The 72,089-nt window shown below is 42.0% G+C and overlaps 2 protein-coding genes across 8 annotated transcripts in view; one reads left to right on the top strand and one right to left on the bottom strand.

Moving 5' to 3' along the window:
- The window catches only part of LOC110501499 (pro-glucagon), a 1,991-nt gene extending 1,556 nt beyond the window's left edge, over positions 1-435 (top strand). Inside the window, exon 4 of the mRNA XM_021579104.2 lies at positions 1-435. This exon is cut by the window's left edge and continues 118 nt beyond it. Coding sequence (XP_021434779.1) covers positions 1-3 — 3 coding nt within the window. The 3' untranslated portion in view covers positions 4-435.
- Positions 436-4,361: 3,926 nt separating this feature from the next.
- On the bottom strand, positions 4,362-59,781 carry LOC110501500 (sodium-driven chloride bicarbonate exchanger). Of its 7 annotated transcripts, XM_021579108.2 has the most exons (26): positions 41,546-41,785; positions 35,018-35,099; positions 30,944-31,087; positions 30,575-30,713; positions 29,533-29,693; positions 28,854-29,036; positions 25,996-26,087; positions 22,842-22,999; positions 22,452-22,539; positions 22,209-22,355; positions 21,997-22,091; positions 20,704-20,878; positions 19,541-19,674; positions 18,374-18,619; positions 17,780-17,885; positions 13,514-13,675; positions 12,977-13,090; positions 12,694-12,855; positions 12,004-12,255; positions 10,335-10,403; positions 9,950-10,123; positions 8,969-9,091; positions 7,679-7,746; positions 7,462-7,548; positions 6,935-6,952; positions 4,362-6,005 (listed from the first exon to the last, which is right to left on the bottom strand). In XM_021579108.2, coding segments are annotated over exons 1-25 (3,219 nt in total). In that variant the 5' UTR covers positions 41,603-41,785; the 3' UTR covers positions 4,362-6,005; positions 6,935-6,951. The 7 variants fall into 7 exon arrangements, 6 of the variants coding, with proteins under 6 accessions (XP_021434783.2, XP_021434782.2, XP_021434781.2 ...); XM_021579107.2 differs by lacking the exon at positions 6,935-6,952 and having other exon boundaries at positions 41,546-41,788; XR_002470218.2 differs by having other exon boundaries at positions 5,870-6,005; positions 6,935-7,548; positions 41,546-41,787.
- Between the last annotated feature and the right edge of the window lie 12,308 nt (positions 59,782-72,089).

Consider the following 72,089-nt stretch of genomic DNA (forward strand, 5'->3'; position numbering starts at 1 on the left):
TAGGGCTCCTCTACTCAGCCACAGAGTCCCAGTGTCTTATTAATCAGTCCCAGTGTCTTATTAATCAGTCACAGAGTCCAAGTGTCTTATTAATCAGTCACAGAGTCCCAGTGTCTTATTGATCAGTCACAGAGTCCCAGTGTCTTATTAATCAGTCACAGAGTCCCAGTGTCTTATTAATCAGTCACAGAGTCCCAGTGTCTTATTAATCAGTCACAGAGTCCCAGTGTCTTATTAATCAGCCACAGAGTCCCAGTGTCTTATTAATCAGTCACAGAGTCCCAGTGTCTTACTAATCAGTCACAGAGTCCCAGTGTCTTATGTCTTATGAGCCCCCAGTCAAGAGAGAATGCAACTCATCCAGAATGACCCCCCTGTTCAATTTCCTGTTTAATAACCTGTTTCCTCCTTCTTCTGGCCATGCTAATAAATCCTCCGACAAGAAATTGTGTTGCTTGTCAATTGCTTTTTGTTTGTTAACATAAAATGGTGACATACTGTATTAACTAAATGCTTCACTTTCTACTTCAAGGGCAAGATTTTCAGTGTTAGGAGGGGAACAAGATCGAATGGTTAAACAATAGCCTAATTAAAAAGTTTGATAAAAAAAAACACTCTCCTTCTAAAAATAACAGGTTAAAAATGTTGGTAAAACTGGACCAAAATCTGTAGCCTGTAGCTTGCTAATTTTGTTGGAGAAAAATTTTAATAAACCATTATTCTTGCCATACAAAATGTATTCAAATATCCAAAGATACACTCAAAAGTATGTGGACGCCCCTTCAAATTGAGTGGATTTGGCTATTTCCCGTTACTGACAGGTGTATAAAATCGAGCAAACACCCATACAATCTCAGTGCTCCGTTACTTTCAACGTGGCACTGCCATAGGATGCCACGTTTCCAGTAAGTCAGTTTCATCAACCTTCTGCCCTGCTAGTGCTGCCCCGGTAAACTGTAAGTGCTGTTATTGTGAAGTGGAAACGTCTAGGAGCAACGGCTCAGCCGTGAAGTGGTAGGCCACACAAGCTCACAGAGCGGGAACATCGGGAAATGGGTTTCTATGGACGAGCAGCCGCACACAAGCCTAAGATCACCATGCTCAATGCCAAGTGTCAGCTGGAGTGGTGGCCTGCACAAAGCCCTGGCCTCAACCCCATTGAACACCTTTGGGATGAATTAGAACGCCGACTTCGAACCAGGGCTAATCGCCCAACATCAGTGCCCGACCTCACTAATGCTCTTGTGGCTGAATGGAAGCAAGTCCGCGCAGCAATGTTCCAATATCTAGTGGAAAGCCTTCCCAGATGAGTGGAGGCTGTTATAACAGCAAAGGGCAGACCAACTCCATATAATGCCCATGATTTTGGAATGAGTGTCCACATAATTTTGGCCATGTAGTGTATCTAAACACTAACCAGAGAGATGCCTTATCATATGAACCCAGAAACACAAATATTGTGGAAATACTATATTCAGTTCAAATATAATCCTTACTTTTATAATACATGTCATTGTATTATATATAAATATAGAACCTGTGTCAATCGATGAGTAACAATTCAAGATCATGTTCGAGTAGAGAACCTGTGAACACGGAGGTGGAACCCAAATCAATCAGCCTTGAGGACAGCCATATCACCAAGGGGAAAACACACCCAGGGATTTCAATCAAGTAATGGAATGACGTGATGTGAATCAACAGCCTGGCAGGGATCAGTGATCAGGGAGCACTTCCTAGGTGTTACTGGCATGGAAATAAACTAGTCACATGTGCCAGATATATGTCATGCTTTGGGATGTGATACCTCTCTAAGCTGTCAGCTAGTGAATTGAAAACCATCTGTTGATTTAGAAAAAAAACACCTGCCCACACAATTCTATTTATATTCCAAATCTCTAAGGGTCATACTGGGCATTTGTCGTAATAGAATTTGGGTCTCTTTTGTTGTTGAATAAAAAATTATATGTAATTCACTTCTGTGGATGAAGCTGTCATTGTTTTGTACAATATGTTCAAGTGAAGTCACAGTGTATAATCCAACGTATTACCTCCAGGCAAATTGAGGTCCTGCAATGAATGACTTCAGCAATTGTACTTCCTCTTTATCCAACCTTATGCTCAACAAGGCAGATGTGGCTGTGAGTGAAGTGGAAGACTCAATTCAGTTGAGGGGATTTCTGTCAAACACTTTCACCCACAGTGTAATGTGACCTGACCTTTGACAAATCACATCCAATTTTTTTCAGAGCTGATCTGATTGGTCAAAAAAACAATTAGTGAAAAAATTATTCTGAATTGGACTGCCTGTCTAAACGCTGCCCTAGTGTATAAGGTTGACTGGTCAACTTGAACTGAAAGTTGACCCTCCCTGCCTTTATTCACTGGAAATTGCATACTCCTTGGCTTTCTCCTAGATCAAAGCATACAGAGTAAATCTAAAAACTCTTACAAATTTAGAATTAGGGTTCTATTTTGGGCATTTGTTTTAGGTGTCAAGGCCACTTCAGATCACTAGTTGACTTACTCCAAATCAGACATTCCAAACAGCAGTAATATTGATGGGGAAAAGAAACATGTTCAAATAAATGTATTAAGTTTGAGTTTTATACTTTCATAGTAAATGTACATACAGTTGAAGTCAGAAGTTTACATACACTTAGGTTGGAGTCATTAAAACTCGTTTTTCAACCACTCCACAAATATCTTGTTAACGAACTCTAGTTTTTCTACTTTGCGCATGACACAAGTAATTTTTCCAACAATTGTTTACTGACAGATTATTCCACTTATAATTCACTGTATCACAATTCCAGTGGGTCAGAAATATACATACACTAATTTGACTGTGCCTTTAAACAGCTTGGAAAATTCCAGAAAATTCTGTCATGGCTTTAGAAGCTTCTGATAGGCTAATTGACAGAATTTTTGTCAATTGGAGGTATACCTGTGGATGTATTTCAAGGCCTTCCTTCAAACTCAGTGCCTCTTTGCTTGACATCATGGGAAAATCAAAAGAAATCAGCCAAGACCTCAGAAAACAATTGTAGACCTCTACAAGTCTGGTTAATCCTTGAGAGCAATTTCCAAATGCCTGAAGGTACCACGTTCATCTGTAAAAACAATAGCACTCAACGCAGCCATCATACCACTCAGGAAGGAGATGCGTTCTGTGTACTAGAGATGAACGTACTTTGGTGCGAAAAGCGCAAATCAATCCCAGAACAACAGCAAAGGACCTTGTGAAGATGCTGGAGGAAAAAGGTACAAAATTATCTACAGTATATCCACAGTAAAAAGAGTCCTATATCGACCTAACCTGAAAGGCCGCTCAGCAAGGAAGAAGCCACTGCTCTAAACCCTCCATTAAAAAGCCAGACTACAGTTTGCAACTGCACATGGGGACAAAGATTGTACTTTTTAGAGAAATGTCCTCTGGTCTGATGAAACAAAAATAGAACTCTTTGGCCATAAAGGTCATCGTTATGTTTGGAGGAAAAAGGGGGAGGCTTGCAAGCCGAAGAACACCATCCCAACCGTGCAGCATCATGTTGTAGGGGTGCTTTGCTACAAGAGGAACTGGTGCACTTCACAAAATAAATGGCATCATAAGGAAGTAAAATTATATGGATATATTGACGCAACATCTCAAGACATCAGTTAAAGCTTGGTCGCAAATGGGTCTTCCAAATGGACAATGACCCCAATCATACTTCCAAAGTTGTGGCAAAATGGCTCAAGAACAACAAAGTCAAGGTATTGGAGTGGCCATCACAAAGCCCTGACCTAAATCCTATAGAAAATGTGTGGGAAGAACTGTGCGAGCAATGCGTGTGCGAGCAATGAGGCCTACAAAGCTGACTCAGTTACACCAGCTCTGTCAGGAGGAATGGGCCAGAATTCACCCAACTTATTGTGGGAAGCTTGTGGAAGGCTACCTGAAACGTTTGACCCAAGTTAAACAATTTAAAGGCAATGCTACCAAATACTAATTGAGTGTATGTAAACTTCTGACCCACTGGGAATGTGATGAAAGAAATAAAAGCTGAAATAAATCATTCTCTCTACTATTATTCTGAAATTTCACATTCTTAAAATAAAGTGGTGATCCTAACTGACCTAAGACAGAGAATTTTTACTAGGATTAAATGTCAGGAATTGTGAAAAACTGAGTTGAAATGTATTTGGCTAAGGTGCATGTAAACTTCAGACTTCAACTGTACACAAGATACATAATAAACAGTCATACTTCAGCTCTAAAGACCAGTAACAATAGCAGAAAGTAAACTTAATATTGTTTTGCAGTGCCATGTTTCCTTACACTGCTTCACGGATTTCTTTCACAAACAAAACTGATTGAGTGACTTTTCAAACACATTTATTCAGAGCTAAGTACAATTAGTAACACGAGTAGTAGTAGCAGAGTAGAAATGTTAACAAGAGATTTCAAAATATTGTGCAGACACTGATCATTTAAAATGAAGCAAAAGGTGTTATGGATAAATAGGCTTAGAAAATTAGATGTGAACAAATTCGTTGTTGGTATTTTACAAAGGAAATATAGTTTAATAATCTTTATAACAATAAATATAGCTCCTATAAATGTTCCCCTTCTAGAAAAAGTGCTATTGCATTTGTTTCTATAGCCATGTATGTTGTCCTTTAGCAGACGCCTTCAAGTATCAGTTAAGCTTCATATTTAGTTACTGAGTGGACAATCATTCCTGGGCACACACACTGCCCCCATGACAAACAACTCAAATAAAAAAAGAACAAACAAGCATTAACTTTGCAGCTTGAAAATATTGATATACTGCAATAACTGCAACTATTTCAACTTTGGCAACAAATATTTATGATTTAAAATAAATGCCAGGATTATATTTTCTTCTTGAACATTGTTTCAATACTATCTATTGATATGCATAACAGTATTCTACAACGTAAGTCAGGCGTTTTACTAATCAAATGCTCAATGCAATGTTTGCTCTTTGTACAAGAATAAATTGCCAACAATAAATAATATAGAAATGCTATTTTCAGCTAATCTCTTTACTGGTAGTAAAACAATTGGAAAATATTCTAAACTTAAAGACTATTGCAAATAGCTAAACTCATAATGCACATGTTTTAACACAGATACTGTAGATTTGTATTTGCCAATGAAAGTAGCCAATTCCTGCAGTCAAACGACCTAGTGGCCCCATGGGCGAAATGTTTGTTTTTTACGCCGGGATGCAAACTTAAAAGGTAATAAAAAATGTTTAAACCCATAACCATCTGTGTGAGGTGTATACTTTTGTTTAAAAGTAGATTTAAGACGACCAAGAAACACTCCAAGTGACCCTGATTTAGCCCACTGCAGTAAAAGGTTCATCAGATGCTGTATATTTCATAAAAGTGGATTAATTAAAGTTGCATGCATACAGTACATTTTCACTTTGCCTATTTTGTAGATATATGAACTCGTCAATTGTATATACTGATGCACAGTACATAGTCTTTAACTGCAGTATTGTACACACTTTTTTAATCGATTGTTTATCTGGTTGGATAATTTAGCAATTTCAAAACAACTGTCATATTATGATATTGAAAAAAATACAAAAACATACAAAATACATTCAATAAATTAAAAAACAAACACAAGCTGAAAACAGTTTCTCAATGTGACAGATATATCCTCGACAAGTAACATTCCGTTGCTTTCACATACAGTCAAACTTACCTCTCCTATATCACGCGGGTATTACTTGACATTTAAAAACACAAAAACAAATCAAAACAAAGAAGCAGCTTCCGACACATAAACTATAAACACTAACGCTTTTGAACACAGAAAGATTTACAAGACAAATGTAAAGGAATGGTAAACTGTGGCACACAATTTTGATTTGTTTTCAACGCAGTGGAGGGGGAAACGTCATAGACTTGTCTCCCTTGCGAAGCAGGCCTTCTGCATATTTCTCCTCTTCTTTTGTTTCCATCCACTGTTCTTGGATAAGCTGTGGGTATCAACACTGGCTGTTAGTGCTTTCAAGTATGCAATTTCAGAACGTAGCTTATATCAGCTGTCCGGCTCCAACAATGGAGATTCTCCATTATGAATCATTTTTTTGTCAAGGATTAGACTTAATCTGTGTCCCCAAATGTATCATCAACTGATGTTTTAGTAGGGAGGGGCTCTAACGTGAACATTAACACCATATTGATGTGCTTTAGTAAATTGCATGGTAATCCCATCCCATACAGAGTTGCACTGTATGTTCAGGCAGCTGAGAAGTATAATGGGATCAGAATCTCAGACAATGTTCATGAAAGAGCAGTTTTCACAAGAGAGATGTACTAATATAATTACACTCTCCAGCTGTTGCGTAATGGGAGCCTGCAGCTAGTACGCTGTAGTGCTCCTTGCCGAACTGCCCGTCACGGCCATTGGCTGAGGCATAGTAGATTGGGTAGAGGGATGACTGTCATGCTAGCAGAGCCTGATTGGCACAGCAGCATCATGTTGTCAGAGATGCACTTTCCTACATGCACTTTACATCCTTGCTTTCTCAGTCATGTCACTTTAGACTGAGCACATTCATCTGTCACTGCCTGTAATACGCTGGGTTTATATTCCAAGCAGTGAACAGGTAATGGATTTAGCATCCATAATATTTACCTTTGCCTAACATTGGCAGTCATCAAAGAGTTTCAAAGAGCATGTGCTCTCCCAGTGTTCATGAACTCGAAAATGCATAACATGACAATTTGAAAGATGAAAAATAAGCAGCATCTAATTTCAACCTGATGGTAAATTGAGGAATAAGACATTGTACAATCCTGCCTCATATCATGCAAAGATAAACATAATTATTTTTATTCCAAAAAGTGATGGTCACCAAATGGAGTAAGGAAGCTCAAACGGGCACGGGGATCAGACTCTTACCTTTGAGGGGTTCAGCATCTTAGAGGACACAAGAGAGTTTATGACAGAGATGGAATGGGAAAATACAGTCAAGAAAAGTCATCAGTTCTAAAGTGGAGAGACAACTCCTTTCTACAGTGAATAAGTAGCATCTAGTTTCAACCGAACGGTGAATCTGCAATTTCGTTCATATACAATAGCCATGACATATCGATATCCTGAAAATTCTCGGAGCATAGAACTTGGGTCAATAAGAGGCATTTTATGAATTCAATGGTACATTGTCATCTGTTTCCAATATAATGGTTATGACACGGTATCTATTCAGTATAGGAGGTATCCTAACTTGAGATATTCTCAACAAACTCCATATTTTCACAAGGATTGATGCCATGGGGAAATGTGCAAGAAAGTTTGAGTTGCAGGCACATATCTTAAATTAAGACACATTTTTTATACAAACTGACAGAAGAGAAACAAAGATACGTTTTAAATGGAAAACCCCAATGTGCTGATTTTGGGGAAACATGCTTGAGGCAATGCAATACCATTTTGAGTTGTCGGAGTTGACATTCCACGTGTTTCCAAAAGAGCCTTTGGACATTTCATCTGTGATGTTGAGTACGGATTCACTCCTAAAAAACAAGACATTATCATGCATTATAATACACAACAAACAGTCAACTATTTTACTACCAATGAAGCTTGAAGTCTTTTTACAGTTTAAAAAGGGAGATATAATGTCATCATAACGGCCTGACTTACTTTTGATATCCTTCTAATGGTAATTGCACTACTCCCTCTTCCTCTCCCAACATGCTTTGCTCCTCCTCCTGAAGAATATGATAATCAACAGGAAGTTGTTAAACTATAGTGATAGTACTATATATAATTAATTGGTTAAAACACATGCAGAGATAAATCATTACAATAAAAGTTACATATCTACAGTAAAAATGAACATTATTTTGAGTTATTGACATAGCCTTGTTCTGTTCAATGTTCTCTAAGGCCTTGCTGGCCTTATCTCAGGGTAGTAAGTTGGTGGTTGAAGATATTCCTCTAGTGGTGTGGGGGCTGTGCTTTGGCAAAGTGGTTGGGGTTATATCCTGCCTGGTTGGCCCTGTCCGGGGGTATAGTCGGACGGGGCCACAGTGTCTCCCGACCCCTCCTGTCTCAGCCTCCAGTATTTATACTGCAATAGCTTATGTGTCAGGGGGTAGGGTCAGTCTGTTATATCTGGAGTATTTCTCCTGTCTTATCCGGTGTCCTGTGTGAATTTAAGTATGCTCCCTCTAATTCTCTCTCTCTCTCTCTTCCCTCGGAGGACCTGAGCCCATGCCTCAGGACTACCTGGCCTGATGACTACTTGCTGTTCCCAGTCCACCTGGTTGTGCTGCTGCTCCAGTTTTAAATGTTCTGCCTGCGGCTACAGAACCCTGACCTGTTCACCGGACGTGCTACCTTGTCCCGGACCTGCTGTTTTCGACCCTCTCGTCCTACCACACCTAACTCTAACTCTGAATGATCGGCTATGAAAAGCCACCTGACATTTACTCCTGAGTTGCTGACCTGTTACACCTTCTACAACCACTGTGATTATTATTATTTGACCCTGCTGTTCATCTATGAACATTTTAACATCTTGGCCATGTACTGTTATAATCTCCACCCGGCACAGCCAGATGAGGGCTGGCCACTCCTCATAGCCTGGTTCCTCTCTAGGTTTCTTCCTAGATTCCTGCCTTTTCTAGGGAGTTTTTCCTAGCCACCGTGCTTCTACATCTGCATTGCTTGCTGTTTGGTATTTTAGGCTGGATTTCTGTATAGCACTTTGTGTCTTCGACTGATATAAAACGGGCTTTATAAATGCATTTGATTTGATACTCTAAATAACTAAATTCATGTTGTTACTTCAAAAGAATACAATATAAAAATCATTCAAACTAATGAGAGTCTGGAACTTTAAAGCCAATTATCTCAGAATCATATTTTTGCAGATAGAACCTTATAGTCTCAAACTCTAGCTTTGTTATGTAGATGCTATTTTCATACCTCTTCTTCGGCTTCCTCCAATTTCTTCTTCTTACTCTCTGGCATGAGATCATCCAGCCAGCTCATCTCTCTCTTGGTGAAGAAGCAATCCATCAGCTTCCTAATAAACACCAGAGCCAACACCTGCAAAGAACACAAACACACTTACTACTTAACTTACTATTCACGGATTGCATGTTTCGTCAAAATATAGTTTTGAACGTTCGTTTTGGACGGATGCCTAACTGAGCATTCTACTTAATGCATCTACATAATGCATCATCAAGGAGCGCTGATGAACATTTAATCAAAAGTGCATTACGGTGGCTTGGAAATAGAATGACATTCAAAAGGAGAAAATAATTAGTAGGAAAACCTTTTGTCATCATTTTGATGTCACCAAATTTACTTTAGATGCCGTATAACATTAGCTAGCTAGCTAAAATTGAGGGGGGGGGCACCGGATTTTAGCTAGCTAACGTTTAATTGCTAGCTATTCATGACGAACTTTGCTAGCTAATGACAACACTGCCATCTGTCTAAAATAATTTGACAACATGATAATGCTGGCAAAGTTGTTTCCTACAAAATATGTCTCTACTTTATCAATGTCATTCTATTTCCATGCACTATAGTGTAATTTCGACGAAACAGTAGTTATTCTCCGTCCAGAATGGCTGAGTTTATCACCACTAGAGGGCTGATAGATGGCTTGAGAACGTTCAAAAACAATGGCATGACGTGACCGAGTGACGGAGGTGCAACCTATGACACTCAGACAAAATTACCTACTAAATAATCTTTGTCCCAGCAAGAACGGCCCATAGGGCAGGAGCCTATCTCCTGTTTCTGGTGTGGACGCATTCTAATGTAAAACTTAAGTCAGTGGCTATACTGTACATCTCATAGTGGTGCTAATTGTGTTAAACTACAATGTGGCCAAATAAATCCACATGTAACCTATGACCCAGGGAGAAAGCTAGGAGAAAGGCATTTGCTAACCATCATGGGGAAGACAATGGCATAATTGGAGGTCTTGATGACCCAGAGCATGACCAGGCAGCTGAGCTGGATGATGGTGAAGAGGTGGACCTTCCTCAGGGGAACGTATCTCAGGTAGATGAAGTCTGGCTGGTGCTTGGCTGGCATTCCAAACAGCTTCAGACGGTCAAAGAACTGATGAGCAATAGAACAAAGGCTTTACATGATAACCTCAGGAGCATTCAATTCAGGCCAACTGTGTGGTGATAAGTCTGCATTTTCTCAAGATGGTCTTTTTGAACTTAGCTTTAGATGTTAGCCAAGTGTGTTAGAACTTAGCCTTACAAGCATATTTTGACTGAGAGTGTACTTTAACTTTATCTGAGTGTGCTTCGTGACATCTTACCTGTATCCCTCTGAGCGAAGATGCTCCCATGTACAGGAATACTCCATACAAGACAGGCATGGGAATATACTGAAGGGACGAGAGCAATCATATTATGATTCAGTTATACAAGCATCAGTAAAGACGGGAAACAGTCGAAAACGTGTGCTTGAACCACATAAAACATAATGGTATAAATTATCTGTTCACTTTGAGGCACTGCAGACTTATACTCTGGGTGCAAAATAAATACAACTTAAGCAAGACAGAGATACTTATATTGCATTCGGAAAGTATTCAGACCCATTGACTTTTTCCACATTTTAATACATTATAGACGTATTCTAAAATGTATTCATTTTGTTTTCCTCGTCAATCTACACACAATACCCTATAACGACAAAGTGAAAAGAGGTTTTTAGAAATGTTTGCAAATTATAACAAATAAAAAACAGAAATACCTTATTTACATAAGTATTCAGACCCTTTGCTATGAGAAATGAAATTGAGCTCAGGTGCATCCTGTTTCCATTGATCATCCTTGAGATGTTTCCACAACTTGATTGGAGTCCACCTGTGGTAAATTCAATTGATTGGACATGATTTGGAAAAGCACACACCTGTCTACATAAGGTCCCACAGTTGACAGTGCATGTCAAAGCAAAAACCAAGCCATGAGGTCAAAGGAATTGTCTGTAGAGCTCAGAGACGGGATTGTGTCGAGACACAAATCTGGGGAAAGGTATCAACAAATTTCTGCAGCATTGAAGGTCCCCAAGAAAATAGTGGAACCACCAAGACTCTTCCTAGGGCTCGCACCCGGTCAAACGGAGCAATCGGGGGAGAAAGGCCTTGGTCAGGGATGTGACCAAGAACCCAATGGTCACTCTGACAGAGCTCCAGAGTTCCTCTGTGAAGATAGGAGAACCTTCCAGAAGGACAACCATCTCTGCAGCACTCCACCAATCAGGCCTTTATGGTAGAATGGCCAGACGGAAGCCACTCCTCAGTAAAAGGCACATGACAGCCCGCTTGGAGTTTGCCAAAAGGCACCTAAAGGACTCTCAGACCATGAGAAACAAGATTCTCTGGTCTGATGAAACCAAGATTGAACTCTTTTGCCTGAATGCCAAGCGTCACGTCCGGAGGAAATCTGGCACCATCCCTACGGTGAAGCATGGTGGTGTCAGCATCATGCTGTGGGTGTGTTTTTTTTTTTCAGAGGGAGGGACTGGGAGACTAGTCAGGATCGAGAGAAAGCTGAACGGAGCAAAGTACAGAGAGATCCTTGATGAAAACCTTCTCAAGAGTGCTTAGGACCTCAGACTGGGGCGAAGGTTCACCTTCCAACAGGACAACGACCCTAAGCACACAGCCAAGACAATGCAGGAGTGGCTTCAGGACATGTTTCTGAATGTCCTTGAGTGGCCCAGCCAGAGCCCGGACTTAAACCTAATCTCTGGAGAGACCTGAAAATAGCTGTGCAACGACGCTCCCCATCCATAGATTGATGAGGGGGGAAAAGGATTTAATCAATCTTAGAATAAGTCTGTAACGTAACAACATGTGAAAAGGTGAAGGAGTCTGAATACTTTCCGAATGCACTGTATATTACACTGTGATAGGAAAAGTCTTTGGACAGCCCGGAGGCTAGGGCCAAAACAATATGAGCTCAGAGAAGCTATCTGACCTTGAGCACAGAGGTCATGAAGACGGAGCAGCCCATGAGCAGGAAGATCATGAGGCCGGTGAAGCGCTGCTCCCGGATGCCCAGGAATTTGGGCTGTTCCCCGGGGGCCGAGCACTCCGACTCCAGCTTCAGACTGTTGACGTGGGAGATGGAGAGCACGGTGGCAGCCACGAACCAGGGCAGCCCCATGATGGAGCACACCCCCAGCATGATGCCCACCACAAACAGATCCAGATGGTACCCACAGCCTTTCTGTGGGAATTGATAGACAATACAGCACAACTGAGAATGCACTACTCAATACTTAGGAATGGCAACACTTTCAAATGGAATGTTTCAAGAAATTATGTTTACAGAAGTGCTCCACTGTCAAAATGTTGACTACTCTGCGATGATTAAAAAAAAAATACTTCTGAAGGGGGCTTCTTTAATCCATGTCAACAACCAGTACCAAACAGGTAACGGTCAGGCTATGGTATACAAAGCCTCCCAGATGATCTGAGCCTCCCCATTCCAGTAGCCTACTGCACGGTTTCCCAAACTCGGTCCTGGGGTGCACCTTTTGGTGTTTGGCCCTAGCACTACACAGCTGATTCAAATAATCAAAGCTTGATAATGAGTTTGGTTATTTGAATCAGCTGTGTGGTGCTCGGGCAAGGGCCGACTTTGGGAAGCACTGGTCTACAGTACCTTTAGTTTGTGCTCCTTCCTGTTGATGATGACCGCGGTGATCTGCTGGTCCATGAAGATGAGGATGGTGCAGAGCAGAGCAGGGATCACTGTCACTAAGGTGGTCCACCAAGGGTTGCCGCCTAGCGGGCTGATCAACCAACCACGGTCATCTCTGGTCGGCTGCAAAGATTTAAGTTCTTGGTAAATATTGCATCGACATAGCATGGCGACTGTCCATAGTGTAGAGTATCTTGAGTTAAAAATGTGGAATCACATGGTAATATCTTGTTATCTACCTCACCTTAAACACACTGGGGACTTTTAGTTTTGGAGACGGGACCCCTAAGACATAGTCCACCAGGACCATGGTAAAGATGGTGATGAACACAGCAAAATCACTGATGACGGCTCTCAACTGTGCAAGAGAGGGGTGCATGTCAACTGTCTGGTTTTAGCACGGGGGAAAAATCTATATTATTGTTCAACATCAAACTACTATGTCAATCACAGATTGCACAGGTAAATCAAACACAGAGCACCTTGGTTGTTGATTCAATTCTCACATGGGCCACACATTTGGCTTGAAGAAAAAACGTGGGTTCTGTGCTCAGACAACGGGAGAAAAAGTGCTGCCTTAAACCATAATAGAATCCAAAGGAAGTGGTGGAGGCAGACACGTCTCCATTAGAAACTCCGACAGTACTCAAATATGACCACTAGAGTGCTCCACTGCACCATGAAACTCAGGAGCATGACAGAAACCCTACCCTGTCTGCAGTCGAAAAACACATAACAGATACAAGTGGGATTACAGCAGGAACTGGGTCTGCTGCCTTACCTTGGTGGGGAAGTAACGGCTGAACTTGAACTCTTTGAGGAAAGCCGACATGAAGACAGTGGAGAAGAAGAGAACGACAGACCAGAAGAGAACATCTGGAATGTAGGGTCCATGAGGGCCACAGGCGGTGCCCACAAACTCCCCTCGCCTCTTTATGCAGTCCTGCAATAATAGGTGGTCATTCAAAACATCCTGTATTACAGGGTTGGGGTCAATTCCATTTCAAATCAGTCAATTTACACGGACAAGGGGACTGAGTGTATAGGGAATGTTGTTCCAAATGTGACTATTAAAACCTACCCAAACCAGAAACCGTGGATAGATGGCAGCATTCCCGCGAAAAACTGAAAGCGTGAACCATCGCATTTAATCATGGCAAGGTGACTGGGAATATGGTTGAATACAAACAGTGTAGTTACTCCCTCCGTTAGGCAATCAAACAGGCAAAACATCAGTACAGAGGCTAAGTGGAGTCGCAATTCAATAGCTCAGACATGAGACGTATGTGGAAGGGTCTACAGACAATCACGGATTACAAAGGGAAAACCAGCCAAGTCGCGGACACCGACGTCTTGCTCCCAGACAAGCTAACCACCTTCTTTGCCCGCTTTGAGGATAATACAGTGTCACCGACGCAGATCGCTCCCAAGGACTGTGGGCTCTCGTTCTCCGTGGCCGAAGTGAGAGACATTTAAGCGTGTTAACCCGGCCCAGACGGCATCCCCAGCCACGTCCTCAAGGCATGTGCAAACCAGCTGGTTGGAGTGTTTATGGACATATTCAAAAAATCACCGGGGGCACACTTCCTGCCCTCCGGGACATCGACAGCACCAGTTGTCACAGGAAGGCCAAAAAGATCATCAAGGACACCAACCACCCGAGCCATGGCCTGTTCGTCCCGCTATCATCCAGAAGGCGAGGTCATTACAGGTGCATCAAAGCTGGGACCGAGAGAGTGAAAAACAGCTTCTATTCCAAGGCCTTTAGACTGGTAAATAACCATCACTAGCCGGCTACCACCCGACTACTCAACCCTGCACCTTAGAGGCTGCTGCCCTATATACAATTGAAGTCGGAAGTTTACATACACTTAGGTTGGAATCATTAAAACTCGTTTTTCAAACACTCAACAAATTTCAAGTTGTTTAGGACATCAACTTTGTGCATGACACAAGTAATTTTTCCAACAATTGTTTACATACAGATTATTTCACTTATAATTCACTGTATCACAATTCCAGTGGGTCAGAAGTTGACGTACACTAAGTTGACTGTGCCTTTAAACAGCTTGGAAAACTCCAGAAAATTATGTCATGGCTTTAGAAGCTTCTGATAGGCTAATTGACATCATTTGAGTCAATTGGAGCTGTACCTGTGGATGTATTTCAAGGCCTTCCTTCAAACTCTGTGCCTCTTTGCTTGACATCATGGGACAATCAAAAGAAATCAGCCAAGACCGAAGAAAAATAAATGTAGACCTCCACAAGTCTGGTTCATCTTTGGGAGCAATTTCCAAATGCCTGAAGGCACCATATTCATCTGTACAAACAATAGTACGCAAGTATAAACACCATGGGACCAAGCAGCCATCATACCGCTCAGGAAGGAGATGCGTTCTGTCTCCTAGAGATGAACGTACTTTGCTACGAAATGTGTAAATCAATCCCAGAACAACAGCAAAGGACCTTGTGAAGATGCTGGAGGAAAAAGTATCTATATCCACAGTAAAACGAGTCCTATATCGACATAACCTGAAAGGCCGCTCAGCAAGGAAGAAGCCACTGCTCCAAACCCACCATTCAAAAGCCAGATTACGGTTTGCAACTGCACATGGGGACAAAGATTGTACTTTTTGGAGAAATGTCCTCTGGTCTGATGAAACAAAAATAGAACTCTTTGGCCATAAAGACCATTGTTATGTTTGGAGGAAAAAGGGGGAGGCTTGCAAGCCGAAGAACACCATCCCAACCGTGAAGCACGGGGGTGGCAGCATCATGTTGTGGGGGTACTTTGCTACAAGAGGGACTGGTGCACTTCACAAAATAGATGGCATCATGAGGGTGGAAAATTATGTGGATATATTAAAGCCACATCTCAAGACATCAGTCAGGAAGTTAAATCTTTGTTGCAAATGGCAAAATGGCTTAAGGACAACAAAGTCAAGGTATTGGAGTGGCCATCACAATGCCCTGACCTCAATCCTATAGAAAATTTGTGCGCAGAACTGAAAAAGCGTGTGCGAGCAATGAGACCTACAAACCTGACTCAGTTACACCAGTGCTGTCAGGAGGAATGGACCAAAATTCAATTTATTGTGGGAAGCTTGTGGAAGGCTACCCGAAATGTTTGACCCGATTTAAACAATTTAAAGGCAATGCTACCAAATAATAATTGAGTGTATGTAAACTTCTGACCCACTGGGAATGTAATGAAAGAAAAAAAAGCTGAAATAAATCATTCTCTCTACTATTATTCTGAAATTTCACATTCTTAAAATAAAGTGGTTATCCTAACTGACCTAAAACATGGAAAATTTTTCCTAGGATTAAATTACAGGAATTGTGAAAAACTGAGTTTAAATGTATTTGGCTAAGGTGTATGTAAACTTCCGACTTCAACTGTACATGGACATGGAATAACTGGCCACTTTAATAATGGAACCCTCGTCCCTTTAATAATGTTTTCATACTGCTTTACCCATCTCATATGTATATACTGTATTCTATTCTACTGTATTTTAGTCAATGCCACTCTGACATTCCGACAATAACATGTTATTAAAATAACATGAAATTGATTAGAAATACAGTGTAGACATTGTTAATGTTGTAAATGACTATTGTAGCTGGAAACGGCAGATTTTTTATGGAATATCTACATAAGCGTACATAGTCCCATTATCAGCAACCATCACTCCTGTGTTCCAATGGCACGTTGTGTTAGCTAATCCAAGTTTATAATTTTAAAAGGCTTATTGATCATTAGAAAACCCTTTTGCAATTATGTTAGCACAGCTGAAAACTGTTGTTCTAATTAAAGAAGCAATAAAACTGTCCTTTAGACTTTAGAGTATCTGGAGCATCAGCATTTGTGGGTTAGATTACAGGCTCAAAATGGCTAGAAACAAATAACTTTCTTCTGAAACTCATCAGTCTATTCCATGCGAGAAATTGCCCAGAAACTGAAGATCTCATACAACGCTGTGTACTACCCCTTCACAGAACAGCACAAACGGGCTCTAACCAGAATAGAAAGAGGAGTGGGAGGCCCTGGGGCACAACTGAGCAAGAGGACAAGTACATTAGAGAGTCTAGTTTGAGAAACAGATGCCTCAACTGGCAGCATCATGAAATAGCACCCGCAAATTAACACCAGTCTCAACGTCAACAGTGAAGAGGCGACTCCGGGATGCTGGCCTTCTAGGCAGTTGCAAAGAAAAAGACACATCTCAGACTGGCCAATAAAATGAAAAGATTAAGATGGGCAAAAGAACACAGACACTGGACAGAGGAACTCTGCCTAGAAGGCCAGCATCCAGGAGTCGCCTCTTCACTGTTGACGTTGAGACTGGTGTTTTGCAGGTACTATTTAATGAAGCTGCCGTAGAGGACTTGAGAGGCGTCTGTTTCTCAAACTAGACACCCTAATGTACTTGTCCTCTTGCTCAGTTGTGCACCAGGGAGCACTGTTGGAGCTAGGAACACAAGCATTTTGCTACATCCGCAATAACATCTGCTAAATAAATATGTGCATGTGACCAATACAATTTGTATTGAATTAACTGAAATTACAATTTAAAAAAATTCTCAGAGCATTTAAGGGAATTGGAATTGGAACATCCTACATTTAAATGGAATTGACCCCAGGGTCCTGCTGGGATAAGAGCATGCTTGTTCACAAAAAAGTTAAATTAATACTAAAAATGTGTTTTCATGATTTGTCATGGGGTAATCCAGAGTAATCCAGCCCACATGTCCTTAATCCCCTGCACTGGGCCAGCTCCATCTGAGAGAGCCTGCCACTTTGTGTGGAACAAACTAAATGTGCTCTTTTTTGGTCTCTACCATCATGCTGGGGGTGTGCTGCTTAATCAAAAATACAATACAACATTTCCTTTTGTGTGTAGAGTAAAATGTTTATCCTCAACATGTGACAAAACCTAGAAAAACCACAAGACTAACCATGGGTTCTATTTACAGTATCCATCATCTTCCTAATTTTGCTTGATCCTATCAACAAATTATGCCACACCCTCTCATACACTACCTTGACCTCAAGTGCCTCCCAATAGATCTCCGAAGCAGTAATGTTGTTCTGCTCCCAGTACCGTAGGGTGGCATTACTGGGATCCGGAGGTTCAACACATGAACACCTATGGAAACAACAGAACACTTCACCATCAAATCCCTTACCGATCACGATCATCTCAAATGCTATGCAGGACTTCTTTCAAACACAAGTTAAGATGTTGCTGTCATTCTGAACTCTAAATTCTCTAGTTCTGGATTAAGATGCAGTTTAAGAGGCCAAGAAGATGATCAAGGACCTCAGCGAACCGAGATGGTCTGTTCACTCTACCTTCTAGCAGAAAGAGATGGTACAGATGCATCAAAGAGAGACTGAATAACCACAATAACAGATTCTACCTTCAGGCCATGCCTAGCCACCTGGGAATCTGCCCTGCAGTTTGAGACTAATGTGCCATGTACTGTATATAGAGAGTCATTGAACGCTGGTCACCTAATATTCTGTTTATATACTGTTGTTTACTATAACACCTGCAAATCTGTGTACGCAATCAATAAATGCGATCAATAAATGTTGATTTGATTTGATTCAATGGAGTGAGTGTACACTTACGAGTATCGTGTGAGTTTGTCCAGGTTGTTGTTCATGTTGATGGGGTAGTGTTCCCCCAGGTGGATGAGCTTCTCCAAGGCCTCGTAGATGAAGATGATGCAGATGAGCGAGGCGAAGGCCTCCTCTGTGAATCGTGTGATGTAACAGACCAGGGAGCTGGCATCTGTGGCCACCAGGAGCAGACAGAGGAATGCTGTCCACAGCCCTATACAGGTTCTCAGTGAGAGGTAGGATAATCCATACTCCCTGAGGACAGAGTGCAAAACATCCCTTTTATTTTATATTTGTAAATGTAATCTTATTTATTCAGGAAGTCCCAAAAAGGGCAGCTCAATTAAAAAATACATAGATCCTTCACAGTACAGTGCATGCACAGCACCGGAAGAAAAATCACTGACACTGCAGCACTAACATTTCGTAAATTATTTTGACAACATCTGAGGTTTTAACCTCCTCTCTGATCTATCTGCAGGATATGGGATCTGAGGTTGTCATTACCACAATGTTATTTTAATACTACTTAAAGCAGTATAGAACATTAAAACAAATGATCAATGTACTGTGGCAGTACTGTATATGACATCCGGTCATCCTCCATCAGTATGTGACCTTAACTATTGTTATAGGGACGGATGATCATCATGCAATCAAATCGCACATTATCAGATGTGGTGGCAGAATTTGGGGTGAGCTGTTGTAACTTCTCACGGGATATGTTCTGTGTTGGACTGTGATGTCATGCCTTTCACAGACTCCTGGTATGTCTCCACCCTAACACAAAGCCATTGTGTTCCAGAACTGTTGCTTGTATTGAAAGAGGTGTTGGGTAACAATATGATTGTATTATCACCTCCCACTATATAAGGGGCATGTAACCATTTATTATTTGAGTTCTTCCCTGTGAAATCAGAGGTGGAGCTCCCCTCCAGCTCCTTGTATTAAAAATGTTTCTATGATATCATTATATGATATTATATTATATCTCTGCCTTAATCTTTGGATCGGATTTTCCACAACACAGAGATGTGAGTACAGAAATGGCCTGAGTGCTATAGACAATACATAGAGATGATTAATCATGTGGGCCCATAGCTTTATAAAACTGTATATACAGTATGATTATAACTATAAATAATAATACAACTATACTGTTGTCAACAAACTTACTTGCAGAATTTGTACAATATCTTCTCAAACACCAGCACAGGCCCTGTGCTGCCCAATATGGTGAGTGGCTGGCCAGCAAAGAGGGAATAAGCTATTCCTGTCATTGAGGCGCCAAACAGTGATTCAATTGCACTCTGCGGGACACAAAGAAACATGCACTGTAAACCCCAAGGCATTTTTAACGCAAATACTTCTAGTAAGTTGTACTCAAACTCAATGAAGTCAGTATTACTTAAAATGTTCATGTGGTACTGACTCAAATCTAAATGAGAAGTCACACCAACTACATTTTAAAAAAAAACATAATATCAAATTTGTAAAAAATCCCAGCATGCTCTTTTGCAGGTTGATTTTATGCAATTGTTTTTAACATCTGCATTCTTGCATGTGCCTTGAGTGATTGATTGTTTAAATGTTTAGCTACACAAATATTTTTTAGAAACTTATCCGATCATTTAATTTTTACATCCCGTTACTGAAATGGTTGTTCCAGTTTAAATGGCTTTAGATAGTTTCCCCACCACAGTTCTTGACCCTGGCAGTCATTCTGAATGCTGGTTACGGGTGAATACAAATGTAAACTGTTGGATAGCCTAATGCTGACTAGGTTCCAATAGGAATTACACATCACTTTGCAAGCCAACAGAATGCGATTTACAGTGAGGGTTGCAAAATTCTGGTAAATGTCCCAGGGTTTTCCAGAACACCTGGTTGGAAGATACCTGAAAAAATACTTGGGAAAGCTTGTGGAATTTTGCAACCCTACTTGCAGGACTGATGTGCCCATGTGGGGGCGTTGAATTTAAGTATACCTTACAACAATTAACAAAAAATGCATTTGTGTTACTTATATGGAGGTAGTACTGCTCACTTCAGCTATTTAATCTTAACTGATTTTTTTTTTTAGGTAATTGGTTTCCTCTAAATGTTTGAGCAGGCAGAATTGTTTTTACAGCGTAGATAACATTTATGAGCAAGAGAAATCTCTCAATAAATGTCTACGCCGTTTATTATTCTATTACTGTGTACTTGATCGGGATGGGTTGCATCCTAAATGGAATGCTATTCCCTATATAGTGCATTACTTTTGACCAGATCACAAAAGTAGTACACTATGTAAGGAATAGAGGGAGCCATTTGGGATGAAACCCATGGTGTCTTACTATGCGTCCTTCTGTTGCCTCTCCCAGTAAACCGCCGAACGTGATGACAGGTGACATGCAAGCACAGTACAGGAAGAGGAAGGAGGCCAAGCACTGCAGGCTGAGACCGTCTGTGTAGTCGGACAGGTAGTGGGGCGCCTTACGTTTGATGTCCATCAAGAGACCACCAAATAATCTGTAAACATAATGATAACATAAGCCATTTAGCAGACACGTTTATCCAAAATGACTAATATTATTGTGTGCGTACACGTTTAGGTGGCTCCAGCAGGAGTCGAAACTCACCATCCTGGTTTTGCAAGCTCCATGCTCTATCAACTAAGACACAGAACACCTACTGTATATCTAATACCAGCACAGATCAAATTATTTTATTTTATATAATGGTCATTCATTTAATCTCTTGTGACGCTCACATTGAAACTAACCTCCTAACAACTGCCTGCATTTCAAATCCACATCCAACCGCATAGGTAATCTGCTGTCTCGTGGTGAAGTGTGGATTTTGCAGTTGGAGCCTTTTTACACAATTGAAAAAAAACTTGATGTACTCCTCACACTACTTAATGAGCATGAAATACTGTAGAAAGAGTAATGAGGATGACTTAGCATGAGCTCATGCGGAAGAATATAGACCAGGCATTTGGGAACCCATCAATAGGTTGCTACACTCTGAGGTTGCAAATTGTACTTAAATTGGTACAAACGCTTGTCACTATAGTTGTGCACTATAAGGTACATCAATTGTACTATTAGTTATAGGTACATAATTGTACCCTTATAGGCCATGCTCAAACTTGAATTAACAGACTATAGTCAAATTGTCCCCTCACGGGTGGCAAAAAGAACTAACTGAAAGCCACTCCCCCACTAAGCCACACCTCCAATAATTATACCTTTCTATTCAAAATGTTGTGTACACAAATGTACCATTATACTAGATTGTCTTCACATATACCCTTAAAGGTACCGGACAGTACCATGTGAGATCATATGTGTACCTTTGTAAGTACATTATGTGTATTTTGATATTTTGTACCCCATGGAACAAAACTGTACCCTAATCAAACCTTTATTCTGAGAGCGTATGGCAACCATTGCATGACTTTCGTTCACACCTAAAATGAACTGCATGCAATGGCATCCTGTCCTCTGTCCAAGGATCCGAAGACATTTTTTTTTTTAAATAGGTGAAAAACCTGGTTACTTTGAATCTATCGTTATTTCTTAATACACAACCACGACCACATACACTCACACTCTCTGAGCACCAGGCTGCCCCGCCTCACCTACCGTCCTGTCCGCTGCAGCTCCGGACCACCATGTCCCTCGTGCTCGTCTTCATCACCTAGGTCTATGCCGGTCTGTGCTGCAATCTTCCTCTTCTCCTGTTATTCAAAGAACACTTATCTGTTATTTCTTTCATTTTTTTTTTAATGAAAGACAATGCTGTGATTTGTATGTCTGCTGATGACAGACTTGTTAAAGAAAAGGCTTCAACTCACCTGAGACGGCACATTTTTTGGTGGTTCTATTCGTATAGAAGGATCCCACTCCCCTGGTGGCAGGACAGTAACTTGGTCCAGGAACTCATCGATTCCAGCAATTAGATCATTGCGGTCCTTCGCTTTGTAGGCAACATCATGGAAAACCTTGGAACGAAAAACAAGAATACATTCGGTCATGAATTGACATGTTAATTCAGTCATGCCCAACAGCTATGTTCATTATCGGAGAGGCTGTCTTACCTCGTCTGTCATTAGTGTTGCGATGGATCGGCCAATCTCATGGTACTGTGGCCCTTTTCCAAGAGGCCCTAGTAGAATGAACAAGAACCTAAAAAAACAGAGCGGTGTAGAGACAGTTGAGGGTCAGCCCAAAAAGGACTAAGGAGGGCATAGTGTTATCCATAGACAGAAGACCATAGTTACAGACTTATAGAAGGTAGGGTTGTGAAATTCCCGTAAATTCCCGTAAATCCCAGGCTTCCAGAAATCCTGGTTGGAGGATTCCCGGATGTCCTGCTTATTTTCTCCTGATTCCAGGAATATTCCATCCGGGATTTCAAGAAATCCTGGGAATTTTGGGAGAGTTATGGGAATACTGCAACGTTAATTAGGGGTCATAGTGTTACTAACCTGGTAACGATGGGGACCTCAGCCAGCCCGTTGAGCATGACTGCAGGTGAGAGACGTACAAACGCCACCACAGGCTTGTCTAGGAACTCCGCCTCACCCACCAACACATTGGACGCTTCCGCTCCCGGGGGAATCTTCTTCATGAAGTGGAGGTCTATCTAGATGGACACAGGATAGAATATGCCAACGTTTAGTGGAGCATTTTGCGACTGAAGTCTTAATATAGCATTTTACTGTATTAATATCTGAACTCCTCAATTCAAAAGAAGAGTATTCATGGATGGCACGTTTCGTCACAATATTGTTTTGAATATTTGTTTTAAGACTGATGCCCAACTGAGAATTCTACTCAATGCATTGTCAGTGGGCACTGTCTAAAATGCATTACTGTGGCTTGGAAACACGATGACGTTTCAAAAGTAGGCAAAAAATGTGTAGGGAAACCTTTTGTTATCATTGTGTTGTCGCCGGATTGACTTTAGATGCAGTATTTAGTTAGCTAGCTAGAATTGAGTCGACCCCACCAAATTTTAGCTAGTTGACATTACCATTGCTATCTATTTTTTGACAAACTTCGATAGCTAATGGCAACATTGCCATCTCTCTAAAGTAAATTTGACCACATCATAATCGTGCCAACGTTGTTTCCTACTAATAATTTGCCTACTTTAGCAATGTCATCATATATCGAGGCAACGTTAGTGTAATTTTAACGAAACAGTCATTAGTCCCTGTTATGTGTGGGCACCAGTCGCCTTAATGACGCAGGTGTTGTAAGAATGCTCATAACAATGGCATGAGGTAACCGAGTGATGAAGGTGCAACCCATAATAAATAGGTAAAGAAAAGCAGAACATCTGGAATATATTCTAAAAACACAAATAACTCTACTGAAAATGTGTGACTAGGGTTACAAAATTCTGGTAACTTTCCTAAAATTCCCTGGTTTTCTGGATTGCCTGCTAGTTTTCTCCTGATTCCTGGAATCGTCCAACCAGGATTTCTGTAAAATCTAGGAATTATGGGATACTTACCAGAATTATGCAACCCTGTGTGTGATAATAGTGCATTTCCTGTTAATAGCTAGACATAGATTGGCCAACTGGATTCTATTTCATAACATAACCATCATAACATACATATGAACATGTGTTATAATAAACTATTACAGAAGAATACCATAAATCCGTCTAAAGTGCTATCTCCATTTACATAACATTTCCAGAGGTTATCATCTCCTTGTTGTTACACTGTCTGCCCCCGCAGTGACACATCCATCCAGACCTGAGCCTGCCTGGCTGCCTGCAAACTGATCCTCCTGTCTCTGTTCTGCTGTGATCCTGTCTGCCTGCTATGGAGCCGCACTGCGTCAAATGGAAGTGAGGTAACTTTAAGAAGAGGCAGTAGGGGCATCGGAGTCCCAGCTAAAAACTCCAGGCTCACTGCTAACAGAATAAGGAGGCCTCAAACTATATTGTAGCGAAGTGGAACAGAAAAGCGCAGCCTATAGAATGTGTAGCAAATTGAAGTAACTTAGCAATTGCATTTTATTTATAATATTATAGGACAATAAATGTGTAACATGAGCTTCTATCCCCTGACAGAAGAGTAGGGATATGAACGAGCAGCAGTTACTGAGGTTAAATATATTATTTATGTCATTTGTACTTGTTATTGATAGATACAGTGAAGAAGTGATTGAGAGGAGGGGGATAGAGGAGAGGGACATAGAATGGAAAGTTACACAGTCAGGGTTTGAACCCAATACAATGTGTGGTCTGTGAGCAGCGGCACTACCACCAGATCAACCTCTGGCACAATACTGAGGTTAATAGGGGTTGGCACCCCCCCCCCCTCGGGTTGTGCCGAGATCTTTGTGGGCTATACTTAGCCTTGTCTCAGGATGGTAAGTTGGTGGTTGAAGATATCCCTCTAGTGGTGTGGGGGCTGTGCTTTGGCAAAGTGGGTGGGGTTATATCCTCCCTGTTTGGCCCTGTCCGGGGGTATCATCGGATGGGGCCACAGTGTCTCCTGACCCCTCCTGTCTCAGCCTCCAGTATTTATGCTGCAGTAGTTTGTGTCAGGGGGCTAGGTTCAGTTTGTTATATCTGGAGTACTTCTCCTGTCTTATCCGGTGTCCTGTGTGAATTTAAGTATCATGACCTGTTCACCGGACCTGCTACCTGTCCCAGACCTATTATTTGACCATGCTGGTCATTTATGAACATTTGAACATCTTGGCCATGTTCTGTTATAATCTCCACCCGGCACAGCCAGAAGAGGACTGGCCACCCATCATAGCCTGGTTCCTCTCTAGGTTTCTTCCTAGGTTTTGGCCTTTTCTAGGGAGTTTTTCCTAGCCACCATGCTTCAACACCTGCATTGCTTGCTGTTTGGGGTTTTAGGCTGGGTTTCTGTACAGCACTTTGGGATATCAGCTGATGTACGAAGAGCTATATAAATACATTTGATTTTGATTTGAATAGAGGTGCTATTGTTAAAGTGTACAGTCCAAATACAGGCCTAAGCATGTTAAATAGACATGTTAAATCTAGAACATCCGTAGAACACTCTCTATTAAGCTTCTTTGTCCCCAAAAATATTTGGTAGCATTTTATTTATGGCTTTATTCAACCACATTAGACAGTCTTAAATACATTCTCAGAACAAGAACAAAAGGCTCTGATACTTTGGTATCAGGTCACAGACAAATGGTTACTGACAAAAGGTTGGGATTTAGAGGTAAGTGAGACTGCTGTTGTCCCAGTCTAATCTACAGTGCTAATGGCAGTGTTGGTGAGATGACTGTTTTGCTATAGAGTGGTTATAATGGTTTAAATCCTAATCCACAAAAAGAGGACTTTTGTGGATCAAAAAAGAAACAAGAACAAACAAATGAAAATGGAACAGATTATTTTTAACGTTCATACACCCGTCAACTGCAACAGCTGGTGTGTTAAGTGCAGTATGTGGCAGTGTTGTACGTTAGTGAGTTCAAGGCCTATATTCATTAAGTGTCTCAGAGTTGGAGTGCTGATCTAGGATCAGTTTGGCCTTTTAAATCATAATGAATGAGAGGGAGGGACCTGATCCTAGATCAGCACTCTTACTCTGAGATTCTTTGAGAATACGGGCCCAGAATGTCTTACTGTACCTTACTGAAGTCCACAGCACTGTTCTCTCTGCTGACATCAGCTTTGCCGTCATTAGGGATGGGTAGAGAGGTCTGGGGAGGAATCACCTGACCTGGAACAAAAAGACAGGAAGGAGTCCAATAAGTCAACTACTGAGCCCTCTATATCAGACCAACATCAAGGTTTCACAGCAGTGCAGGTGCCAATGGTAATAAAGCACAATGTCTCACAGAGAGAGAGAGAGAGAGAGAGAGAGAGAGAGAGAGAGAGAGAGAGCGCACTCTTGGGATACCAAAATGACCAACAGTGCTTTAGATATCTATAGATTTGCACTGTAATGGTGATGTAATCTGGGATTTATCAGACATTGGCAAAGTACCCTTATTTAGTGCAGATCCCAAGAGAGGACTGAAGATAAAGCCTAAGAGTGGCTGCATGGGGGAGGATGGGAGTCATGGATGGCCTTGGTGAGGATGGGTGGGCAAAGCTTGTCCATTAGGATTTCAGCATGATCATTTTAGCATTATCATTGTGTCAAGGAGACTGACTGATGCAAACAGGAAATTAGCCCACAGCTGCCAGAGTAGAGCAAAAGGATTTAAATCGGAAGGATTACTTTTTATTTGTGAGAGGGCACAGATTAATACTAATTTCAGTGTTTGATCCGTTCACAAGCCAGCAGAAACTATCAGATGCATAACAAATCGAAATAATCAGAAATAAAAGCATGCCTTGCAATGATTCATTTTGACTCATAGTTCCACATGAACTCAACGAGAGAAGCCTCAAGCAATTTACCAAGCTGGCTGCCCATGAAGAAACACCACAGCCTCTTTAGCTTTAAATGGCATTTCTTGCAATGAGTAGGAGGGTGCCCTCACTAACATGGCCCTGGTTTTGTTAATTAGTCCCACACTCGCTGTTTGCCGCTCTTTAATGTAGCTTTTGGATAAACACTCTACCTAAATGAATGTGCCTGTGTCACACCACTCTGAATAAAATTACAGCAGAGAGTGACTCGCTAAAAGGGTTTTGGGTGGTCTTCGTGTATCAAAATTGCCATGTGGAATGCCGGCAAACTTGCTTCTCGAAACATAATTCCTGTAAAAGGTGATGGACATTCTGAATAAGGTCATTCCTTGTTATCAGTGAACCCTGCAGTGAACCATTTCTCTTCTGAATATTTCCCTGTCCACATCTTCTACACTGATCACACCTTATCTCTATATTTTCAATTCTGATATTAAAAACATATAACTCAATGTATAGTCGATGTTAATGTTCATGATAAGTACAGAGACTTGATAAATATGCCTAATGTCACTGATGTCTCATTGTGATCAATGGCATACATTTACAATGTACGGCTCATGTGATATGAGTTGTTGTCTACACTATACACTAACTGACTCTTGGTTAAATGACCTGAAGCACAAAGCACAACCTCTAACTGCTATTGACAGAAACAGCTTTGAAATTAGCAACCTTCACAAGTTATGTTTTAGGATGTGCTAGCAGTAGAGAAAGGTCCTGTCAAGGTTTAAGAGTGGCCTGGGTTTGGGTCATCCTCCTTGTCCACGGGCTGCATATCAGACTGGGGTCTGGGGCCCTGTTTCTGGGGCCTGGGGCCTGTGTGTGGAGTGGCCGGAGGGTGGCGGATGAGGTCAGGAGTGGAGAGGAGACACACCGGGGACAACACAGTGGCCGTGGGGTGCAGGATGAGACCTGCCTTTCACTGCAAGACCCCGCTGCCATAAATGAGCACCAGAAGGAGGACTTAAGGGTAGAACAGAGTGATGGACCACCTGCCAGACACACATACACACATTCATCCACATATACAGACACACACAAGGAAACAAGAGAAGAGAGACGCACTGAACACTGAACAGAAGGTAAAATATGGACAATGTAATGTAGAATGAGAAAGTTATCCACATGGGATGATTGAAACCACTACTTACAAGACTATTTCCAATTTTAAAGTTGCTGTGACCAGAGGTAAAAAGTGAGGAGAACTGAAACCCTTCTGAATGCACCAGGGCCCAGGTTTCACCAAACGTTTTTTGAAGAAAAAAATCGAGGATTTTTCTTAAAAGACAAATAAGAAGTTCATAAGATAGTTCTTAGATGCAATTCCTAAGAACTATCCTTAAATCCCATGCTATCTTCTGCAATATTTTAGTGCGTCCATACCCTCTTAAACATTATGTGTTTGAGCTAAAGACTTCTGTAGTTCATTGTTGGCATCAGATTTATCTATTTCTTCTGCATCCACCGATGCCAACCATTAGTCTGTGCGATTGACGGGGGCTGAACTAGAGGTTTGCGAGACTCGCGAGACTCGAAAACGCTTCATATTCAATTATTGCATTGCGATCTTGCCTAGTGTTTCCTCAAGCTTTCCTAGCTTCCTTTCCTTTTTTCTCTCAGATGTATTTCAGACACTCATCTTGTGGATATTAACGTTTATTTCCCTCATTTCAAGTTCAAGGACAAATTCCGCCCAGGACATAGATTATATAATATTGTAATAACCTCACATTGTTTCTGTCACAAACTCCGAACTCCACACAGTTGTCACTGACTTGTTGGATATTCATTTCCAATTTCTGTACTATCAGGTTTTTGCTTGACAGACCTTATTTTTTTATTGACATTTGTCAATAAAACTCAAGAATGCCAACGTCTTAGGTCAATTTTGTGTTCTTCTTGTAGCCCTGGTTGTCCTGAGAAAACACTTCAATGTGAGGCTAAATATGAGGACATAAAAGATAAGATCAAATGAAAAGAGTGATTTTTCAGGTAAGAACTTTTCAAATATCTTCTTAAGATGATTGTTGCTACTTACTTGAGCAGAGAGCTGCCTGCTACTCACCGTTCTTGTCCATGGACTGGGGCTCGGACTGCTTCTTGTCAGCGAAGGAGCGTACAATGGGGATGCGGTTGGCCAGCTTCTTCTGGTTCTGGTGGTGGTGCTGCTTGAGGAGGGACTCTCTCACCTTCCTCCTCACCTCGTCCCCCAGAGGACCCACGGTCTCCTGCTGGTCCAACACCATGTCTGACAAACAGGACCACACAGTCAACAGTTCGACAGCGATTAGGAAACCATCCATCATCTACCATCTATCTATCTGATCTACCATCTTCTGATTACAATGCTTACAATTAAAGATTGAAATGAAGATCATAGAACAGGGTAATTTTCACTAGGAACAATGTTGCAAAATGTTTCTCTACGGTATGCACTAATGAATACAACGCAGGCGTATGCGGTAGTTCCAGATGTCACTCAGCACCACAGCAGTGATTTTCAACCTGTGGTCCGCAGACATTACTTTTCACAATGCAAATTGTTTAACAAACATCCATCTGTAATAATCTGCCTTTAATCTGTTACATTCCCTGATCAAATTGACTCTACATTTTAACGCTAAGACATTTTGTGTTAAGACATTCCGTGACTCAGTTAATGGTGGTCATCCAGAAATGTTGACTGTGACTCGATGGTCCCCTGAAAAGAAAAGGTTGGGAACCGCTGCTCTACTGTACAATACCTGCTACCTCCTCCACGGAGCTGGCCCTCATGTCTAGCAGCACGATGCCAGTGAGGATGCAGCTGCGCAACTCGAACAGGCTGTGCAGGGACAGCGTGGCCACGTAGGGCTTACTCCAGCGCTCTCCTCCATCCTCCACGTCCTCTTCAAACTTCAGCCACCTGTATGAGGGACAGAGGCCCAGTTTCAGTCAAACTGTTCCAGGGGACTAGGGGATAGATGACAGCCAGCTGTCCAGCCATCTGGAAGCCCTGTACTGATAGAGCTCAGCTTACACAGACGGGGACACCAAGAACGTACTGATGCTGTGCCCGGAGTCTGGTAGAGCGGTAATGCACTCGACTCCGGACCATGCCCCTCAGTGATGTGGTTCGAACCTTGGTCCGGCTGCTGCAGTCTGTGCCCTCCCTACCAGTCATTCCTCCTTAATTGTCTGCCCCCTGTCCTGTCTAAAAACCAATATGAAAGGATGTTTGGATCTCCAATTTGCTTTAAAAACACAAAAGGAATATGTCTATGCTATGGAAGAGACTGACTGCCTGACAATCCATGTAAAGGTGTATCAGTCAATATCAACGTGACAGAAAGTATTGTAGTGTAGTATGCACAACAGGATATTTATCCAGTCCAGACCTTATGCTTGTTGATTACAAGTAGAGGTACAGACATTTTTACTACAAGGAGACAAGGGTTCGTTTCCCTTTAAATCTGGGCTCCCTCATACTCATGCACCAGACTTTATGCACCAGACTTTATAATCAGAGCTTTACTTAGCCCATCCGTCCCCAAGGTCTACAATCCCTCCTTATGTAACGTTGACTCTTTCAGGTAACAGTTTTGGGCATTAGGATATTATCACAGAGAATAAAATGATAAATAAATAAATCATATCACATATATATATATATATATATATATATATATCAATTCCATAACTTTGCATGATCAACCCATGGACCAACATGGAATCCCTAGGATGTGTCATTGGAATTCGATGAAAAGCTTTCAGTAGTGACAAGGGGTGTGTCATGTGACTCCCTACCTGGCGGTTTCCCTCCACTCGGCGTCCTCTCCGTCTTTCAGGCAGATCTCGTCCAGCTCAGTGAAGAGGTCATGGGGGATGTGCTCCTCGTCGTCATCCTCTGTGCCCAGCAGGAACTGCACTCTCTGGGATGGCGTGTCTGGAGCGCAGGGTCGGGTAAGGGCATCACTTACAGTGCTATCTGCCATACAGACTCCCTGACTAAGGAGCTCTGCAGCAGGTTATGCCCATAGTGTGGACAGCATCCCCTCTTTTGAAATGCACTATGCCACCATGTAGACATAACATATCGTATAGCTCATAAGAAGATAGAAATATAATCCGGCTGCTACTTTTTACATGGACCAGCCAGACAGTGGCAATACTTACAGTATGTGGGAGACTCTCTTCCATTGTCCACTCCAGAGTCCAGCTCCCTGCTTCTCTTCCTGTGTCTGTGTCCGTGATGCCGATGTCTCCGGTGGCTCTTCTTCCCAATGGGGACATGTACCCCAATGTAGAGTGTCCTGTGACCTAGATGCAGCCACAGGGATATAAATATGATGAGATAAGATGATAACATAAGATAATAGGTTGAGAGGTGTCACGTTGTATAAAGGATTGGAGACAGGCGCAGGAATGCGTAATAGGGGGTTTTAATACTCCGCCCAAAAATACAACATGCCATGAATAACCGACACTAAATGGAGACAGCGGGAATGGCCCGTCTGACGCCGCCGCAACTTCGGCAGCTGCAACTGGCCCTGATCGACCCGCACCGCATTCATGTGGTCATCCTCGAGGCCGGTGTCGTCCGTCAGGGGATGGGTACGGCGCAGAAGAGAAGCGGTGCTAGGCTCCTGCGGGGGGACATCCTAGATGCTTCACTCATCAGGGATTTTCACCATTGGCTGCCCTTCCGTGCACCAGTTCCGCAGGTCTACGTCACCGGCCTCTAGGCGGCACTGTCTCATTATGCACACCCGATTCCAATTCCGCTGATTAGTAATTGTATATATGTGCCCTCTGTTCACCATTGTCTTGTGGGTTATTGTTCCCATGTCCGTTGGTCTGTGAGTACCTGTGCTTTGTTATTTCGTCTTCTGTGCTGCGTGTATTGTGCACTTGTTATTATGGGTCTGTCCCGTGTATTGTTGTGCATTTGTAGTTACGGGTCTCGCGTCGTGTATTGTTGTTACGGGTCTCGTCCCATGTATTTATTAAAGGTTTTACCTCGCTCTTTTGTTTGGCTTTACATACCAGCGTTTTTGTATATGTGTTTGTTTTGGGCTTGGTCCCCGTGCCTTTCATGGCATGTTGTATTTTTGAGTGGAGTATTAAAACCCCCTATTAAGTATTCCTGCGCCTGTCTCCAAATCATTTATACAACGTGACAAGAGATAGAGAAATCATTTTATTCAAAGAGGTCACTGATTAAGGCTGCCCTTTCTGTTTGTATTTACGGGTCAATATCAACAGAGATATACCCACAACAAAGACAAACATTGTGGTTTACACTTTACTTTCTAAACCAGCTATAAGTAAATACAAGCTTCTAAGGTCAAGCCACTGATTTTTCATTGAGCGATACAATAACCTACCACAAATCTCTCTGACATTAAACAACTGTACACAACCTTTTTATTGACATCATTGTTCTGTATCAGTGGAGGTCTAAAAATAAATCTCTAGGAATGTGTTATCTTCAACATCTGCCATAGAAGTGCTATACAGGCCTCTTAAAATCCCCCTAGTGCATCATCTGGTACGATAAATAAAAAAGACGTCACCTTTTATTACATGAATTGCAGTAAAAAGACCGTGAGAGCTTGAAATATGGCTGTGTCTGTTAGAATAACATGCAATATTGAGTCAAGTACAGATGAATATTATGAAATTGATGAGTAATTCACCCTAGTCTCATATAGAAATTAAACCATTTGCAGTTGACCGGGATCTGTGCAACCAGACAACTGCAGAATGGGGAGGATGATGAGACAGCAAGGAGTTAAAATGGGATATGCAGCAGGGTGTGGACCGTCACCTTGCTGATATCAGTGAGACTAAATTGATGTGCTGCTGTGACAGTGTAAGGGTAATCCACCCTGACTCCAGGCCCGCTCTTGCCTCGGGGAGAAACACAGCTTTGTGACAGCTCCTTCAGGCCTGGGGCTTTAAGAAGGCAGCTAGCAGCCTCTGCTGTTCAAACCAATTCCAGTTATCCCACAAACACTAGCGTATCATTGCTAATCACTTCCTCTATTTACACAAGTACTGGGAACTTCAGTGCGATAAATGCATAGCTGGAAATGAAAATGAAATTATTTGGAAGTAACATCCTTGAAAGCTCAGCATAAATAAATATGTGCATTCGTGCATGCATTTGTGTGTGTGTGTATGTTTTCGTGTGTGTGTGTGTGTGTGTGAGTGTGTGTGTGTGTGTGTGTGTGTGTGTGAGAGAGAGAGCATTTGTGCCTGTGGAGGCTCCTCAGAGGAGGAAGGGGAGGACCAATTTTCACAATTTCAGAAAAATGTAAATAGTGAAACATTAAAAAAGTTACAACTATACTAAATATAATCACGTCACCAAATAATTAATTAAAACACACTATTTTGCAATGAATGTCTACAGTGTCTACAGTACGACAGCACTCTGTAAGGTAGAACCATGGTGTAGCCAGAGGACAGCTAGTTTCCATCCTACTCTGGGTACATTGACTTCAATTCAAAACCTAGGGAGCTCAAGGTTCTCACCCCTTCCATAGACTTACACAGTATTATGACAACTTCAGGAAGATGTCCTCCAACCTATCAGAACTCTTGCAGCATGAACTGACATATCCTCCATCAAAGGATCATAGAATGAATCTAGGACCAAAAGCATAAGCTACAGTTAGCTAGCACTGCAGTGCATACAGTGTTGTGAGTAGTTGACTTAAAAAGAGAGAAAGACAATAGTTGAACAGTTTTAAACAAATTAATTTATTAAAAATTGAAGGAAAAGCAAGAGCGAGAGAGCGAGAGGGATAGCGAGAGAGATATATATTTCATTGTAGTTTCTTCACTTACTTAGCTAGCGAATGCAGCTAGCTAGTTTAGCCTACACAAACACCCAGCTCAAACAGAGAGGGATGCAATGTTAGCTAGCTGGCTAAGGCTATCCAACACTGGAACTCTTCCAAGTCAAGGTAAGCATTTGGTTTTATACATTTGCTGACTGTACACTGTCCTGCATGATTGTAATGGGTTTTCTAACGCTTTAGTTCTAGTAGCTATGTTGACTATGACGTTAGGCAATATGGTGACAACAATGTAGACTGTGTGTAGCGGTTAGCGGTTATGATATGTTTTTTTCGACTGGTCAGCTGTCTTGTGTTGTGCACTGAAGTCCACAAGCGAATGGAAAAGGGGAGAGGAGAGTACGTAGATGTGAGAAGGAATAATTCAAAGTGATCATGATGTTTGTATGTGGGTGCTATGAAAGTGTTTGCAGGTAATCAAGGGTGTAATCATTCCGCCGATTCTTTTGAAAAATGTTTCTTAAACGGAAGCAAACGGAACGAAACGGTGATAAACATACCTGAATGTGTCCAATATAAACTCTAGTTTGCAACTGTTGCACTAATGTTTACACCCTAGATCAGCTAGATGCAGGCAAGAGTGTGCAAGGTGTATTGAATGTCTCACTGTCTGTCACCTTGATTACACACATTTTTCTCTCGGCCTATGCACTTACGTTGTAAACTTTCAATAATAGCCTAGGTTATAGCAACCTCATGATAGGTATAGGGAAAATTTGAGTATCACATAGTAGCCTAAACCTATCAATGTTACATTGAACTGGGTGAAGGGAATATGAATGACAGTTATCCAATATGCTGTAATAGAAATAAGGCCATGCTCATAACATTTTTTATTTGTCCTCCCTCATCTTAAACGGCACGGACCGCCACTGCTGTGTTCTCAGACTGTGTTGTTCAGATACTGTGATTCTGGCCTGGGGGCTTGTGAGTGACTTCACACGGAAGAGACCTGAGCACACACTGTTGGCGTGAGCTGAATCCTAGTCACAACACACAACACAGAGTCACCAGCCACTATGCATTAGAGCAACTTAAGAACCAGGCAAATCAAACTTCACAAAGTGTTACTATGTGCTAAAATGAGCAGGTCTTCTCTTTGGTCGTCAGGTTTTTACAATTCAGATACAAAGATAGATGATTTTCAGCGATCTACACACTATTGAAATCATGAGTCACGACTAACCGACCAATCAGAGCGCTGCAGCTCAAGCAGCTCTCGTTACCACCCTCTCTAGTCTCACGGGTACGGTGTCCATATTAGGTCAGCCTCAGTCTTGATAACAACAGCCTTCTCTCAATTGGCCCTGTGGGTTGGTTGCCTTCTAACCTTCTTTTCAGGCTTCCACACAATTAACTTAAGGTATTGTACTACATAATGTACCTTCGAGTTCCTCCTTCTCAAAATTGGTTTTCACCATGGACCGGTATCCACCTCTGTCCACCACAGCCTCTTCATCATTTCTCTGTGAAGGAGAGACAAAAACTGAAATGATTGAAATTACATAATTGGAATGTTGAATCCATATAGGCATTATGTACATGTAGTCCTTATCTTCCCCAAGAGAATATTATTGCTTTCTAAAAGACTGGATAACAGCCAGGAGTCTCATTTGGCATGGTTGCTTTGAGGTGCACTGAATCACACTGATCACACTTAGCTAGCAGATTGTAAAGGGCTAATGTGACGTGCCATTAACCAATACAGGTTAGGTACTGTTTGGCGTAGCACAGATGATTTTTTCACCAACCTTAACTTGGCGATACTTCCTCAATTCCCGACTTGGAAGACAACCAATGTCCGTTAGGAAATAAAAATAAATGTTTTGCTCCATGAAGTAATCCAACAATGTGTACGACGCCATCTTGTCTCTTTCAAATCGTCTCTCTCATTGACTGAGACAGGTGGGTGTCCACCACAAAGTGCTGCAGGTCACGATGACACTCAGCTGTCTCGATCAATGAGAGAAGATTTGAAATAGACAAGATGGCAGACTTATCTAATAACCCCTATCAACCAGCTGGAACAGAGTAATGGTCAGACTAGGCAATATTTTTAGTAGCTATATCACACTTTGGTTCATCAGAATTGCACGTTATGCTTGTTGTCTTAGCTGCATGCTCATGGGAGCCAGGTCACCTAAGCATTTCAATGTTCCAGCTCAAACAATAATCTACTCGAGGGACAACAAAAAAGTACTCAAAGTATAGTTTATTCCTGACAAATAACGTTGACAGACTTACATATCAAGAATTATAAACTGGCACGTTAGCTACAATAAGCATTGGGGCTATAGAAGTGAGCGAGGTTATAACATCAAAACAGAAAGGGTATATAAGACCTTTGTGAGAAGTAAGTTGACCTCAGAAAAGGTCATTAAATGGTGACAAAAAGACAGCTGGATAGTGTAGATTTACACACTGCGTTTCCTGTTTGGCAAAGCCCCAGTCTGACTAAAAGAGCCTCTTCTAAAAACCCTTATCAGAACAAACAACCACTCAGTCCTATTGCGAATGAACTGTGATGCAGTTACTTAACACATTTTAACACATATGGCAACTTACACCACACAATCATTGTGCAACGAATCCTCTGCTCTCCAAAACAATAGACGGAGGAAGAAGTGTCTAAATGAAGTGTGAACGTGTCAGATGTGTGGTGCTGATGAGAGGGAGACGTGGGGGTATTAGTGGTGAGTGCTGCTGATTTGATGACCTCACATGTCCACCTATGTAATGGCGGCAGGGAGGATGATGAGAGAGAGAGAAACAGTGTGTGAGAGCGAGAGCGAGCGAGAGAGAGAGAGAGAGAGAGAGAGAGAGACAGAAGGGACAGATGGGTGTCATGACACAGCAAGATGCTCACAAATCTAATTTAAAGGGATTTCCCCTTCGAAACCCTAGGAATTACAACCTCCAACTGAGCAGTCTTTGTCCGGATGTGACGTGTTGTCAATGTAGATTACAATCCCACAATTATGCTTTGTCATTGTTATGACTTGGGCTATGGTCTCAGGGTGGCTGTTATATTGCGAAGTCCAAATGTTATGTTGCTGCTGCAAACAATAAGAACGTACAAATAACAAAGATGGCACAGAAATCCAACAACCCAACAACTTCAAGATGTCTTACCCCTGCTTCAGTTGAACACAAACCCTACATGGTGTTCTGTCTAAATGCAAGTACTTCTGCTGTTCTGTTAGCAGATATTGGCCAGCTCTATCCTGACCTGCTGCTTCCCCAGACACACAGCCAGCCGGACAAGGGCACTGAATTATCATCTCAACTCTGTTCAAGCCTTCGCAGTAGTTCACAGCTCTATATTTTAACATGCCTTATTGAGTGCCTTCCATTCACTTAATATGCTAATGCTAATGTGTGCAGGTGGCAGCTCGGAGGTCGTATGACCAGAACTCCCAGGAGATGGGGGGGGGGTCTGGAACTGCAGGATGGAGCAGAAGAGTGCACGTCACCAGCCCACTCAGTGATTTCTGCAAGAGGTAAATACACTGCCTGTGAGGGAGCCTTTGAGGAGACATAAGAGAGAGAGCTGCACACAGCAGAGAGAGAAGCATGGCCAGATGAAGATATATTCCCTCTAACACCTTGGCCTTTCCACACAGGGGCATGGAGTAGCAGGCAGAGCAAGTGAATTGTGGGAAGGCTCTAGTAAGCTAAGTGCAGCACTTCAATGATACTGCCCCCAACAAAGAGTCCTTGAATGTCTTTGTCAATCCTGCTCAACAGATATACTCTTTGATTGGTTTATCAGTGTGAACTGTCAGAAACATACTGCAACATTGGACAGGCCTGCATACATTAACCGGAAAGTTGCTAACGTTTGATGAATGCGCGGAGATATATGTGAAAGATCCGGTAGTTTGTTGTACCATGTGCTCTATATATGAGTCGCTCTCTATATGAGTTACCACACACACAGACACACACGCATACATAGGCTCACAGACATGAGAGCACTTAATTCAAAAGATAAGCATTTTATGTGCTAAAAAATGTGACATTTAGTTTGTATAAGACATGATCCAGATCCCTCTTCTCCTGACATAAATACTGTCATTACAATGTCAGCATGTCTATGGAAATGTGTGACCCAAATAGCTGTCTTCTCCCTAACCGCCCGAAGCCTACGGAGTGTTCCGGAGAACTAGCAGTAATAACCTCATTACTGACAACGAGTTAGGTGTCGAAAGCATTCCACAGGGATGCTGGCCCATGTTGACTCTAATGCTTCCCACGGGAGTGTCAAGTTGGCTGGATTTCCTTTGAGTGGCGTCCCATTCTTGATGCACATGGGAAACTTTGTGAAAAGTGTGTGAAAAACCTAGCACTCTTGCAGTTCTTGACTGGCACCTGCTACCATACCTCGTTCAAAGGCACTTCGATCTTTCGTCTTGCCCATCTCGCCCCAGGAATGGCAGACATACACAAACAAGGTCTCAATTGTCTCAAGGCTTCAAAATCCTTCTTTTAACCTGACTCCTCCCCTTCATCTACACTGATTGAAGTGGATTTAACAGGTGACATCAGTAAGGGATCATCGCTTTCACCTGGCCAGTCTATGTCATGGAAAGAGCAGGTGTTCCTAATGTTTTGTACACTCAGTGTATATTAGTATTATAGCACCAGCGCTGCAGTAAATCAATAAGAAGGTCTGGCCTGTCAATAGTGCTATGTATACAATTAGCACACCCTGAACACAATCAATAAACAAACAGGGTCCCATGTCTCACTGCTTCACTGGGGCAACTTGGACAGGGCATCATGACATGGATATCACACAACATTTTTCCACGGGTAGTTGTTACGAGCCGTTTCGAGAGAACTGAAGCCAATTGAACAAGTTATGCTATATTCTTCAAACACAGTTAGTGCACCATGTTCATACCAAGCACAGGAAATGTGAAACATTGACGAAGTCGGTATGTTGTACATCTGTGTGCACTAAGAATGACAGAATCAGCTTTGTTTGGATGGGTTCTCTAACATAGTCATAAACTGACAAATGAAATCTACTTAGTAACCAAAATTAGTCGATTTTTTTAATTACTAAAAGCTTCTAAAGTGTAAACCAAACGAAGTGCGTGAAAACCATGCTGGATGTGGCAAAAAGCTACATGAAACTTTGAAGACAGCTGCTCTGATTCTTCAGCCAGGCCTGTCATGTGCGTGAACAGGTTGTGCGGGAGGGGGATTCTCGGATTCAGAAAGCATCAAAAACAGAGACAATACATCGCGCACTAGCGACTCCTGTGGCGGGCCTGGTTGCTAGGTTCACAGGGTTTCCTCCGACACATTGGTGCGGCTGGCTTCCGGGTTGGATGCGCGCTGTGTTAAGAAGTAGTGCGGCTTGGTTGGGTTGTGTTTCGGGGGAGGCATGGCTCTCGATCTTCGTCTCTCCCGAGCCCGTGCGGGAGATGTAGCGATGAGACAAGATAGTAACTACTAACAATTGGATACCACAAAATTGGGGAGAAAAAGGGGGAAAATGTTTAAATAAATAAAAAAAATTAAAAAACAGAGACAATTAAAGACAAAAAGTTCAGAGGTCAAAGATCAAGTTTTCGAAAGCATTGATGATATCTCTCCATGGCCGCGTCTCAAATGTCACCCTATTCCCTATTCGGCGTACTACTTTTGACCAGTGCCCATTGGGACGCAACCAATCTATTGTAGAATAATGTACTAATGGTCTGGTCTCATCAAGTGCAGTAAGAGTACATCCAAGCTGTAACTACAGCGCAGCAGCATTTCTGTGTTCGAGCAAACATCTGGACTTGGGAGCATTACAGTACACATCCCACACTACTGTAGTGCTTCAATGACGCAGTAGCACGCTCTGCTATCAGACCTGTCACTCCCACAACACAGACACGAGCATAGAAGTTCATCTACAAATGACATCTACAGTGCAACTGAAGTATGGGTGAAGTGTGTTATCATTGATTACATGTGCTGTATAGATCTAGCATTTCTGGTTTGCCTTGGCTCATGTTTCCCTGAAACCTGTCTTGGACATCAAATCAAAATCAAAATCAAATGAAACGTTATTGGTCGCATACACTTATTTAGCAGATGATATTGCGGGCGTAGCGAAATACTTGTGTTCCTAGTTCCAACAGAAGCTCTGGCCCTGGACCAACGCTAGGACATAAGGGCCCATTTGGATTCTGAAGGACACTGCTGTCCTTCCACAGCTGCTGTGGCACATGGGTCAGGCTCCGTGGCCAGGACCCAGGTTGGTAATCTGCATGCTGATACACAGGAGGGATCAAAGTCTGTACAGTGCTTCAGGATTAAAGTGCACCCCGCGCATTTTGCTTAGCGATATATTAACAGAACATTTACTTACTTAGTCCTCTTTGTCCCGGCTGCACAGTACATTAGCTTCCATTGAAATGTGTTCCTGAATGTATTCAGTTTTGTCTGTGTGCATCCGGAAGTGTTCATGTTTGTCGTGGGTAGCGTTCTACGCTGTCTGTACAATATAGCAGGCCAAGGCGTGTATTGTTGTGCGTGTAAAGTGTTCATGTAGTGTGTTTTAGGAAGCAATGGCTTGTGACCTATTTTCCCCCCAAACTACAACACCTCTCTATGTGGGGTTTCTGACTAACCTGGTGTGACATCCAACACTCTATCCAACACTACATGTGTGCTTCTACACCTGCATTGCTAGGCTGTTTTGGGGGTTTTAGGCTGGGTTTCAGTACAGCACATTGAGATATCAGCTGATGTAAGAAGGGCTTTATAAATGCATTTGATTTGATTTGATAGTGACTACATCCAACACCACATCCAACACCACATCCAACACTCCCAATGAGAATGACATCGAGCATACAGCAGCAGCATGACATACTGTAGGAATGAATGACGAGAGAGAAAAAAAGATGACCAGAGATCAGCAGGCTACAATACATGAACAACGGTGATGAAAATAGAAAGGGTGGTGATGTGGAATAGTGTTGGCCTAACTCGCACTGTGGAAGCACTGTGCACTCAAAGGCAAAAGGCATATTTAAGAGCAGAGGACTGTGGGGGATTAGTGGGGGCAGCCCAAGTGATTTAATTGGATGAGGCAGACATAATTTGGGGTCTGATCCGTGCAGATGGCAATGTTCACTCTGGCAGCAATAGCACCAGCAGCCTCGTAATGACAACAACACCGTGCTCAGATGGCTCCGGGGTGAAGTTTCCCATAGGTACAGATCTAGGTTCAAACTGGCCCAAGATCAGCGTCAACTGCTCAGATGAGCTCAGCTTTGCATAGTACATAATACAAAGAATACAGTCCTGCAACCTCCATTCACTTTTCCCGCAACAAAGTTGGCACCTCTATAAGAATCACAAAGGACATCCAAAAACATATCATCCCTACAGGCTCTGTAATACAAAATGGCAAGCAGGCTTTGCCTTTGCTGGTGCAGAATTAATATGGGTGCACTCATCTCCTCTCCTGTATCCCAAGGATCAATGGCTGACATCAGCAAGACAGGCCATCTCCTATCTCTCCCACCTCGGCCCCCTGGCTACCCTCTATCTCTCCTCTATCTTCTCCTATCTCTGAGAGGTGTACTTACTGTACTCTTCGATACAGTGTTCACTCCGCTATTAACGTTACACCGTTCAAATAGTATACTTCGCTGTGTTAACTTTGCCCTGATGTCATTAAAGCACAGGATACTGCAAGCATGATAAACTGAAGCTGTTGACACTGAGTTGTACAGATATATCTAAAAGGCTTTTAGCATTAACAGGAAACATCAGCATCACACACACTTTAACCTTAGATAGCCTTAAGAACATCTGGCGAAGAACATCCTCCCAAACACAGAGCAGCACAGAGTGCAGAGCATAGTCACACCATTACAGAGTAAACAGAGCACAGTTATACCTTTAAAGAATAAAAACGACTTTTAGGACCCAAGCCTCCAGCAGAATGCATGAACATATCCTTAAGGTGTCCTCTTGTACTTAGGAGTGCTGCTGATCCGAGGTCAGGAGGCTGAGCTGAGCTCCGTAGTACCTGTGTGCCTCTGCTGCCGGGACAGGCACACACTCTGCAAAGCAGTCTACCTTCTCACGATGACAGGAACAGCCTTACAAATGCACACTCACTCCCTCTGTTGATTTTAACAACTGAGCAACCATTTATCCACCAATCCTGCATGAGATTACAACAATGACATCACTGGTGTCCAGACTCTTCTCTAAGAGGGAGATAGCTGGTGCTAAGCCATTGTGTTTCCCTCTTTTGTATGGCTTTCAGAGTAAAGCCCCTGTTGTAGCAGCTTGCCATCACTGCACCACTCCGCTCCGCACCGCCTTGACCTGTCAGCCTAGCCACTCTGGCCTGACCTTGTTCTCTCTCTCTCTCTCCCTCTCTCTCTCTCTCTCTCTCTCTCTCTGCAGACTGGAGCTCAGGTAAACCATGAGGCAATACAAAAGATGGGGAGTTATCACCCAAACGCACTCAACTAAAACCCTTCTATATAGTGTAAGTTCATTATTTTAAAGGCCCAGTGCAGTCAAAAACGTATGTTTTATATTTCTACACTGTGAGGTTGGAATAATATGATAATGCCTTTTTAGTGTAAGAGCTGCTGAAAAGACCGCCTGAAATTTCCGCCAGTTTTGGTGGGAGGGAGTTGTGTTCCAAACCTCTGCCAATAACAGCAAATGTTCCGTTTTTCTCCTCCCACTCAAACCACTCCCAGACAGCCCTAGCTAAATTCTTGCTTGAGCAATGTCTCTTTGCTAAGAAGCTATTTTTGTTTATTTTTGACCATTTCAATTGAAAACAATCATAGTAAGCTACTTCATTGTTACCCAGAAATAATTTGATATTGAGATAAAAACAGCTGCATTGGACCTTTAAGTGATGCATTGCCTACCAGTACCAGCATTTACATGTTGAACAATGTTCGTTTGTGTATCAATGCCAGTTTGAACAAACACAACAGTGCCACTGACACTGAGATAATTCAATTGTTTAGCATTGATTTTATGAATCTATTTTAGAGACACATAAGGATGTACTTTGATAGAGAGACCAGTGAACAGAAATAAAATGCTTTTTCAAGCACATAAAAAATGCTTCTGACAACTAACTTAACACACTTCTGTGTCCAGGTGTTGACACCTGAATGAACAGTATTGTCATTATAAGCATTTTTTTAGGCAAGCAAGTCCATGGTAGTTCATGAAACATAACAATTACAAAAGAAGAAATGGTAACCTGTGTTGGGCAGAACTTGTGCTGCTCATCAGTATTTTTTATTTTTTTTATTTAACTTTCATTTAACTAGGCAAGTGAGTTAAGAACAAATTCTCATTTACAATGACGGTCTACCAAAAGGCAAAAGGCCTCCTGCGGGGACGGGGGCTGGGATTAAAAATACAAATAAATTAAATAAAAATATAGGACAAAACACACATCACAACAAGAGAGACAACACAACACTACATAAAGAGAGACCTAAAGACAACAAAATAGCAACATGACAACACAGCATAGTAGCAACACAACATGATAACAACATGGTAGCAACACAACATGGCAGCAGCACAACGTGGTAGCAGCACAAAACAGGGAACAAACATTATTGGGCACAGACAACAGCACAAAGGGCAAGAAGGTAGAGACAACAATACATCAGGCAAAGCAGCCACCACTGTCAGTAAGAGTGTCCATGATTGAGTCTTTGAATGAAGAGATGGAGATAAAACAGTCCAGTTTCAGTGTTTGGTTGCAGCTCGTTCCAATAGCTAGCTGCTGCAAACTGAAAAGACAAGCGACCCAGGGATGCGTGTGCTTTGGGGACCTTTAACAGAATGTGACTGGCAGAACGGGTGTTGAAAGAGGGTTTTATAAATAAGCATCAACCAGTGGGTCTTGCGACGGGACATACAGAGATGGCCAGTTTACAGAAGAGTATAGAGTGCAGTGATGTGTCCTATAAGGATATAATCTCTACATAATCTCTACATAATACACTACTTTTGATCAAAGCCCTGGTCAAAAGTAGTATAAAGGGAATTGGGTGCCATTTGGGACGCAGTCTGAGTGAGCCTTTTGGAGAGCAAAGGCCTCCACATGTCTAGTGGGGCACATTACTAGCATGATACTGTTCTATGCCATATGCTTCATCAATCACATCCGTTTGAGCCACCAGTACTTTTCAACAGGGTTGAGATGACAGTTATGGTTTTTAGGCCAAATACTTCTCAGGGGGAAGCCAACATATACAGTGCATTAGGAAAGTATTCAGACCCTTTGACTTATTCCACATTTTGTTAAGTTACAGCTTTATTCTAAAATGTATTTTAAAAATGTTTTCCCTCATCAATCTACACACAATATTTGTATTTTTATTTTTCACCTTTATTTAACCAGGTAGGCCAGTTGAGAACAAGTTCTTCTTTTCAACTGAGACCTGGCCAAGATAAAGCAAAACAGTGCGACAAAATCAAACAACACAGAGTTACACACAAACAAACGTACAGTCAATAACACAATAGAAAAATCTATGTACAGTGTGTGCAAACGTAGAAGAGTAGGGAGGTAGGCAATAAATAGGCCATAGATGCGAAATACTTACAATTTAGCATTAACACTGGAGTGATAGATGTGCAGATGATGATGTGCAAGTAGAGATACTGGAGTGCAAAAGAGCAAGAGGGTAAGTAATAATATGGGGGTGAGGTAGATTTACAGATGGGCTGTGTACAGATACAGTAATCGGTAAGCTGCTCTGGCAGCTGATGCTTAAAGTTAGAGAGGGAGATATAAGACTCCAGCTTCAGTGATTTTTGCAATTTATTCTGGTCATTGGCAGCAGAGAACTGGAAGGCAAGGCAGCCAAAGGAAGTGTTGGCTTTGGGGATGACCAGTGAAATATATCTGCTGGAGCGCGTGCTACGGGTGGGTGTTGCTATGGTGACCAGTGAGCTGAGATAAGGCTGGGCATTACCTAGCATAAACTTATAGATGACCTAGAGCCAGTGGGTTTGGCGACAAATGGTCAGTTTTACGAGGGTATGAGTGAAGGAGGCTTTGTTTGCGAAATAGGAAGCCAATTCTAGATTTAATTTTGGATAGGAGATGCTTAATGTGAGTCTGGAAGGAGAGTTTACAGTCTAACCAGACACAGAGGTATTTGTAGTTGTCCACATATTCTAAGTCAGAGCCGTCCAGAGTAGTGATGCTAGTCGGGCGGGAGGGTGCTGGCAGCAATCGGTTGAAGAGCAAGCATTTAGTTTTACTTGCATTTAAAAGCAGTTGGAGGCATCGGAAGGAGTGTTGTATGGCGTTGAAGCTTGTTTGGAGGTTTGGGTTAGGGTGTCCAAAGAAGCGCCAGAAGTATACAGAATGGTGTCGTCTGTGTAGAGGTGGATCAGATAATCACCAGCAGCAAGAGCGACATCATTGATATATACAGAGAAAAGAGTCGGCCCGAGAATTGAACCCTGTGGCACCCCCATAGAGACTGCCAGAGGTCCGGCCAACAGGCCCTCCCATTTGACACACTGACTGAGAAGTAGTTGGTGAACCAGGTCAGGCAGTCACTTGAGATGCCAAGGCTATTGAGTCTGACGATAAGAGTGCGGTGATTGACAGAGTCGAAAGCCTTGGCCAGGTCGATGAAGACGGCTGCACAGTACTGGCTTTTATCAATGGCGGTTATGATATCGTTTAGGACCTTGAGCGTGGCTGAGGTGCACCCATGACCAGCTCGGAAACCAGATTGCATAGTGGAGAAGGTACAGTGGGATTAGAAGTGGTCCGTGATCTGTTTGATAACTTGACTTTCAAAGATTTTAGAAAGGCTGGGCAGGATGGATATAGGTCTATGACAGTTTGGCTCTAGAGTGTCTCCCCCTTTGAAGAGGGGGATGACCGCGGCAGCTTTCTAATCTTTGGGGATCTCAGACGATATGAAAGAGAGATTGAACAGGCTAGTAATAGGGGTTGCAACAATTTTGGCAGATCATTTTAGAAGAGAGGGTCCAGATTGTCTAGCCCAGCTGATTTGTAGGGGTCCATATTTTTTAGCTCTTTCAGATCAGCTGTCTGGATTTTAGTGAAGGAGAAGCGGGGGGGCTTGGGCAAGTTGCTACAGGCGGTGCTGAGATGTTGGCCGGGGTAGGGGTAGCCAAGTGGAAAGCATGGCCAGCCGTAGAAAAAATGCTTATTGAAATGATCAATTATCGTAGATTTATCGATGGTGACAATGTTTCCTATCCTTAGTGCAGTGAGCAACTGGGAGGAGGTGCTCTTATTCTCCATGGACTTTAGTGTCCCAAAACCTTTGGGAATTAGTGCTATAGGATGCAAATTTGTGTTTGAAAAAGCTAGCCTTAGCTTCCCTAACTGACTGAGTATATTGGTTCCTGACTTCCCTGAAAAGTTACATATCGCGGGGGCTATTCGATGCTAATGCAGACCACCACAGGCAGTCAAGTCTGGGGTGAACCAGGCAGTCTCTATGGGGGTGCCACAGGGTTAAATTCTCGGGCCGACTCTATCTGTTCTTAGTTCTACATTTTTTGAATGGGGAATGCTTATTTAAGATGGAGAAGAAAAACCTTTTAAAGAGCAACCAGACATCCTCTACTAACGGGATGAGGTCAATATCCTTCCAGGATACCCGGGCCAGGTCGATTAGAAATGCCTGCTCGTGTTTTAGGGAGCGTTTGACAGTGATGAGGGGTGGTCGTTTGACTGCGGACCCATTACGCACGCAGGCAATGAGGCAATGATCGCTGAGATCCAGGTTGAAGACAGCATAGGTGTATTTAGAGGGCAAGTTGGTCAGGATGATATCTAAGAGAGTGCCCATGGTTATGGATTTGGGGTTGTACCTGGTAGGTTCCTTGATAATTTGTGAGAGATTGAGGGCATCTAGTTTAGATTGTAGGACGGCCGGAGTGTTAAGCATGTCCCAGTAGATTGCAACTCTGCCCCCTTTGGCAGTTCTATCTTGTCGGAAAATGTTATAGTTAGGGATGGACATTTCAGGATTTTTGGTGGCCTTCCTAAGCCAGGACTCAGACATGGCTAGGACATCCGGGTTGGCAGAGTGTGCTAAAGCAGTGAATAAAACAAATTTAGGGAGGAGGCTTCTAATGTTAACATGCATGAAACCAAGACTTTTACAGTTACAGAAGTTAACAAATGAGAGCGCCTGGGAATGGGAGTGAAGCTACCATAATACATTTTAATGACAAAGCAAAAGCAGGTTAATAGACATTTTTGCTCTTTATTGAAAATAAAAAACTGAAATATTACATTTACATACATAAGTATTCAGATGCTTTACTCAGTACTTTGTTGAAGCACCTTTGGCAGCAATTACAGCATCAACTCTGCTTCGATATGACTCTACAAGCTTGGCACACCTGTATTTGGGGAGTTTATCCCATTCTTCTATTTTCAGGTCTCTCCAGAGATGTTGGATCGTGTTTAAGTCCGGGCTCTGGCTGGGCCACTCAAGGACATTCAGAGACTTGTCCCTTAAAAGCCACTCCTGCGTTGTCTTGGCTGTGTGCTTAGGGTCATTGTCCTGCTAGAAGGTGAATCTTCTCCCCAGTCTGAGGTCCAGAGTGCTCTGGAGCAGGTTGCCATCAAGGATCTCTCTGTACTTTCCTCCGTTCATCTTTGCCTTGATCCTGACTAGTCTAAGAGTCCCTGCTGCTGAAAAACATCCCCACAGCATGATGCTGCCACCACCCTGCTTCACCGTAGGGATGGAGCCAGGTTTCCTCCAGATGTGATGCTTGGCATTCAGGCCAAAGAGTTTAATCTTGGTTTCATCAGACAAAATAATCTTGTTTGTAATGGTCTGAGAGGCTTTATGTGCCTAGCAGGCTGTCATGTGCCTTTTACTGAGGAGTAGCTTCTGTCTGGCCACTCTACCATAAAGGCCTGATTGGTGGAGTTCTGCTGAGACGGTTGTCCTTCTGGAAGTTTCTCCCATCTCCACAGAGGAATTCTAGAGTTGTCAGAGTGACCATTGGGTTCTTGGTCACCTCCCTGACCAAGGTCCTTCTCCCCCAATTGCTCAGTTTGCCTGGGTGGACAGTTCTAGGAAGAGTCTTGGTGGTTCCAAACTTCTTCCATTTAAGAATGATGGAGGCCACTTTGTTCTTGGGGACCTTCAGTGCTGCAGAAATATTTTGGTACTCTTCCCCGAAACTGTGCCTCTACACAATCCTGTCTCGGAGCTCTACGGGCAATTCCTTCGACCTCATGGCTTGGTTTATGCTTGGACATGAACTGTCAACTGTGGGACCTTGGTGGACAATCAAGTTGCAGAAACATCTAAAGGATGATTAATGGAAACAGGATGTGCCTGAGCTCAATTTCGAGTTTCATAGCAAAGCATCTGAATACTTATGTAAATAAGATATTTCTGTTATTTATTTTTAATACATTTGCAAAAAAAAAAAAAAAAAACGAATTAATCCATTTTAGAATAAGGCTGTAACGTAACAAAATGTGGAAAAAAATCAAGGGGCCTGAATACTTTCCAAAGGCACTGTGTAATATATAGCTTTCAGCAACTACTGGACTAGAATATAATGAAAGAATATCCAATATTGATGATGATGATGCCTCTGAATATGAGTCTGATATATGAATGCAGTGAATACAGCAAAGCCATGTGGGCAATACATGAAGACATATCCCTCTGGGCAGAAACTGGCTGAATCAATGTTGTTTCCACGACATTTCAACAATTCAATGTGATGACGTTGAATCAATGTGGAAAACTGATTGGATTTGCAAAAAGTCATTATCGTAAGGGAATTTAGACTTGTTTTCACCCGACTTTTAACCTAAATCCAATGGCGTGGTGAAAGGTTTTGTTGATTTCACGTTGAATTCACCCTAGTTGACAACTCAACCAAATGTAAATCAAAACTAGGCGTTGAACTGACATCTGTGCCTCGTGGGATGTCACATAGAATAAGTTGTCATCTTCATGAATTCTTTGTATGTATCTTTTAAATATTTATATCTCATCTTTTTGTTGTGGATTTTTAACACGGGGCATTTTCTGCACGTAAATTACATTTCTGTAAACAACAGGCAAGGAAGTAAATCTGATCTAAATCAAATTGCTGATGAAGTGTGAGGTCTGATTGGATAATGAGCACATCAACATTTTGTGCACAGAGAATAGAGTCAGGAATACAGTATAGTGCTGTAAGCAGAGATTACTGTACTCATCATTCCACACGGCTCAAAACAACTTAAAGAGCATTCAAATGTTGGATCCTGACCTAAACCTCCATCTGCATGTTAAGAAGGTTGTCCAGTCCTGCTTTTATCATCTAAAAAATATAGCTTAAGTCAAGTCTTTTATTTCAGTCACTGATCTGGAGAAAGTTACACATGATTTTATTTCCCCACACCTAAATGACTGTGAAATTGGTTACGCACAGGAACAGAACAGAACAGCCTCGTCCACCGGTCGTCATGCTGTCCGTCATCACACCAGTCAATGCAGTCTATGAAGAGGATTGTATTTTGGGGGTTATATAAAAAGCTGCTTTACTGTCAACAGCAAATGGATAATGAAAACAAATCTCTTCGGAAGTGATTAGAGCAGCCGAGATGCCGGAAGTGCATCAAAATTCTATTTTTAATTTCATCTGGACTAGTTTGAAAAATGTTAATTGCATCCTTCCTTCCAGAAGCACTCAGAGACATGCTAAACTGAGGTTGACATCAGCGGCCTGTGCAGTTGCTGGATATGCTCTTAGGAAGCCCATCATCTAATGTGGTTTCGAGGCATAAGCGACATAAGCAGCTTAAGGCCCTGCGACCACTATGAAGTCAGTCTGGGTCTAAACTTATTGCTAGTTTGGATAGTAGAATAGGCTACACAACCCGCAATTTCGAAATTTGGTAGTGCATGAGCAGCCTTCCTTTTGTTATGTCAGTCACTGAAAGTCATTTAATTAACCCATGTCAGCTAACATTTAATAGATTGCTAGGTAAGTTGGTCTAGCCAGCTATCTACACCTTGTAGTAATCATGGCCGAATTGGGGCCCTGACCTCTAGAGGGCCCCAATTGATTTTGTTAGTCACTCTCACTCTGATATCATATGAACATGGCATAAGTCATAGCAAAATGAGATGAACTGCAGGACATCTGCTTTAAAACTGCAAAGTTGTCTCTCTGTCCCATAGAAAAAAAAGTAGAATTGCAGAAAATCGGCTTTAAAACTGCAACATTTCAAAAAAATATATATTTGTATTGGTGACATACACATATTTAGCAGATGTTATTGTGGGTGTAGAGAAATGCTTGTGTTCCTAGCTTCAACAGTGCAGTAGTATCTAAAAAAGATTCACAACAATACAAACAAATCTAAAAGTAAAAGAACGGAATTAAGAAATATATAAATATTTGATCGAGCGATGTCAGAGTGGCATTGACTAAAATACAGTAGAATAGAATACAGTATATACATACGAGATGGGTAAAGCAGTATGTAAACATTATTAAAGTGACTAGTGTTCCATTATTAAGGTGGCCAGGGATTTTAAGTCCATGTATACAGGGCAGCAGCCTCTAAGGTGCCGAGTTACGTAACCGGGTTAGCGATGGCTATTTACCAGTCTGATGGTCTTAAGATAGAAGCTGTTTTTCAGTCTCTCTGTCCCAGCTTTGATGCTGTCAGCGATTGGGTGCAGAGATGTAGCGGAGTCAGGCGCAGGACACAGGTTTTGAGCAACACAACTGAGTTTACTCAAAAAGTCAAGCAAAATTCCAAATAGGAACATACATACACACTAGCACAATCAACAACCACTAAAGACACCAACAATCACGGAGAGAACAGACATTTATGCCAGAGGGTTAAATAAGGAACATGATATGGGAATTGAAACCAGGTGTGTGTAATACAGACAAAACAAAACGAAACTGAAACATGGATCGGTGGTGACTAGGAAGCCCGTGACGTCGACCGCCGAACACCACCCAAACAAGGAGAAGGGCCGACTTCGGCGGAAGTCGTGACAGATGCACCTGTACTGACCTCGCCTTCTGGATGTTAACAGTGTGAACATCGGGCTCGGTGGTTTTCTGTACGGCTGAATTCCAGAATGTGTAGAATTGCAGGATATTATATTTAAAGCTGTAAAGGTTTCTCGCCACTCCTCTAAAATGTTTTGCCCGTGAGGTGGCGGGGATCCCCAACCAAGTCTCACTTAGGGCCCCCAAAAAGCTAGAAATGGCCATTCCATCACCCACCAATGCAGCCAACCAAAATACTTTAACAGTTATGTGCAGTGCAAGATACGTTAACTTTGTCCACAGGCAAATGTCGAATATAGTTTTATTCCTGGTTACAGACACCCTTGGCCTAAAGTGCACTCGAAGGGATGGATGACTGTCTATAACCACTGGAATCAAACTGGTTGAATCAACGTTGTTTTAGTGTAATTTGTCGACGTATTGTGACGTGGAATCTACATGGAAAATATATTGTCATCAAAAAGTCATCAAACGTTAAAAAAAAAAACCTGTTTGAAAAACGTCATCAACAAAAACTTTTGTTTTGAGTGTGGAATTTCAACCACAGGAGGATGTCATCATTGTAACCTCTTTTCAACATAGACAAACCCGGTATAAAATATGTTGAATTTGTACCTTTTAAACTAAGTCAGATTTTCAACCTTATTCCCACTATCAGAAAAAATATATATAGGCTGGGCAGCACCTCCTATGGAGTGTTGCTCTATCTACAGCTATTCAGTTGTTCTCCCACCAAAAGCTTCAACCAAGCCCTGCTTAGCGTTTATATTTGTCACTGTGTACGGTTACAGGCACACAATAAGGAGATTATTGTGGATAGTCAGATTAATGTAATATTTAGATTAAAATGCTTACATGCTTTACAAAAAGATCGATGTCCCTAATAATCCTGTTTACACGGACACATCTGAAATCAGGCTACCTGATGGCAATCCGATAAATGCAGAAAATCGCTAATCAGAATAAACTCTCTTCTACACCACTATTTCTGGGAAACATATTTGATTCTGAGTTCAGACATACAAGTTTGTATGTGAAAACTACTTATAAGACACATAGATTCAGTTGTTCCGAACTCACTTCGCTTGCGCTAAAGATGGAGGCTCCGTCGGCTGGTGCTAGCACATCCGCAGATCAAATACACCGCTGGAATGCCGATTAGGTGTCCTAATAATTTGAGATTTCGCAGAAAACCAGATGTTTTAAGGTGTTTACGTGACTACTGTGTAATCTGCCTACTGCCAAAATCAGTATAATATCTAATTATTACTGTGTACTCACTGACTACTACCAATGTGTTATCTTGAGAGGGATTATTGAGAGATGTCTTAAGACCTAAATGTATTCGAAGTCATTCCAACAGGTAGGTATAACAGCGCAAATTAAATGTAACCAGACTTTATAAGTCAAATTTCATCAATGAGACTATTTAGGCCTATATAGTATAGCATTTACAAAGTCATCAACAGCTTCCATTTCAATTCAACCCAGGGTTCAACTAAAAATAGACAACACGTAAATGTATACGCCTAAGGTTTCAAGCTTTGGTTGAATTAAAATGTTAGTCATTAATATGTTGGATTCACGTCTCCATCTCAACCAAAAGTCTAGGTTAAAGAAAAGGACTAAATCAAATCAAAGTGCAATTCATTTGATTTGATTTGATTAGATTTAGTCATATTCTTTAACTTAGATGTTTGGTTGAGATGGAGACATGTGCCACTGACTTAGTCTGGCTTTAATTCCAGTTTGCCTACAAATGAATAAATGATATGTTGGATGTACGTCTCCAAACAATCAAAGTAAAGAACAAGACTAAATCAAATCAAATCAAACATTAAATGCACTTTACATAAAGGTTGATTTGATTTAGTCCTATTCTTTACTTTGATTCTTGGTTCAGATGGAGGCATGAATCCAACGTATCAATTATTCATTTGTAGACAAACTGGAATTAAAGCCAGACTAAGTCAGTGGCACAGATGGAACTGCGTTGACAATCAATGTTGATATTTGGTTGCATTGACAACCAAACACATTTCAATATCCCTTTGGCAATAGAGTAAATAGCATATTAACTTGTTAACATAATGTGTTAACTTGTCAACAAGTTAATAGGCTATTTACTGTATTGCAAAAGTGGCCATGGATGTGTTACAAAGGTAATATTGGATTGTGTTTGTTTGACAACGCAATCAATTAACAACATTTAAAAGATATTTCATTATATGTTGGATTCCAACTAAACCAAAAATAAAAGTGAAAGTATAGGATTAAGCCAGTGGCTCAGATGAAACCTTCCAAGCATTAGATATCCTTTAAATGTTGATATTTTGTTAAGCTGTCAACCAAACACAATTCAATATTATTTTTTTAAATACAGTAAATAGCCTATCTTACAAACTAATGTAACCATATTTATTCAACCTTAAAATAAATAACACATCCATGGCCACATTTTGAGGTTAGCCTACAGTAACTATAAATGAAGGTGGAAAGCTTCAAGTTCCTTGGCGTAAACATCACTGACAATATGAAATGGTCCACCCACACAGACAGTGTGGAGAAGAAGGCGTAACAGCGCCTCTTCAACCTCAGGAGGCTGAAGAAAATTGGCTTGGCACCTAAAACCCTCACAAACTTTTACAGATGCTCAATTGAGAGCATCCTGTCAGGCTGTATCACCGCCTGGTACTGCACCTGCACCGCCCGCAACCGCGGAGCTCTCCAGAGGGTGGCGCGGTCTGCCCAACGCATCACCGGGGACAAACTACCCGCCCTCCAGGACAGCTACAGCACCAAATGTCCCAGGAAGGCCAAAAGATCATCAAGGACATCAACCACCCGAGCCACTGCCTGTTCACCCCGCTATCATCCAGAAGGCGAGGTCAGTACAGGTGCATCAAAGCTGGGACCGAGAGACTGAAAAACAGCTTCTGTCTCAAGGCCGTCCGACTGTTAAATAGCCATCACTAGATGGCTTACACCCAGTTACGTAACCCTGTACCTTGGAGGCTGCTGCCCCGTATACGTAGACTTGAAATCACTGGCCACTTTAATAATGGAACACTAGTTACTCTAATAATGTTTACATGTTTTTGCTTTACTCATCTCACATGTATATACTGTATTCTATTCTATTGCATTGTAGTCTATGCCACTTTATATATATATATATATATATATATATATATATATATATATATACCTTAATTCCATTATTTTACTTTTAGGTTGTGTGTATTGTTGTGAATTTTTACATTTTACTGCACTGTTGGAGCTAGAAACACAACCAATTCGCTACACCCGCAATAACATCTGCTAAACATGTGTAAACATATGTATGTGACAAATACAATTTGATTTGATTTGATTCGATGCAAAGGTTGCAGGTCTGAGGAGATATTCACAATTGTTATAATAATCTGCACAGAATCTTGTACAGCATTGATCACTTGCACTATGTCCTTTTAATGTGATCTCAACTGCAATCTAGGTCATTTGGTTGTGCTATTAGATAAGCACAGTTATAACACATTAAGTTGTATAAATACAAATATCTGACATTGTATTCCCATTTGAACTTTGTTGCAATATAAATGGTTGAAAGCACAGTGATAACACATTTAGATGACAACTAAACCAAAAATCTGACATTGTTTTTCCATTGGAATTTGGTTGAGCTTTCATATGGTTGAATGCATAGTGATAACACACTGGGAAATCCCAAAACTTCTGTCTGTCTTTTTGAGTCGGTGAAATAAGGTTGAAATCTCAACCAAATATTACCCACATTTCCACGTTGAAATGACATGGTTTGCCCAATGGGTTGTCTCTATAGGTGGGACAACATATTTGTTACAAATGGCAGCCTATTCCGTAGTGCACTACTTTTGACGGGAGCCCTATGTGCCCTGGTCAAAAGTAGTGTACTGAAAGGAATAGGCTGCCATTGGAAGGCATACAATTTGTCTGATCACTTATCTCATTTGTATTAAGAAGGCTCTCTCTGATCTTTAGCAGGGCACTTGGCAGGCACCCTGAGACGATCCCCAAGCATCAGGCTTATGAGTTCATAGGTTGCACTCATGAGTCTGTGATTCAGTGAATGTGAGTGTAAACATACTGTACAATCTATTTCCCTGGGTTCATATACTGTATAATCTCAGCGCATGAGGTCACTACTGGTTTTACCAAATGTAAAATTAAATGGCATCTGCCATAGGAGAAGCAATTACAACTATGTGTACAGGCCTGCAATGCTAAGCTACACTCAGCACTGAAAACGGTAGCCTGTTGTTGAAAGTCAGCTTTTTTCTACAGATTCACAAATGTATTCATTAGCAATATGTTAATATTAATATTTTAGAACACGGTGGTATAATTTGTCCTTGTGCAAGGAATTTACTCTTAGAAGAAAATAAAGAACTCTATTATATTCTATTTGAGATGACATGAGTATGGAAGCTCGTTCCTGCCACCCAATAAAATCTATGAGATAGTAAGTAAATTATGAGATGGTAAATCATAACTTTATTTGGTAAACAGCTGAGGAATGGGACAGGATAAATCTAACCACTCTCAAATACATAGACGAAAGGACTCTCCAATACAGTACATTCGGAAAGTATTCAGACCCCTTCTCTTTTTCCTCATTTTATTACATTACAGTCTTATTCTAAAATGGATTAAATATAAATGTTTCCTCAATCTACACACAATGCCCCAAAGCGAAAACAGAAATACCTCATCTACATACAGTGGGGCAAAAAAGTATTTAGTCAGCCACCAATTGTGCAAGTTCTCCGACTTAAAAAGATGAGAGAGGCCTGTGACAGACAAAATGAGAAAAAAAATCCAGAAAATCACATTGTAGGATTTTTTATTTATTTATTTGCAAATTATGGTGGAAAATAAGTATTTGGTCAATAACAAAAGTTTATCTCAATACTTTGTTATATACCCTTTGTTGGCAATAACAGAGGTCAAACGTTTTCTGTAAGTCTTCACAAGGTTTTCACACACTGTTGCTGGTATTTTGGCCCATTCCTCCATGCAGATCTCCTCTAGAGCAGTGATGTTTTGAGGCTGTTGCTGGGCAACACGGACTTTCAACTCCCTCCAAAGATTTTCTATGGGGTTGAGATCTGGAGACTGGCTAGGCCACTCCAGGACCTTGAAATGCTTCTTACGAAGCCACTCCTTCGTTGCCCGGGCGGTGTGTTTGGGATCATTGTCAAGCTGAAAGACCCAGCCACGTTTCATCTTCAATGCCCTTGCTGATGGAAGGAGGTCTTCACTCAAAATCTCACGATACATGGCCCCATTCATTCTTTCCTTTACACGGATCAGTCATCCTGATCCCTTTGCAGAAAGACAGCCCCAAAGCATGATGTTTCCACCCCCATGCTTCACAGTAGGTATGGTGTTCTTTGGATGCAACTCAGCATTCTTTGTCCTCCAAACACGACGAGTTGAGTTTTTACCAAAAAGTTATATTTTGGTTTCATCTGACCATATGATATTCTCCCAATCTTCTTCTGGATCATCCAAATACTCTCTAGCAAACTTGAGACGGGCCTGGACATGTACAGGCTTAAGCACTGCAGGATTTGAGTCCTGCATAGAGGTGGTAGGCTTTGTTACTTTGGTCCCAGCTCTCTGCAGGTCATTCACTAGATCCCCCCGTGTGGTTCTGAGATTTTTCCTCACCGTTCTTGTGATCATTTTGACCCCACGGGGTGAGATCTTGCGTGGAGCCCCAGATCGAGGGAGATTATCAGTGGTCTTGTATGTCTTCCATTTCCTAATAATTGCTCCCAAAGTTGATTTCTTCAAACCAAGCTGCTTACCTATTGCAGATTCAGTCTTCCCAGCCTGGTGCAGGTCTACAACTTTGTTTCTGGTGTCCTTTGACAGCTCTTTGGTCTTGGCCATAGTGGAGTTTGGAGTGTGACTGTTTGAGGTTGTGGACAGGTGTCTTTTATACTGATAACAAGTTCAAACAGGTGCCATTAATACAGGTAACGAGTGGAGGACAGAGGAGCATCTTAAAGAAGAAGTTACAGGTCTGTGAGAGCCAGAAATCTTGCTTGTTTGTAGGTGACCAAATACTTATTTTCCACCATAATTTGCAAATAAATTCATTAAAAGTCCTTCTCATTTTGTCTGCCATAGTTGAAGTGTACCTATGATGAAAATTACAGGCCTCTCTCATCTTTTTAAGTGGGAGAACTTGCACAATTGGTGGCTGACTAAATACTTTTTTGCCCAACTGTAAGTATTCAGACCATTTGTTATAAGACTCGAAATTAAGCTCAGGTGCATTCTGTTTCCATTGATCATAACTGAGATGTTTCTAAACTTGATTGGAGTCCACCTGTGGTAAATTGATAATTGATTGTCTATATAAGGTCCCACAGTTGACAGTGTATGTCCAAACGAAAACCAAGCCATGAGGTCGAAGGAATTGTGGCCTCCATCATTCTTAAATGGAAGAAGTTTGGAACCAGCAAGAGTTTGACAAAAAGCACATTAAGGACTCTCAGACAATGAGAAACAAGATTCTCTGGTCCGATGAGACTAAGATTGAAATCTTTGGCCTGAATGCCAAGTGTCACGTCTGGAGGAAACGAGGCACCACTCATCACCTGGCCAATACCATCCCTACAGTGAAGAATGGTGGTGGCAGCATCATGCTATGGAGATGTTTTTCAGCGGCAGTGACTGGGAGACTAGTCAGGATCGAGGGAAAGATGAACAGAGAAAAGTACAGAGAAATCCTTGATGAAAACCTGCCCCAGAGCGCTCTGGACCTCAGACTGGGGCAAAGGTTCATCTTCCAACAGGACAACGACCCTAAGTACACAGCCAAGACAATGCAGGAGTGGCTTCGGGTCAAGTCTCTGAATGTCCTTGAGTGGCGCAGCCAGAGCCCAGGCTTGAACCCGATCGAACATCTCTGGAGAGACCTGAAAATAACTGTGCAGTGATGCTCCCCATCCAACCTTACAGAGCTTGAGAGGATCTACAGAAACGAATGGGAGAAACTCCCCAAATACAGGTGTGCCAAGCTTGTAGCGTCATACCCAAGAAAATTTGAGGTTGTAATCGCTGCCAAAGGTGCATCAACAAAGTACTGAGTAAAGGGTCTGAATACCTTTGGAAATGTGATATTTCAGGTTTTATTTTTAATACATTTACTAACAAAATTTAAACACCTATTTTTGCTTTGTCGTTTTGGGGTAATGTGTATAGATTGATAAGGATTTTTCCCCCCATCCATTCTAGAATAAGGCTGTAACATAACAAAATGTGGAAAAAGTCAAGGGGTCTGAATAGTCTAAATAGTTTCCGAATGCCCTGTATGGATTTATGAGATCAAAATGATAGTTTTAACCATGTTTTGAATATAATCAGTGTTTGTTTACAATTACATTGTTTACAAACAATGGAGTTAAACAAGTTTATATTTTGGGTTCTGATGGGGTAAGACTGTTTGCTCATGAGGCATTTCTAAGTTATATTCTTCAATAATAATTTTAAAAATCCAAAAATGGATGTACCAGTCCCTGATTTACAAACAGGCACCAACTCACATCAACAAAACTCTCCAACCCATTATTAATATAGGACAATATCACCACAAACTAACTCTCTCTCTATCTCTCTCTCACACACACACATGCACCCTATCTTACTACTTACTAGTACTTACATACGACTAACTTACTTAGTACACACTTACAACTTACCATAATATTATGACTTACATATCTCAAAATAATGACTTGTTATCTAAAAATAATGGCATACTATCTCATAATTATGACTTACACTCTCATAATAACAACTTACTATCTCATAATTATTACTTACTATATCATTATACTGACATATTTCATAATTATGACCAACTCTCTCATAACAACGACTTACTATCTCATAATTATGACTTACTATCTCACAATAATGTCTTCCTCTCATAATTATGAATTACTATGTCATAATTTGTAGTCAGGTTAGTTTTTTGCCTGGCAGGAACGAGCATCCATACTGAGGAGAAGATAAATATATCGAGTTTCACTGATGTTATTATTTTACATTTATGAGAAGCCTATAATAGAATGGCTGCTTAATGGAACGTCATTCAACGTTATCAAAAATAAATTAAATTGCATTTCACATGAAATTACAAAAGTCATTCGTGAATAGGTTGAAACTGTCTGATGTGTGAAAAGAATATGGCATGTGTTATGCTAGGTATTGCCGTCATTGTAAATAATAATTTGTTCTTAAAACTGACTTGCCTAGTTAAATAAAGGTTAAATAAAAAGAAAATACAATATTTTAAAAAAACTGCAGGTGATTGATCATAGCGGATATAACAATTATACCGGCTTCCCTGTTGATCTAATTAGTTCGATATCGCTGATTTTGATATCGTCTAGAATATGACACTGTAGTACATTGAACATTATACTTGTCAAATATCTAAATTACTTTCACCCTCAAATATTTGGATCTTAAAGATGAGTGCCCCACAAAGAAGATAACGTCTGCCTAATCAGTGTATTGCAATGGGAAAGAGTAGCTTCTTACCGTTGGCAGTAGCGCCTCCATTTGAGCGCCTTGGTCCTTAATGTCCATGTTCGATAGTCTAATTCCCGGAGTATGGAATGGTAGTGTTATTTTTACTATTCCCAGTGTTAGATCTGAAAAGTGCAGTACGGAAAACCACGAATTGGCACGCTATGGTCACATGTTTAGCAGAAGTCGTGAAGCCTTGGCAGATATCATTATTCCTCACATGGGCGCAGTTTATATTTTATCAATACACAAACCATAAGCATCCTTCTTGCTTTGTGACGCCACAGAATAGATTGTTGGGAGCACATTTATTATCGAGGGAGTTTCTCATAAATGTAGAATTTTGGTAGGCTACCGTATCTGGCTGATGTTTATTACGACAAAAGTATCATTCTAAAAGACACCCGAGACAAACTTTACACAACTCACTGACTCAAATTGCATTAGAACAGAGAGCATATGCAATGACGTAACTACATATAAGCACACCTATAAAAAAATATATGTATATTATAATACAAATATATATTTTGTACACAATAAATAAAATAAATAACGGGTCAATATCTAAATGTTGCCCCTTGAGTTGATCAAAGTTCAGAACGCTTATTATATTCTTGGTCTGACCATTCTAATCGCAACTGCCTTTTTGCGAACGAGTGGAATCACCAACAGTGGTTTGTTCGTTTTATGTTCTCCTGCATCCCCAGCACTTGACTTCCGGGTGTGCCCTTTTACCAGCACATTCACCACGCTCTCTTAAACGGCCAACCCGCCTTCTCGCGGCACAGACCGAGGGCCTGAGACTTGAAACGAACAAGCCTACCCCAGCACGAAGTCGGCTCAAGTAGGCAAATAGAGACGCTGCTGGCAGAGTTTGCGAGATGCCGGACAAAAGGCCTTTTTAAAACCACCCTGCGATTCCTGCCGCGTCTACAGACATCCCTCAAACAACCAAAAACCTACTCTCGGAGAATGAGTGCACAAATGGTAAATAGTCGCTTTGTTATAGATAAAATATATATGTCATGGAAAGGTGGCTGCTGGCAGAGATTTATATTGCCGTAACGTTGAAGGTCTCTGGCTAGCCTACTTAGCCAGCTAGAAGAATCAAGTAAGGAGCTGACATTAAACGGAGCCTATAATAGGCTACTAAGTTCTCATAATAACTTTGCTTTACAGAGAGTAGGCTACTGAGACAGACGGTGATGTGGCGCTCAGTGAGTGGTGAGGCTGAGGCAGGCTGCAATGCATGCAATTGAGCAGAGGAGACAGAGGGAGGTTAGTACAGTCAGTATTGGAGGCTGCTGAGGGGAGGACAGCTTATAATAATGGCTGGAACGGAGTCAATGCAATGGCATCAAACATATGGAAACCATGTGTTTGATGTATTTGATACCATTCCACTGATTCCGCTCCAGCCATTACCAAGAGCCTGTCCTCCCCCAGTTAAGGTGCCACCAACCTCCCGTGGTACAGTGGTTCCCAAACTTGCTGTCGGAGCCCCATGTGGGGTCCCCTGAGAAAATCTGTAGTAATCTTATCAAACAAGTTTGATTTTTTTATTTTATTAGATAAAGATATGTTTCATTATGAACATCTCCACATGGCCTATCTTCCCTATAGGCCTAGATTAAATGGCAAACAATATAGTTGTATAAATGTCATACATTCTCGTTTATATCGGTGGTTGTTTGTCTTATCTCGATCACCCACTGGAGTTTATAGCTTTCCCATTACCCACCTTTGTCTTACCACTACGTCACTGATATTAATACAGAATCATAAGTAATATTCTAATAATTCATGTGAATGTGATCATACGATCCTCTGTGTGCTCTATTGACGTCTTATTGTGCAGAGCTTGATTAGTAATGCCTAGGAATACAAAATGTGAACACTATGTCATTTTAGAAAAGAGATATCTATGTAAAGAGTTGATGATTTTATGCAATTCATCATTACAATGGACTGAAGAGTCGCTGATGCCACATGTCAGTGCGAATTATTCAGCTTTCAGGGGTATAACATTAGATTTGTATGGCTAATAGGCTATGTGTTTGTACAAACTACAGCAGCCAAGGCAATAATGGCTGGGTTCATTTTTGGTTGTTTTTGCTGTTCACCAAATAGTATTTTAAAGTTTTTTAAAATTGTATAGAAATGCAGTAAATGAGCTTCAACTTTACCAAAAAAATACTATGAGAAACAGGGGCAATGTTTAGTCGTTTATTATCATAATTGATTAAGATTACATGGACAGAGGGAATCCGATCCTAGATCAGCACTCCTACTCTGAGACCCCTTTTATGAAGACAGGCCCTGAAGGTTACCAAGCTAGGACATCACATGACTCAGACTGGCCACACCCACTCACTACTGGGCCATGCTCCCTCCATCCAAATTCAGTGTCCAACTTGGCCATGGTTCAAAAGCCATGGCAGCAACTCTCCCTTGGCTCTCAGCATCAAAGAGCATCAAAGGGTAAGCCCACATTGCCCTCCCTTAGGTATCACTGTGCTCCCACTCTACGCAACACGTAATTTATGCTCTGTACCAATCCCATGTCCTCCTCAGAAAGAGCTCACCGTCCACCACAAATACCATCACTCCTTGCTTGGCACAATGCCTGCTGCTTGGCATGATATACCATATATCAATACAATCATTCAGTCAACTTGCGAAGTTGATGCTGTTTTGACTGATACACCTTAACCATTCTCATATTTGGGAAAGTACTTGATGCCCTCTGGTGTATATGAATGGAACAGCATCAATAAGATACACTGAGATATTGTTGCGTAATTTAGACAAGAATATTGGTCAACAGTCATTGTGAAAAGTGACACTGTATTTGAGAATCGCATAGCGAAATAGTCCTCATATAACTCAATTATGACTTGTGTTTGTATTGTCTACCTAAAAATATACTGAATAGGTAAGTACACGATTGAACATGCAATGCATTGTGATAGCCACAAGGTGGCAGTGGTAAAGATGCAGTATGCAGGCCTACATGTCCTGAGTAACAGAGACGGTTTGTATTGTCCCTGTATCATTTTTTATGTAAGCGTATTAATGTACCGGACTATTTTACATCAAAACCAGTATCCAAAGGTTTACCAAAGTTTTCCAGGCTAATACAATTGTGGATGTGCTTTGGATGTGCACTGTTTACTGTGGAGATAAAGAATGCTTTCTCCAAGTGATGAAAAGGGGTTATTAGCCTTTTCTGTGAACACTTGAATGGGGCCCTTGAATGGTGCCCTTGGCCCACCTCACCATCAGTGACTTAAAATAATACCTGGATAGTCTAGCCCCATAATAATCTTAATGATCTGTGAGTGTAACTTATGCGCTCTCTCTCTCTCTCTCTCTCTCTCTCTCTCTCTCTCTCTCTCTCTCTCTCTCTCTCTCTCTCTCTCTCTCTCTCTCTCTGTCTCTCTCTCTCGCTCTCTCTCTGTCTCTCTCTCTCTCTCTCTCTCTCTCTCTCTGTCTCTCTCTCTCTCTCTCTGTCTCTCTCTCTCTCTCTCTCTCTCTGTCTCTCTCTCTCTCTCTCTCTCTCTCTCTCTCTGAAATGGCACACTATTCCCTTTATATTGCACGGGGACTAACTTTGTGTTGCATATTGGGGGTGGGGGTTCAAGGTCAATGGGTTCCAGTGTCAACACTCCTCTCGGGGGGGGGGGGTCCGTGGTCATGAAGGGAAAATACATCCAAAAATGACCTGATAATTTGGTCAATATACCCCAATCACAACTGAAATTCCAACATTTTTCTATAAACTGTGTTCTTACTTTTAACAAGGGATTTTTCTGCCATTGTAATCCTTTGACAGCCGGCGGGCTACCTAAGCGTTTTTCAGGCCACCTAAGTTCAAACAGTCTAAAAATGTTTTTTAAAAATGTAAATGTTTTTGGGGGAAAGATAAAGTATGTAGAAAAGTAATAGAGCTATACATTTTGTAATAATATAATCTTTGAGAACTAACAGTCACCAAACAAATAAGCTAGACCATCAAGGAGAATTGAAAATTCCAAAAACAATGAATTTAGCAGTATTGATTTTGTTATCATGTTTGAGCAGGGATGGAATTTAAGAATTTTTGGCTCTGGCCAGCATGGCTAGTAGACTGCATGTTTTCTCAGCACTTGTCCATAATCTTTAACATGCAATATTTGAAATGACAAAGGATTTTGGGCACAGAGGACTGAGGACTGCAATTTTTAAGCTAGCGGGCTTTCCATCCCTGTGTTTGAGCATGAGAAATCAATATTAGCCATGGAAAGGTGAGACTCCCATGAACATGTCACTTGTTTTGTTCTAGGATGCCCACAAGCCTTACAAGTCTCGTCTGAAGATAGCCTGGTACCAGTTGAAAGAATGTATAGAAGTACACAGTGCATTCAGAAAGTATTTACACCCCTTGACTTTTTCCACATTTTGTTGTGTTACAGCCTGAATTGTTGTGTTACAGCCTGAGTTTTGTCACTGGGCTACCCACAATAAATACCCCATAATGTCAAAGTGAATAATATTTTTTCGAAATTAATAAAAAATGAAATGTCTTTAGTCAATAAGTAGTCAGCCCCTTTGTTATGGCAAGCCTAAATAAGTTCAGGAGTAAAAATATGCTTAACAAGTCACATAAGTTGCATGGACTCACTCTGTGTGCAATAATAGTGTTTAACATGACGTTTGAATGACTACCTTATTTCTGTCCTCCACACAAACTCAGCAAAAAAAGAAACGTTCTCTCACTGTCAACTGCGTTTATTTTCTGCAAACTTAACATGTGTAAATATTAACAAGATTCAACAACTGAGATATAAACTGAACAAGTTCCACAGACATGTGACTAACAGAAATTGAATAATGTGTCCCTGAACAAAGGGGAGGAGTCAAAATTAAAAGTAACAGTCAGTACCTGGTGTGGCCACCAGCTGCATTAAGTACTGCAGTGCATCTCCTCCTCATGGACTGAACCAGATTTGCCAGTTCTTGCTGTGAGATGTTACCCCACTCTTCCACCAAAGCACCTGCAAGTTCCCGGACATTTCTGGGGGGGAATGGCCCTAGCCCTCACCGTCCGATCCAACAGGTCCCAGACGTGCTTCATTGGGATTGAGATCCGGGCTATTCATAGGCCAAGGCAGAACACTGACATTCCTGTCTTGCAGGAAATCATGCAAGAGCGAGCAGTATGGCTGGTGGCATTGTCATGCTGGAGGGTCATGTCAGGATGAGCCTGCAGGAAGGGTACCACATGAGGGAGGAGGATGTCTTCCCTGTAACGCACAGCGTTGAGATTGCCTGCAATGACAACAAGCTCAGTCGGATGATGCTGTGACACACCGCCCCAGACCATGACGGACCCTTCACCTCCAAATCGATCCCGCTCCAGAGTACAGGCCTCGGTGTAACGCTCATTCCTTCAATGATAAACGTGAATCCGACCATCACCCCTGATGAGACAAAACAACGACTTGTCAGTGAAGAGCACTTTTTGCCAGTTCTGTCTGGTCTAGTGATGGTGGATTTGTGCCCATAGGTGACGTTGTTGCCGGTGATGTCTGGTGAGGACCTGCCTTACAACAGGCCTACAAACCCTCAGTCCAGCCTCTCTCAGCCTATTGCGGAAAGTCTGAGCACTGATGGAGGGGTTGTGCGTTCCTGGTGTAACTTGGGCAGTTGTTGTTGCCATCCTGTACCTGTCCCGCAGTTGTGATGTTCGGATGTACCGATCCTGTGCAGGTGTTGTTACACTGCCACTGCAAGGACTATCAGCTGTCCGTACTGAGTCCCTGTAGCGCTGTCTTTAGGCGTCTCACAGTACGGACATTGCAATTTATTTCCCTGACCACATCTGCAGTCCTCATGCCACCTAGCAGCATGCCTAAGGCACGTTCACACAGATGAGCAGGGACCCTGGGCATCTTTCTTTTGGTGTTTTTCAGAGTCAGTAGAAAGGCCTCTTTAGTATCCCAAGTTTTCATAACTGTGACCTTAATTGCCTACCGTCTGTAAGCTGTTTGTGTCTTAACGACCATTCCGCTGGTGCATGTTCATTAATTGCTAATGGTTCATTGAACAAGCATGGGAAACATTGTTTAAACCCTTTATAATGAAGATCTGTAAAGTTAAATTGATTTTTACGAATTATCTTTGAAAGACAGGGTCCTGAAAAAGAGATGTTTCTTTTTTTGCTGAGTTTACAATTATCTGTAAGGTCCCTCAATCGAGCAGTGAATTTCAAACACAGAGTCAACCACAAAGACCAGGGAGGTTTTCCAATGTCTCGCAAAGAAGGGCACCTATTGGTAAATGGGTAAAAAAAAGGAAACATTGAATATCCCTTTAAGCATGGTGAAGTTATTAATTACACTTAGGATGGCGTATCAATGCACCCAGTCACTACAAAGATAAAGGTGTCCTTCCTAACTCAGTTGCCGGAGAGGAAAGAAACCCATCAGGGATTTCACCATGATGCCAAGGGTGACTTTAAAACAGTTACAGAGTTTAATGTCTGTGATAGGGGAAAATCGGTGATGTTGTACCCACGGTGACTATTAAAACCTTCCCCAACCAGAAACAGCGCGAACCACTGCTTTTAATCATGGCAAGGCGACTGGAAACATGACCAAATACAAACAGTGTAGCTATTCCCTCCGCAAGGCAATCAAATAAGCTAAGCGTCAGTATAGAGACAAAGTAGAGTCGCAATTCAACGGCTCAGACACGAGACGTATGTGACAGGGTCTACAGGCAATCACGGATTACAAAAAGAAAACCAGCCCCATCGTGGACACCAAAGTCTTGCTCCCAAACAAACTTAACAACTACTTTGCTCGCTTTGAGGACAATACAGTGCCACTGACACGGCCCACTACCAAAACCTGCGGGCTCCACTTCACCGCAGCCAACATGAGTAAAACATTTAAACGTGTTAACCCTCGCAAGGCTGCCTGCCCAGACAGCATCCATAGCCGCGTCCTCAGAGCATGCGCAGACCAGCTGGCTGGTGTGTTTACGGGACATATTCAATCAATCCCAGTCTGTTGTCCCCACATGCTTCAAGAGAGCCACCATTATTCCTGTACCCAAGAAAGCAAAGGTAACTGAGCTAAACGACTATCGCCCCCGTAGCACTCACTTCCGTCATCATGAAGTGCTTTGAGAGACTAGTCAAGGATCATATCACCTCCACCCTATCTGACACCCTAGACCACTCCAATTTGCTTACCGCCCCAATAGGTCCACAGACGACGCAATCACACTGCACACTGCCCTAACCTATCTTGATAAGAGGAATACATATGTAAGAATGCTGTTCATCGATTACAGCTCAGCATTTAACATCAAAGTACCCTCCAGAGAGACCCTGGGTCTCGACCCCGACCTATGCAACTGGGTCCTGGACTTTCTGACGGGCCGCCCCCAGGTGGTAAGGGTAGGAAACAACATCTCCACCCCGATGATCCTCAACACTGGGGCCCCACAAGGGTGCTTTCTTAGCCCTCTCCTGTACTCCCTGTTCACCCATGACTGTGTGGCCATGCATGCCTCCAACTCAATCATCAAGTTTTGCAGATGACTACTACAGTGGTAGGCTTGATTACCAACAACGACGAGATGGCCTACAGGGAGGAGGTGAGGGCCCTCAGAGTGTAGTGTCAGGAAAATAACCTCACACTCAATGTCAACCAAACAAAGGAGATGATCGTGGACTTCAGGAAACAGCAGAGGGAGCACTCCCCTATCCACATCGATGGGACAGTAGTGGAGAAGGTGGAAAGTGTTAAGTTACTCGGCATACACATCACGGACAAAATTAAATGGTCCACCCACACAGACAGCGTGTTGAAGAAGGCGCAACAGCGCCTCTTCAACCTCAGGAGGCTGAAGAAATTTGTCTCGTCACCGAAAACACTCACAAACTTTTACAGATGCACAAACGAGAGCATCATGTCAGGCTGTATCACCGCCTGGTACGGCAACTGCACCGCCCACAACCGTAAGGCCTGTTCAACTGCCTGTTCACCCCACTACCATCCAGAATGCAAGGACAGTACAGGTGCATCAAACCTGGGAACGAGAGACTGAAAAACAGCTTCTATCTCAAGGCCATCAGACATTTAAACAGCCATCACTAACATTGAGTGGCTGCCGCCAACATACTGACTCAAATCTCTAGTCACTTTAATAATTAAAAATTGGATGTAATAAATGTATCACTAGTCACTTTAAACAATGCCATTTTATATAATGTCTACATACCCTACATTACTCATCTCATATGTATATACTGTACTCTATACCATATACTGCATCTTGCCTATGCCGTTCGGCCATCGCTCATCCATATTTTTATATGTACATATTCTTATTAATTCCTTTACACTTGTGTGTGTATAAGGTAGTTGTTGTGAAATTGTTAGATTACTTGTTAGATATTAATGCACGGTTGGAACTAGAAGCACAAGCATTTCACTACACTCGCATTAACATCTGCTAACCATGTGTATGTGACCAATACAATTTGATTTGATTTGAGAAGGGCCTTGGTCAAATCAAATGTTATTTTTCACATGCGACGTACACAACAGGTGTAGACCTTAACTTCTTACCGTGATATGCCCTTAAGTTCAAGAAACAGCCTAACAGTCAGATGCTGAGCAGTTGCCATACCAGGTGGAAATACAACTGGTTAGGAAGCTCTCAATGGTGCAGCTGTATAACTTTTTGAGGATCTGGGGACCCATGCCATGAGGTTTTCAGTCTCTTAAGGGGGAAAAGGTGTTGTCGTGTCCTCTTCACAACTGTGTGTGTTTGGACCATGATAGTTTGTTGGTGATGTGGACACCAAGGAACTTAACTCTCAACCGGCTCCACTTCAGTCCTGTCAATGTTAATGGGGTCCTGTTCGGCCCTCCTTTTCCTATAATCTCCGATCAGCTCCTTTGTCTTGCTCACATTGAGGGAGAGGTTGTTGTCCTGGCACCACACTGCCAGCTCTCTGACCTCCTCCTTATAGGCTGCTTCATCATTGTCGATGATCTGTCCCCTGTTGAGTCGTCTGCAAACTTAATGATGGTGTTGGAGTCGTGCTTTTAATTTTTAATTTATTTATTTATTTCACCTTTATTTAACCAGGTAGGCTAGTTGAGAAAAAGTTATAATTTGCAACTGCGACCTGGCCAAGATAAAGCGTAGCAATTCGACACATACAACAACACAGAGTTACACATGGAATAAACAAAACATACAGTCAATAATACAGTAGAACAAAAGAAAACAAAAAGTCTATATACAGTGAGTGCAAATGTGGTAAGTTAAGGAAATAAATAGGCCATGGTGGCGAAGTAATTACAATATAGCAATTAAACACCGGAATGGTAGATCGGCAGAAGATGAATGTGCAGGTAGAGATACTGGGGTGCAAAGGAGCAAAATAAATAAATAAATACCAGTATGGGGATGAGGTAGGTAGATAGATGGGCTGTTTACTGATAGGCTAAGTACAGGTGCAGTGATCTGTAAACTGCTCTGACAGCTGGTGCTTAAAGCTAGTGAGGGAGATGTGAGTCTCCAGCTTCAGAGATTTTTGCAATTTGTTCCAGTCATGGGCAGCAGAGAACTGGAAGGAAAGACGACCAACGGAGGAATTGGCTTTGGGGGTGACCAGTGAGATATACCTGCTGGAGCGTGTGCTATGAGTGGGTGCTGCTATGGTGACCAATGAGCTGAGATAAGGCGGGGCTTTACCTAGCAGTGACTTGTAGATAACCTGTGGGTTTGGCGACGAGTATGAAGCGAGGGCCAACCAACAAGAGTGTACAGGTCACAATGGTGGGTAGTGTATGGGGCTTTTGTGACAAAACGGATGGCACTGTGATAGACTGCATCCAGTTTGTTGAGTAGAGTGTTGGAGGCTATTTTATAGATGACATCACCGAAGTCGAGGATCGGTAGGATGGTCAGTTTTACGAGGGTATGTTTGGCAGCGATATAGGAAGCCAATTCTAGATTTAATTTTGGATAGTGAGTCTGGAAGGAGAGTTTACAGTCTAACCAGACACCGAGGTATTTGTAGTTGTCCACGTATTCTAAGTCAGAGCCGTCCAGAGTAGTGATGCTGGACGGGCGAGCAGGTGCGGGCAGCGATCGATTGAAAAGCATGCATTTAGTTTTACTTGCGTTTAAGAGCAGTTGGAGGCCATGGAAGGAGAGTTGTATGGCATTGAAGCTCGTCTGGAGGTTAGTTAACACAGTGTCCAAGGAGGGGCCAGAAGTATACAGAATGGTGTCGTCTGCGTAGAGGTGGATCAGAGAATCACCAGCAGCAAGAGCAACATCATTGATGTATACAGAAAAGAGAGTCGGCCTGAGAATTTAACCCTGTGGCACACCCATAGAGACTGTCAGAGGTCCAGACAACAGGCCCTCCGATTTGACACACTGAACTCTTATCAGAGAAGTAGTTGGTAAACCATGCGAGGCAATCATTTGAGAAACCAAAGCTGTAGAGTCTGCCAGTAAGAATGTTGTGATTGACAGAGTTGAAAGCCTTGGCCATGTCGATGAATACGGCTGCACAGTAATGTCTCTTAGCGATGGCGGTTAGGATGTCGTTTAGAACCTTGAGCGTGGCTGAGGTGCACCCATGACCCGCTCTGAAACCAGATTGCATAGGTATAGGAAGGTATGGTGGGATTCGAAATGGTCAGTAATCTGTTTGTTGACTTGGCTTTCAAAGACCTTAGAAAGACAGGGTAGGATAGATATAAGTCTGTAGCAGTTTGGGTCTAGAGTGTCACCCCCTTTGAAGAGGGGGATGACCGCGGCAGCTTTCCAATCTTTGGGAATCTCAGACGATACGAAAGAGAGGTTGAACAGGCTAGTATTAGGGGATTGTCTAGCCCGGCTGATGTGTAGGGGTCCAGATTTTGCAGCTCTTTCAGAACATTGGCTATCTGGATTTGGGTAAAGGAGAAATGGTGGGGGCTTTGGCGGATTGCTGTAAAGGGTGCCGGGCAGTTGACCGGGGTAGGGGTAGCCATGTGGAAAGCATGGCCACCCGTAGAGAAATGCTTCTTGAAATTCTCAATTATAGTGGATTTATCGGTGGTGACAATGTTTCCTAGCCTCAGAGCAGTGGGAAGCTGGGAGGAGGTGCTCTTATTCTCCATGGACTTTACAGTGTCCCAGAACTTTTTTGAGTTAGTACTACAGGATGCAAATTTCTATTTGAAAAAGCTTGCCTTAGCTTTTCTAACTGCCTGTGTATATTTGTTCCTAACGTCCTTGAAAAGTTGCATATCACGGGGGCTATTTGATGCTAATGCAGAACGCCACAGGATGTTTTTGTGCTGGTCAAGGGCAGACAGGACTGGCGTGAACCAAGGACTATATCTATTCCTAGTTCTAAATTTTTTGAGAAGGGCATGCTTATTTAAGATGTTGAGGAAGGCACTTTTAAAGAATAGCCAGGCATCATCTACTGACGGGATGAGGTCAATGTCATTCCAGGATACCCCGGCCAGGTCGATTAGAAAGGCCTGCTCGCAGAAGTGTTTCAGGGAGCGTTTGACAGTGATGAGAGGTGGTCGTTTGGTCCCAGACCCATTACGGATGCAGGCAATGAGGCAGTGATCGCTGAGATCTTGATTGAAAACAGCAGAGGTGTATTTGGAGGGCGAATTAGTTAGGATGACATCTATGAGGGTGCCCGTGTTTACTGATTTGGGGTTGTACCTGGTAGGTTCATTGATAATTTGTGTGAGATTGAGGGCATCAAGCTTAGTTTGTAGGATGGCTGGGGTGTTTGGCCACGCAGTCGTGGGAGAACAGGGACTTCAGGAGGGGACTAAGCATGCACCCCTGATGGGACCCCGTGTTGAGGATCAGAATCGCAGATGTGTTGTCGCCTACCCTTACCCCCTGGGTGCGGCAGTTGCAGAGGGAGGTGTTTAGTCCCAGGGTCCTTAGCTTAGTGATGAGCTTTGTGGGCAACTATGGTGTTGAATACTGAGCTGTAGTCAATGAACAGCATTCTCACATACAGTGGAGAGAACAAGTATTTGATGCACTGCCGATTTTGCAGGTTTTCCTACTTACAAAGCATGTAGAGGTCTGTAATTTTTATCATAGGTACACTTCAACTGTAAGAGACGGAATCTAAAACAAAAATCCAGAACATCACATAATATGATTTTTAAGTAATTAATTTGCATTTTATTGCATGACATAAGTATTTGATAACCTACCAACCAGTAAGAATTCCAGCTCTCACAGACCTGTTAGTTTTTCTTTAAGAAGCCCTCCTGTGGGGGATCACGTGACCCTTGAATGAGATGGCCGCATGAACTAAGAGCTCCACACAAGTAGTTTCCAATTCCTAATCTTACCTCCACCCCAAGTTCAAACTCCTTTAGCTTTAGTAAAAAAAAAATCATGGCGGCTACAAAAGGCGACACAACAGGGGACATTTTTACCCGGACTCGAGCATTAGCGACGGAAAAAGCCTCGAAGAAGAAGCTAGCTTCAGAAAAAGCTAGCGCCATTAGCCAGGAACAAGAGGACCCGCTCCCCCCCGAGGCACAACGAATGCCAACCTCGCACTCTGTCGAAGACATCCTTTCTGAGTTGAGATCCCGACATACAGCACTAAACACTAAATTAGATGACATTAACTCTCAGCTCAGTGCGAGGGGGCAAGGTGACAATCCTGGAAAACGCTTTGCCTGACATCAACAAGAAGATAACCATAAACGCGGGGTACCTGAACGAAGCAG

Source organism: Oncorhynchus mykiss, chromosome 22, assembly GCF_013265735.2.
Source record: "Oncorhynchus mykiss isolate Arlee chromosome 22, USDA_OmykA_1.1, whole genome shotgun sequence".
NCBI lineage: Eukaryota > Metazoa > Chordata > Actinopteri > Salmoniformes > Salmonidae > Oncorhynchus > Oncorhynchus mykiss.

Bases quoted from the DNA above. Each gene is read 5' to 3' on its own strand.
- LOC110501500 (XM_021579105.2), bottom strand. From the start codon at position 41,602: ATGTTCATGCATTCTGCTGGAGGCTTGGGTCCTAAAAGTCGTTTTTAT. The intron at 23,000-25,995 runs GTACAGTAAGAC...GTGTCCATCTAG, and splicing joins GTGCTGTGGACTTCAGTAAG to ATAGACCTCCACTTCATGAA. The intron at 22,092-22,208 runs GTGAGTTGAAGC...TTTGAATAACAG, and splicing joins CAAAAAATGTGCCGTCTCAG to GAGAAGAGGAAGATTGCAGC.